Raw genomic sequence first — 54513 nt, 5'->3', positions numbered from 1 at the left:
CGGTCCACTCCAAACACGGTGGATGCAACTTGTTATGAGGATGTTCTAGTAAATCAGATAAACTACATTTGATAGGGGTTAATATATATATATATATATATATATATATATATATATATATATATATATATATATATATATATATATATACTTCTCAGTCTGGCTTAGGGTTTTCACTTTTGATTGAACCACTATGTAAACTGTAGTTTGGTACGGAGTTGTGAAGTGAGAAAATCCAGTTGACATTCAGCATCTTTTACTGTAGACCACCAAGTGAAATCCATAACACCAAAAATCCAGTCCATCTTTTACTGTAGACCACCAAGTGAAATCCATAGCACCAAAAAACCAGTCCATATTTTACTGTAGACCACCAAGTGAAATCCATAACACCAAAAATCCAGTCCATCTTTTACTGTAGACCACCAAGTGAAATCCATAGCACCAAAAAACCAGTCCATATTTTACTGTAGACCACCAAGTGAAATCCATAACACCAAAAATCCAGTCCATCTTTTACTGTAGACCACCAAGTGAAATCCATAACACCAAAAATCCAGTCCATATTTTACTGTAGACCACCAAGTGAAATCCATAACACCAAAATCCAGTCCATCTTTTACTGTAGACCACCAAGTGAAATCCATAACACCAAAAATCCAGTCCATATTTTACTGTAGACCACCAAGTGAAATCCATAACACCAAAATCCAGTCCATCTTTTACTGTAGACCACCAAGTGAAATCCATAACAAGTCCATATTTTCCAACCAGGTTACTGTAGTATGACATCATTCAAAAACAAATGAACCGAACCACTTATTGATGCAATTTTATTGAGCCACTGGTCGAATAAGCATTCACGTTGTCATTATATTGTAAAAGATGACCATGTTCTTTAACAAACACAATATACAGATTAACCTGTATTTGTCATGTAAAATATGATACTTTACTCAGGGATAATTCTAATGAAAACTTCACCATGTGAATGAATAAACTATCATGATGACTAACACGTGTGTGTGTGTGTGTGTGTGTGTGTGTGTGTGTGTGTGTGTGTGTGTGCGCGTTTGCCTGGCAAATAACAACTCTAGCTATGCCTCTGCCTCCCCCCCCCCCCATCTTTAGTGTGAAATGAAATAACCTGTAATGAAATAACCTGTAATGAAATAACCTGTAGCCAAAGACAGTGGTGGAACGTTGAACATTTAACATGGATAAGCATCAGAGAAACAGCATTTAACAATACAAATACAGAAAATAATTTAGTTGAACTTAACAGTGCTCTTCTATTCAGTTGACCTCGTATGATTAAAAACGGAAACTAAAGTTCTTCTCAGACATGGAGTAGTCTTAGCCTGATTCCCAGATCGGTTTGTGTCGTCTTGATAATTTACAACACAAAATGACAGAAATGGGAGTTGGTAATAACAGCACAAACCGATCTGGGACTCGGGCTAGAGTTGTCCTGTCGTAAGTACCACAACTCTTGAGAGCGTAAAATTCTTCTGAACACCTTAATAAACATAACATGCTTCTATTAAACTAAAACATTATTTTCCAGAGTCCCAAATGGCACCCTATTCTTTACAGAGTGCACTACTTTTGACTAGAGCCTATAAGGCCCTGGTCAAAAGTAGTGCACTAAATAAGGATAGGGGATAGTTTGCTATTTGGGATGCAGCCTTAAAAATCAGTTTCAGGTCCTTTGGATAACAGTAAAACCTGCTTTCAAATTCCCTCAAGAGTAACCAACAGTTCACCAAAAACACAAGTTTCCTTTCTTCTGCAATTGCACGATAGTCTCTTTCTTACCCAACGTGCCTTGGTGTATAGCTACATCACGTTGCTCTTCCATCCGATGGACCCGACCAAAACACATTGTCATTGATCATTGCGAGGAGTCTCCCATCAGGTGGATAATGAGTTCGTAGGTGGAGAGGACGATGGCTGTGTTGGGGATCTGTCTGATAAGCTGAGGAATGAGTCCTCTGTAAAAAGCAGCGTAGCCCTCCTCCACTGCAACCAACCGTGCTGTCTGGAAGAAGTACTGATATTTGCTGCCCTCTTCTCGCAGCCTTGTCCGAATCACCTCTGACGAAGGGAGACAAGAGTTAGAAGGTGATTTTGAATGCAGTTTACAGAGTATTTGACCAAAGATGGAAGGTACGTGGGGAGTTTTTCTAAAAAGCTGTTTACTCAAAAAGGTCAAGTCTGTAGCTTTCTGGGTGACCCAACCAAATTCACAAAGAAATGCGAATTATAGATCTGTCATTCTCATTGAAAACAAGTCTAATAAGCTGTAGATCCATTCTAGATCCATTCTACTTTTTTTTAAAGTCTAGCTTTGGTTTTGTACACCGGCTTCAAAACAGCTTTAAAATGGATGTTTTGGGTTATTGAAAAGAAATTTCACAGGGGTTTAGATTTTTTACAATGATTCTCTACACTCCTTGTTTTGTCACAAACTGAAATTAGGTGAACATGATAGAATTCTGAGTCATGGTGTGTGTTTGCTTATTCCACAGTAGACTAGATGGCCGTTGATTGGACCGTTGTCATTTAACAGCTACGGTTCGGCCTCCAACGTCAATGTGCATTTTATTTACTACCCATTAACCCCACGCTTACCGTGTGGGTAGGCTATGCAGGAAGCACAACCCTTAGCGAAGGCTGCCGCCATCATCAAGCCTAGGAAGTCCGACGCCCCTTTATCCGTCTCGCTGTTTGGCGACGTGAAGCGCGCTTCGTTCAGGCGTTTCTTCAGCGTCTCGTAGATGAGGAAACAGATCATGGTTTCGGAGATGCCAGCGTAGGACGCCGTCAGGCCCCGGTAGAAACCTCTCATGCCCTCTGTCTTGTAAACGTAACGGGCACACTGCAGCGCGTTTGTCTTCTTCTCCCCTCGAGCCCTGGAGGAAATTATGGGAGGTTAGATTAGACTGAAAGAACATTTTTCCAGTAGGAACTTAAAATTCGTGGAAAACAGAAGAAAAACACAAAATAGAGTGGTACTATTTGAACCAATAGGAAATACTTGTTTTGCTCCAGGTTGCTATGGAGCGTCTCAATGCGGGGCTCCCGAGTGGCACAGCGATCTAAGGCACTGCATCTCAGTGCTAGAGGCATCACTACAGATCCCGGTTCGAATCCAGGCTGTATCATAACCGGCTGTGATTGGGACCCCCATAGGGCGGCACACATTGGGGCCAGTGTCGTACGGGTTTGGACAGGGTAGGCCGTCATTGTAAATAATAATTTGTTCTTAACTGACTTGCCTAGTTAAATAAAGAAATGCACCAGGTTTTTGTTTAGCTCCAGTTTGCTATGGTGTCCCCTAAAGCACCAGCTGTAGAGGTGTCCCCTAAAGCACCAGGTGTAGAGGTGTCCCCTAAAGCACCAGGTGTAGAGGTGTCCCCTAAAGCACCAGGTGTAGAGGTGCCCCCTAAAGCACCAGGTGTAGAGGTGTCCCCTAAAGCACCAGGTGTAGAGGTGTCCCCTAAAGCACCAGGTGTAGAGGTGTATGGTGTCCCCTAAAGCACCAGGTGTAGAGGTGTATGGTGCCCCCTAAAGCACCAGGTGTAGAGGTGCCCCCTAAAGCACCAGGTGTAGAGGTGTCCCCTAAAGCACCAGGTGTAGAGGTGTAGAGGTGCCCGCTAAAGCACCAGGTGTAGAGGTGTATGGTGCCCCCTAATGCACCAGGTGTAGAGGTGCCCCCTAAAGCACCAGGTGTAGAGGTGCCCCCTAAAGCACCAGGTGTAGAGGTGTATGGTGCCCCCTAAAGCACCAGGTGTAGAGGTGCCCCCTAAAGCACCAGGTGTAGAGGTGTATGGTGCCCCCTAAAGCACCAGGTGTAGAGGTGCCCCCTAAAGCACCAGGTGTAGAGGTGTATGGTGCCCCCTAAAGCACCAGGTGTAGAGGTGACCCCTAATGCACCAGGTGTAGAGGTGCCCCCTAAAGCACCAGGTGTAGAGGTGTCCCCTAAAGCACCAGGTGTAGAGGTGTCCCCTAAAGCACCAGGTGGGGAGGTGTATGGTGCCCCCTAAAGCACCAGGTGTAGAGGTGCCCCCTAATGCACCAGGTGTGGAGGTGTATGGTGCCCCCTAAAGCACCAGGTGTAGAGGTGCCCCCTAAAGCACCAGGTGTAGAGGTGCCCCCTAAAGCACCAGGTGTAGAGGTGTATGGTGCCCCCTAAAGCACCAGGTGTAGAGGTGTATGGTGTCCCCTAAAGCACCAGGTGTAGAGGTGTCCCCTAATGCACCAGGTGTAGAGGTGTCCCCTAAAGCACCAGGTATAGAGGTCTCCCCTAATGCACCAGGTGTAGAGGTGTATGGTGCCCCCTAAAGCACCAGGTGTAGAGGTGTATGGTGTCCCCTAAAGCACCAGGTGTAGAGGTGTCCCCTAATGCACCAGGTGTAGAGGTGTCCCCTAAAGCACCAGGTGTAGAGGTGTATGGTGCCCCCTAAAGCACCAGGTGTAGAGGTGTATGGTGTCCCCTAAAGCACCAGGTGTAGAGGTGTCCCCTAATGCACCAGGTGTAGAGGTGTCCCCTAATGCACCAGGTGTAGAGGTGTCCCCTAAAGCACCAGGTGTAGAGGTGCCCCCTAATGCACCAGGTGTAGAGGTGTCCCCTAAAGCACCAGGTGTAAAGGTGCCCCCTAAAGCACCAGGTGTAGAGGTGTCCCCTAAAGCACCAGGTGTAGAGGTGTATGGTGCCCCCTAATGCACCAGGTGTAGAGGTGTATGGTGCCCCCTAAAGCACCAGGTGTAGAGGTGTCCCCTAAAGCACCAGGTGTAAAGGTGTCCCCTAATGCACCTGGTGTAGAGGTGTCCCCTAAAGCACCAGGTGTATGGTGTCCCCTAAAGCACCAGGTGTAGAGGTGTATGGTGCCCCCTAATGCACCAGGTGTAGAGGTGTATGGTGCCCCCTAAAGCACCAGGTGTAGAGGTGTATGGTGTCCCCTAAAGCACCAGGTGTAGAGGTGTCCCCTAAAGCACCAGGTATAGAGGTGTCCCCTAAAGCACCAGGTGTAGAGGTGTCCCCTAATGCACCAGGTGTAGAGGTGTCCCCTAATGCACCAGGTGTAGAGGTGTCCCCTAATGCACCAGGTGTAGAGGTGTCCCCTAAAGCACCAGGTGTAGAGGTGTCCCCTAAAGCACCAGGTGTAGAGGTGTCCCCTAAAGCACCAGGTGTAGAGGTGTCCCCTAAAGCACCAGGTATAGAGGTGTCCCCTAAAGCACCAGGTGTAGAGGTGCCCCCTAATGCACCAGGTGTAGAGGTGTCCCCTAATGCACCAGGTGTAGAGGTGTCCCCTAATGCACCAGGTGTAGAGGTGTCCCCTAAAGCACCAGGTGTAGAGGTGTCCCCTAATGCACCAGGTGTAGAGATGTATGGTGCCCCCTAATGCACCAGGTGTAGAGGTGCCCCCTAATGCACCAGGTGTAGAGGTGTATGGTGCCCCCTAAAGCACCAGGTGTAGAGGTGTAGAGGTGCCCCCTAATGCACCAGGTGTAGAGGTGTATGGTGTCCCCTAAAGCACCAGGTGTAGAGGTGTCCCCTAATGCACCAGGTGTAGAGGTGTCCCCTAAAGCACCAGGTGTAGAGGTGTATGGTGCCCCCTAAAGCACCAGGTGTAGAGGTGTATGGTGTCCCCTAAAGCACCAGGTGTAGAGGTGTCCCCTAATGCACCAGGTGTAGAGGTGTCCCCTAATGCACCAGGTGTAGAGGTGTCCCCTAAAGCACCAGGTGTAGAGGTGCCCCCTAATGCACCAGGTGTAGAGGTGTCCCCTAAAGCACCAGGTGTAAAGGTGCCCCCTAAAGCACCAGGTGTAGAGGTGTCCCCTAAAGCACCAGGTGTAGAGGTGTATGGTGCCCCCTAATGCACCAGGTGTAGAGGTGTATGGTGCCCCCTAAAGCACCAGGTGTAGAGGTGTCCCCTAAAGCACCAGGTGTAAAGGTGTCCCCTAATGCACCTGGTGTAGAGGTGTCCCCTAAAGCACCAGGTGTATGGTGCCCCCCTAATGCACCAGGTGTAGAGGTGTATGGTGCCCCCTAAAGCACCAGGTGTAGAGGTGTATGGTGTCCCCTAAAGCACCAGGTGTAGAGGTGTCCCCTAAAGCACCAGGTATAGAGGTGTCCCCTAAAGCACCAGGTGTAGAGGTGTCCCCTAATGCACCAGGTGTAGAGGTGTCCCCTAATGCACCAGGTGTAGAGGTGTCCCCTAATGCACCAGGTGTAGAGGTGTCCCCTAAAGCACCAGGTGTAGAGGTGTCCCCTAAAGCACCAGGTGTAGAGGTGTCCCCTAAAGCACCAGGTGTAGAGGTGTCCCCTAAAGCACCAGGTATAGAGGTGTCCCCTAAAGCACCAGGTGTAGAGGTGCCCCCTAATGCACCAGGTGTAGAGGTGTCCCCTAATGCACCAGGTGTAGAGGTGTCCCCTAATGCACCAGGTGTAGAGGTGTCCCCTAAAGCACCAGGTGTAGAGGTGTCCCCTAATGCACCAGGTGTAGAGATGTATGGTGCCCCCTAATGCACCAGGTGTAGAGGTGCCCCCTAATGCACCAGGTGTAGAGGTGTATGGTGCCCCCTAAAGCACCAGGTGTAGAGGTGTAGAGGTGCCCGCTAATGCACCAGGTGTAGAGGTGTAGAGGTGCCCCCTAATGCACCAGGTGTAGAGGTGTATGGTGTCCCCTAAAGCACCAGGTGTAGAGGTGTCCCCTAATGCACCAGGTGTAGAGGTGTCCCCTAAAGCACCAGGTGTAGAGGTGTATGGTGCCCCCTAAAGCACCAGGTGTAGAGGTGTATGGTGTCCCCTAAAGCACCAGGTGTAGAGGTGTCCCCTAATGCACCAGGTGTAGAGGTGTCCCCTAATGCACCAGGTGTAGAGGTGTCCCCTAAAGCACCAGGTGTAGAGGTGCCCCCTAATGCACCAGGTGTAGAGGTGTCCCCTAAAGCACCAGGTGTAAAGGTGCCCCCTAAAGCACCAGGTGTAGAGGTGTCCCCTAAAGCACCAGGTGTAGAGGTGTATGGTGCCCCCTAATGCACCAGGTGTAGAGGTGTATGGTGCCCCCTAAAGCACCAGGTGTAGAGGTGTCCCCTAAAGCACCAGGTGTAAAGGTGTCCCCTAATGCACCTGGTGTAGAGGTGTCCCCTAAAGCACCAGGTGTATGGTGCCCCCTAATGCACCAGGTGTAGAGGTGTATGGTGCCCCCTAAAGCACCAGGTGTAGAGGTGTATGGTGTCCCCTAAAGCACCAGGTGTAGAGGTGTCCCCTAAAGCACCAGGTATAGAGGTGTCCCCTAAAGCACCAGGTGTAGAGGTGTCCCCTAATGCACCAGGTGTAGAGGTGTCCCCTAATGCACCAGGTGTAGAGGTGTCCCCTAATGCACCAGGTGTAGAGGTGTCCCCTAAAGCACCAGGTGTAGAGGTGTCCCCTAAAGCACCAGGTGTAGAGGTGTCCCCCTAAAGCACCAGGTGTAGAGGTGTCCCCTAAAGCACCAGGTATAGAGGTGTCCCCTAAAGCACCAGGTGTAGAGGTGCCCCCTAATGCACCAGGTGTAGAGGTGTCCCCTAATGCACCAGGTGTAGAGGTGTCCCCTAATGCACCAGGTGTAGAGGTGTCCCCTAAAGCACCAGGTGTAGAGGTGTCCCCTAATGCACCAGGTGTAGAGATGTATGGTGCCCCCTAATGCACCAGGTGTAGAGGTGCCCCCTAATGCACCAGGTGTAGAGGTGTATGGTGCCCCCTAAAGCACCAGGTGTAGAGGTGTAGAGGTGCCCCCTAATGCACCAGGTGTAGAGGTGTAGAGGTGCCCCCTAATGCACCAGGTGTAGAGGTGCCCCCTAAAGCACCAGGTGTAGAGGTGCCCCCTAAAGCACCAGGTGTAGAGGTGTCCCCTAAAGCACCAGGTGTAGAGGTGTCCCCTAAAGCACCAGGTATAGAGGTGTATGGTGCCCCCTAAAGCACCAGGTATAGAGGTGTATGGTGTCCCCTAAAGCACCAGGTATAGAGGTGTATGGTGCCCCCTAAAGCACCAGGTGTATGGTGTCCCCTAAAGCACCAGGTGTAGAGTTGTATGGTGCCCCCTAATGCACCAGGTGTAGAGGTGTCCCCTAAAGCACCAGGTGTAGAGGTGTAGAGGTGCCCCCTAATGCACCAGGTGTAGAGGTGTATGGTGTCCCCTAAAGCACCAGGTGTAGAGGTGTCCCCTAAAGCACCAGGTTTAGAGGTGTCCCCTAATGCACCAGGTGTAGAGGTGCCCCCTAATGCACCAGGTGTAGAGGTGCCCCCTAATGCACCAGGTGTAGAGGTGTATGGTGCCCCCTAATGCACCAGGTTTAGAGGTGTCCCCTAAAGCACCAGGTGTAGAGGTGTCCCCTAAAGCACCAGGTGTAGAGGTGTATGGTGCCCCCTAATGCACCAGGTGTAGAGGTGCCCCCTAAAGCACCAGGTGTAGAGGTGTCCCCTAAAGCACCAGGTGTAGAGGTGCCCCCTAATGCACCAGGTGTAGAGGTGCCCCCTAAAGCACCAGGTGTAGAGGTGCCCCCTAAAGCACCAGGCGTAGAGGTGCCCCCTAATGCACCAGGTGTATGGTGCCCCCTAATGCACCAGGTGTAGAGGTGCCCCCTAATGCACCAGGTGTATGGTGCCCCCTAATGCACCAGGTGTAGAGGTGCCCCCTAATGCACCAGGTGTAGAGGTGCCCCCTAATGCACCAGGTGTAGAGGTGCCCCCTAATGCACCAGGTGTAGAGGTGTAGAGGTGCCCCCTAATGCACCAGGTGTATGGTGCCCCCTAATGCACCAGGTGTAGAGGTGCCCCCTAATGCACCAGGTGTAGAGGTGTCCCCTAAAGCACCAGGTGTAGAGGTGCCCCCTAATGCACCAGGTGTAGAGGTGCCCCCTAAAGCACCAGGTGTAGAGGTGCCCCCTAATGCACCAGGTGTAGAGGTGTCCCCTAAAGCACCAGGTGTAGAGGTGTAGAGGTGCCCCCTAAAGCACCAGGTGTAGAGGTGTCCCCTAATGCACCAGGTGTAGAGGTGTCCCCTAATGCACCAGGTGTAGAGGTGCCCCCTAAAGCACCAGGCGTAGAGGTGTCCCCTAAAGCACCAGGTGTAGAGGTGTATGGTGTCCCCTAATGCACCAGGTGTAGAGGTGTCCCCTAAAGCACCAGGTGTAGAGGTGCCCCCTAATGCACCAGGTGTAGAGGTGTCCCCTAAAGCACCAGGTGTAGAGGTGCCCCCTAATGCACCAGGTGTAGAGGTGTCAGGAGCACAACAGCTAGTCAACACCTCACCAAACACATCAGTTGTTGTGTGGAAAAGTCAGCATACCTCAGACTCCAGTCAAATATGGAGTCTGTGGTACAAGCATTTCGCTACACCTGCAATAACATCTGATATACACGTGTATGTGACCAATAACATCTGTTAAACACGTGTATGTGACCAATAACATCTGCTATACACGTGTATGTGACCAATAACATCTGTTAAACACGTGTATGTGACCAATAACATCTGTTAAACACGTGTATGTGACCAATAACATCTGATATACACGTGTATGTGACCAATAACATCTGATATACACGTGTATGTGACCAATAACATCTGATATACACGTGTATGTGACCAATAACATCTGCTAAACACGTGTATGTGACCAATAACATCTGATATACACGTGTATGTGACCAATAACATGTGTTAAACACCTGTATGTGACCAATAACATCTGTTAAACACGTGTATGTGACCAATAACATCTGATATACACGTGTATGTGACCAATAACATCTGATATACACGTGTATGTGACCAATAACATCTGTTAAACACGTGTATGTGACCAATAACATCTGCTAAACACGTGTATGTGACCAATAACATCTGATATACACGTGTATGTGACCAATAACATCTGCTATACACCTGTATGTGACCAATAACATCTGCTATACACCTGTATGTGACCAATAACATCTGCTAAACACGTGTATGTGACCAATAACATGTGTTAAACACGTGTATGTGACCAATAACATGTGTTAAACACGTGTATGTGACCAATAACATCTGTTAAACACGTGTATGTGACCAATAACATCTGATATACACGTGTATGTGACCAATAACATCTGTTAAACACGTGTATGTGACCAATAACATCTGCTATACACCTGTATGTGACCAATAACATCTGCTATACACCTGTATGTGACCAATAACATCTGTTAAACACGTGTATGTGACCAATAACATGTGTTAAACACGTGTATGTGACCAATAACATCTGCTAAACACCTGTATGTGACCAATAACATCTGTTAAACACGTGTATGTGACCAATAACATCTGATATACACGTGTATGTGACCAATAACATGTGTTAAACACGTGTATGTGACCAATAACATGTGTTAAACACCTGTATGTGACCAATAACATCTGTTAAACACGTGTATGTGACCAATAACATCTGTTAAACACGTGTATGTGACCAATAACATCTGCTAAACACGTGTATGTGACCAATAACATCTGTTAAACACGTGTATGTGACCAATAACATCTGATATACACGTGTATGTGACCAATAACATCTGTTAAACACGTGTATGTGACCAATAACATCTGATTTGAATGCGTTTTCTCTCAGACAATACATCCTATATTCCATTTCCTTTCTCAAATACACATTTCAGTACATATTTTTTTTTAGCTTCTTAATACATTTCAAAATATATCTTAGAATAATATTTGATGAATTTTTCCTCCAGCAGTTAACACTAGTTTGAGGGACTAGCTATACGGACAAGTCCAGAGGGTAAACAGGACTCTAGGTCACCAGTTAACCTGCTTATCCTTGTAACTGACCTCAACACGGTCTCCTCTCTGCTCCAAAATGGCACCCCCTTATTCCCTACATAGTGCACTACTTTTGAATAGGGCTCTGGTCAAAAATAGTGCCCTATATTAGGGAATAGGGGGTGCAATTTGGTACGCAAGCAGCCGCTTAATATAGCCTCCTCCTCCCACACAGCCTAATGCGTCAGCAGCTTGGGTATTTATGGACCTGCCTGGTCACATGTTAAACCATGCTGCACTGCGTAACACAAGGACAGCACTGCAGCTAAGATGAGGGGCTCGTCAAAGGGCACATTACACGTGGTGGTGACTGGTGATTAGAACTGTAATTCCACTAGTTACAGTAACCCTGAAAAAACAAAAGTACGTACTTTTTCTCCAGCTGCATCCTGGTCTTAACCATCCATACGGGGTTCATGAGGGAGTTTGTAACAAAGGCTGAAACAGGAAGTAGAAACATATAGTTTCATGTCATATCACTGGATGGAACAGGAAAGAGGGACAGAGAGAGAGAGAGAGAGAGAGAGAGAGAGAGAGACAGATTTAATTTTATATCTCTGGATGGGAGTTCAGGGAAAGAACAAAAGGTCAGGGAGGTCAAATCCTCCAGGATTCCTGACAGAGCAGAAATGAAATCATTATACAACACCTTGTATATCGTGTGCAATGCTGTCATCAAGGCAAAGGGTGGCTACGCTTTGAAGAATCTCAAATATATTTAGATTTGTTTAACACTTTTTTTGGTTACTACATGATTCCATGTGTTATTTCATAGTTTTGATGTCTTCACTATTATTCTGTCCACACGTTTTAGTGAACAAAATTCCACTGTATTTTTTTTCTTCATGCTTAGATGCAAATGTTGCTCCTGTTTACACAACAGATATAAAAAACTTTTTTTTTTTGCATAAGGTGGAAGCATTTACATGCCTCCATCGCTTTGCGTTTCATACAGAATGAGGGTGTAGTGCTTCCACAGACACAGGGCTCTACGTCCCAACGTGCTCTGCTTCAGACTGGGTCTCACCTGCAAAGCCAGCTGAGGACATGTGCACCGCTCCACTGTTAGGGACGAAGACACCATTGAACGTCTCTTTCGACTTTTTGTAGGCAGCAAAATAAATAGCTCTGCAAAGACAAAAGACGGACGGAGGTGAGAAAATGTAAATGACAATTGGTGATAACCCCCTGAACGAATGAATACTGTTCCCATCTTCAGGAGTGTGTGTGTGTGTGTGTGTGTGTGTGTGTGTGTGTGTGTGTGTGTGTGTGTGTGTGTGTGTGTGTGTGCGTGCGTGCGTGTGTGCGCGTGCGTGCGCGTGGGGTTCACAGGCATCAGCAGAACGGGCTGAATAAGAACGGAGAGGGAGGACTAGATGGCTGAACCTTAGCGAGGACTGTATACTATGTAGTTTATATAGTGGAAAAGGGCTCAGGCATCAAGTCTACATTGGGATCATCCTGTTACCTTCATTAAAGTAAAGAAAACCTGTCACTATACAGTATAACCACCCATGTCTGGCTTTTACAATAATATCTCCCTCCATGAATGAAAACAAAGGATTCCATGAAATATTGACTACTTTTTGTTCATGTTTACATTACCAAGGGTCAATGTCTTAACGGTGTCCCCCTTTATCTCTAGAAAATCAACACTATACTGCAACTCTGTTGCTTATAAAGCGGCGTTGTGTTCATCAGGGCACAGTGTAGCAAAACATTTTTGCGACGGAAAACGAAAGCGCGCATTTCTTATTGGACGAGTTCAGATAGAAGCTCTCCATTTTGTGTCTACTGAACAGGCCCCTGCTTTGTTCTCTTCCACCTCACTATTCTGCTCTGCCATCCTATCGCCACAGGAGGTTACTGGAGCTGCCATCCTATCGCCACAGGAGGTTACTGGAGCTGCCATCCTATCGCCACAGGAGGTTACTGGAGCTGCCATCCTATCGCCACAGGAGGTTACTGGAGCTGCCATCCTATCGCCACAGGAGGTTACTGGAGCTGCCATCCTATCGCCACAGGAGGTTACTGGAGCTGCCATCCTATCGCCACAGGAGGTTACTGGAGCTGCCACCCACATTAGTGATTGGAGGATTGGTAACCAGATGCTCAAGTTAACGGAAAGAAGACTTTCTAGGTGTCACACGGGTCCAGTAGATTATTGGCCTTTCATTTTAAGAAAAGGCAAACTATTCCCCATATCCTTAGGAGATAGTTAGATTAGAAAACATAAATAATAATAACTGGAACCAGGTTGGGGTAATCTGGGCCTTTTGCACCAACACAGTGAAACAAAGGACAACCATGTTATTAGGAAATGGTGTTGCCTTAAGATATTGTTACCGCCCAGTTGTTTAAGTCTAACCATCTGTCAATTGAGATGGCATGGTGTGTGTGTGTGTGTGTGTGTGTGTGTGTGTGTGTGTGTGTGTGTGTGTGTGTGTGTGTCATGTTAGTGCACACAGAAAGTTAGAAACACATCCACACCCGAAACATTACTTCCACCAAATCCACCCTGTTAAATGCAGTGTTGAATGTAGACTGCAAAGTGGGCTTACCTTGAAGGGGCGACACCGACAAGATTGGGACCCAGTCCCCGGAAAAGAGACCTTGGACCCTCTTTTTCTAGAATTGACCTAGAATGTTAAGAAGAAAAAGAATAAATAACCAAATCAATTTACCATTGAACTTTGATTTCTTAAAAGTGTATTCTCACTGTGATGAATCTTTTTCTATATGATGACTTGTTGACGTGTATTCAGTAGTGAGGGACAACAGTGGTAGGTTTAACAGCAGTCAAGGCAATGTCAGGTTAACTGAAGCTCAGTGTACGAAATGTTCTCTGCTATCTTCTTCACTTATCCCCAGCATTGACCCCTGCCCTCTGACAGATGTCACAAACACACACACACACACACACACACACACACACACACACACACACACACACACACACACACACACACACACACACACACACAACCCTAGGAAAGGATGACCTTTATGCCAGTAGCTGACAAACCGGTATGAGCCAGGTGGGTGGACCCACCGACCGGTATGAGCCAGGTGGGTGGACCCACCAACCGGTATGAGCCAGGTGGGTGGACCCACCCGACCGGTATGAGCGAGGTGGGTGGACCCACCGACCGGTATGTGCCAGGTGGGTGGACCCACCGACCGGTACAACAGGTCAGCTAATGCATAAGTCCCGCTCTCTGCTATAAGGCACAGCTGTTTTCTAGGACAATGTTGCTCGCACCTTTTGCCCCTCCCCCCCACCCCCCACTGTAAGTATGTCATTTTATTCAACTAGGACTAAAAGAAAAACACCGTTCAGGCCAAGTAAATAAAGCAAATGTTACTACGCGGCACAATACAGACTTACAGAACTAGTTATATCGTCAAAGTAAAGACAACAACTACATTCGGAAAAAAAAACAAGGATTTTGAATACAACAATGATTGGCTAAATGAACCAAAACAGATACTTGAAGGCTGTTGTATAACTTAGAATGTCAATGGCTCATGTCCAAACTGCACTGGGTGAACCGGTTGACAATATTATTTGAGCCAATCATCCATCCAGCGGGAGTCCTGCCCACACTGGTTCAGTCAGTCAGCCAAAGGCCTCAAGCTCTAAACCCTTGGAAGTGAGAAACATGAGAAACCCCAGAGCACAGCAGAAGTGGTCAATTCAGCACAGCTTCCTTTTCGTGTTCAATTTGGCAGAGGCACAGTGATACCGTCATTCTCACACCGTCTGTGGACTGAGGCAACCCTGCTTGCTTCCTGCCCCAAAAAACAGGCCCTGGGCCTCAGGCGAGGGACATTTCCACAGGTGGCATCAGCACTTACATAAGTGTCCTCACTGTACGTGTGTGTCCTTGCCTGCCTGCCTAGTAGTAAAACACATTCCCAACATGCTCTGTGGTGGAGGCGCCAATGTGTCTGTGCTCCCCACAGCTGGCAAAGAGAGCTTAGATCAGAGCAGGAATCTCAGTCTTTAATCTCAAGTACTTCTTTATATAAGATTCATTTATACTGAACAAAAATCTAAAAACACAAATGTTGGTCCCATGTTTCATGACCTGAAATAAAAGATCCCAGAAAAATGTCCATATGCAAAAAAAGATTATTTCTCTCAAATGTGCACAAATTTGTTTACATCTGTTAGTGAGCATTTCTCATTTGCTGAGATAATCCATCCACCTGACAGGTGTGACATATCAAGAAGCTGATTTTAAAAAAGCATGATCATTATACAGGTGCACCTTGTGCTGGGGACAATAAAAACAACTAAAATGTGCAGTTTTGTCACACAACACAACGCTACAAATGTCTCAAGTTGAGAGAGCGCGCAATTGGCATGCTGACTGCAGGAATGTCTACCAGAGCTGTTGCCAGAGAATTTATAATGTTTCTTCTCTACCATAAGCCGCTTTCAACGTCGTTTTAGAGAATTTGGCAATACATCCATCCGGATTCTTCACCTGCGGGACTGTCAGAGACCATGAAAACTGTGGGTTTGCACAACCTGAAGAATATCTGCAACAAAAAAAACTGTCAGAAACCACATCCACTGACAGCTGGAACAGCGGGCATCTGGCAATCAGGAGAGTACTATACCAAGTGGATCGGTAATTACATTGTTATGGGTAGGGAACGCAGGTAGTGAAAGTTGATAATATCCTGGTCCTACAAGAGGCTGTGGTATTAGTTCTTCCTGCTGTGGCGTTGTTTACCCGTCTCCTTCGATAGACGGGTGGGTTGTTTATCCCAAAAATAAAAACGATGCGTGCGTAACCGTGGTGTAAAACAGGCAGCGTTGGCTTAGAATCAAAGGATCGTTGACGTCATGGAAACTATATTTTCTCTCCATGGTAACAACTATATCAAGCACGTGGTTTCCATGTAGTTAATGCCATTTAATTTGCTCCATTCCAACCATTATTACGAGCTGTCCTCCCCTCAGCAGCTTCCTGTGCCCCCTCACTTATACGAGCCCCTTACCGTAAGACCCATAGTAGAGACTGTCCCCACGTTAATTGAGCTCGCCAGCTTGTAGCCCTAAAAACCAGAAATGAGTTACCTCATGTTTGGTTCAGCCATTCCTATGGGGAAAGAATAGGGTTGTGGGATAGACGACGATAATAAGGTTTGAGGTAAACACAGGCTTAGGAGATCTGATACGTTTTGTTCTTTGTCATAATAAGGGTTAGTTAACATGACCTTTATAAGTTATGAAGCCTTCATGTTTTGTTCTATGAGATAATATCAGTTAGTTAACATGACCTCTATGAATGATGAAGCCTTCATGTTTTGTTCTATGAGATAATATCAGTTAGTTAACATGACCTCTATGAATGATGAAGCCTTCATGTTTTGTTCTATGAGATAATATCAGTTAGTTAACATGACCTCTATGAATGATGAAGCCTTCATGTTTTGTTCTATGAGATAATATCAGTTAGTTAACATGACCTCTATGAATGATGAAGCCTTCATGTTTTGTTCTATGAGATAATATCAGTTAGTTAACATGACCTCTATGAATGATGAAGCCTTCATGTTTTGTTCTATGAGATAATATCAGTTAGTTAACATGACCTCTATGAATGATGAAGCCTTCATGTTTTGTTCTATGAGATAATATCAGTTAGTTAACATGACCTCTATGAATGATGAAGCCTTCATGTTTTGTTCTATGAGATAATATCAGTTAGTTAACATGACCTCTATGAATGATGAAGCCTTTATGTGAGCTTCAAAATTCACAAAAAGTGACGTTAGCTGATGTAGCTTAATCTCATAGAACAAAACGTATACGATCTCCTAAACCTGTGTTTACCTCAAACCTTATTTTCAGCAATTATCCAAAAACGCCATTCATTTTCCCCGTAGGCTTTGTCCAACGAACAATGGAGGAGTGCCTACAAAAAGACGCCATTACCATTTCCCTCTATTATAAGAAGAAGAACAACCCCTTACCGTAAGACCCATTATAGACTAGCCCCTTGGTAATAAGGAAGGACAACCCCTTACCGTAAGACCCATAGTAGACTAGCCCCTTGCTAATAAGGAAGGACAACCCCTTACCGTAAAAGCCATTGTAGACTAGCCCAATGCTAATAATAAAGACAACCCCTTACCGTAAGACCCATTATAGACAAGCCCTTTGCTAATAAGGAAGAACAACCCCTTACCGTAAGACCCATTGTAGACAAGCCCCTTGGTAATAAGGAAGGACAACCCCTTACCGTAAGACCCATTCTAGACTAGCCCCTTGCTAATAAGGAAGGACAACCCCTTACCGTAAAAGCCATTATAGACAAGCCCCTTGCTAATAAGGAAGGACAACCCCTTACCGTAAAAGCCATTGTAGACTAGCCCCATGCTAATAATAAAGACAACCCCTTACCGTAAGACCCATAGTAGACTAGCCCCACACTAATAAGAAGAAAAGGGACAACCCCTTACCATAATACCCATTATAGACAAGCCCCTTGGTAATAAGGAAGGACAACCCCTTACCGTAAGACCCATAGTAGAGTAGCCCCACACTAATAAGAAGAAAAGGGACAACCCCTTACCGTAAGACCTGCAGCAGGCCAGGTGGTGTAATGGTGCCCGAGCCTGGTCTGATGACCCCAGTACCATTGAGCGTGCCCAGTTGGACCTGGAACATGGGCCGGAGCGTGATGCCTGAAGACTGCAACCTGGTCTTCAGCACCTCCAGAGGACAAGTCACAATGGCTCCCACCGTGCCACTACATCTGCAGAGAGGAAGATGAAAATATGTTGACAACATTTCTATAACACAGTAACAACAATATATAGGTCAGGCCTTTTAAGTCATCTGTACTACATCTTTACTGAGAAGAGGAAAACGCATCAATATGACATTATTAATAAAATGATTAACATGGCAGAGGACAATAGAGACGGAGCTCCAGTAACCTGTGTAAAAGATGACCATAGACCGCCAGAAGTGGAGAATGTTTGCTTACAAATGAGTGACCAGGTATTTTATGTGTCAGTCGTAGAATACAAAATAAGGCATTCCTATAGCCCAGAGGTGGACAACTCTAGTCCTCGAGGGCCCGATGGACGTAACACTTTTTCTACATATCTAACAAAACAAACCTGATTAATTTAAACTTTCTAAAATGAAGTTCAAGATTAGGTGATTATTGGAGTCAGGTGTGTTTAGCTGGGCCTGGGGTAAAAAAAAAACGGGTCACCCAATTAGACCATCGAGGACTGGAATTGCCCACCCCTGCTATATCCTAGCCTAATAGACGTTTAAATATCCAAACCATGTCGTTTTTTTATTTATGACCGTAACAAGTGAGAGATAGTCTCGAGTGACATCATAAAAATACCCGTCTACAACCCCTGTCCATCCAAGACAAGTTTAGTCGTGATAGACAGAATCAGATTAGTTTAGCATAAGCTTCATCTAGTGTGTCAACCTGTACTGTCTGCCCTGTACTCTTTGTCTAAAGGGCAGGTCAACTGCCAAATGCAAGGGATTCCAATTCCTAACACCCAGCTAGACATCCATTTACTGTTCTCATGTCATTTCTCCTAGCGGCCTGGGACACCATAAGATAAGATACTGTGTATGATACAGAGTCACATAACCCTACGCACCCTTGGGAACTAACCCTAATATGGCAACAGGCCAGATACCCTGATTGACACTCAAAGTTAAATGTTTACATTTGAAACTACCACTCACTGGGCATTCATTTACAAATGAAGGGACTGTGAGAGTCCTATGTAAATATAGACTAGTTCTCAATGTCATGCCTGGAAAGTGCACTGCACCATGGCAGCCTATGCAACGTACCAGGGCCTGCAGGATAAGTGAAACTAGATTTAGGATCTAAAGCAAAAATAAAGTAGTACTGTCTGAAATGATAGAGGAAACTAATCTGTTTTGCTCCAGTCTACTGTAGATACACAATGGGGTGTGTAGCTACTAATCTTTATTTTTTGATTTTATCTGTAGTATCATATCATGATATGACAAATAATGTTATTATCACCATTCTGGTACTTCTTGTCATTGGCTTTGATATTCTGACACACACACAATATACTGCATATGACAGGGATTTCTATTCCTCTGTGGGATTAATATAGTATCAGTGTGTAGTAAATGCAATATCAGCGCTAGGTATTGAATGGTGCTTTCCCAAATGTCAACAGCTGTCAATGGTTAAAGATGGTTGGACTCGCTCTCTCATGACTTGCTAGCTAGTGTAGCTAGCTATATATTAGCAAACATACATTTTAGGATGGGTACCTTAAGATCATCTTTCATGTCTCCCCTCTATGGCAGAATAGAATGTTTTCTATATGTATATAGTTTAGAGTCCGCCATTCTAAGCTGCAGTATTTTACATGAGACCGTTTGCTAGTTTAGCACTTTGCATGGTCAATAATCAGGGTTTCCCCCAAACTCTGACCTGTGGCCCCCTTCCCCACTTGGTGCACGTTGGAGGGGTTTTGCTTTGTCCTAGCGCTACACAGCAGATTCAAATAACCAACTCATCATCAAGCATTGGTTATTTGAATCAGCTGTGTAGTGTTAGGACAAAAACCAAAACATGCATGGCGCCCAGGACCGACTTTGGGAAACCCTCATGAAAATAAAAAACGATAATTAATTAATTATATATATTTTTTTTAAAAGTTAAGGTTAGTAGTATGGTTAGGTTTAAAATCTGATTTTACTAAGATAGATTTTTTAGAAATAGGCAGTTTTTGTGGCAACCGTGTAACTTTAATGCGAGTCAGAAAGACTGCGCCACTTGCCATCTAATGCCACATCAAATGAAAACATTCATCTTGATTTAACGATGCAGTGTTTATTATATCGCAAGTGTTATCAACTTTATAGAAATAGACAGCATCACAAAATGGCTAAGATGCCCACATTTCCTGCATAAAGGTTAGCTAGCTAGCTATTTAATAAACTGTACATTATCTTCTCAAAGGCATAACATACTTAGCCTTTATTTTAAAAAATACAATTAAAAAAAACATACTAACAATAAATACATAGCTAGCTAACGTAAATGCTAACGCTTCAGAAATCAATATCCGGTTGATTAGCCCACGCTAGCTAGCATTATTTGGCCACCTGACATTACATAAACTAGCTTGAACCTGTACATTTACTTGATGTCCTCTCGTCAAACCCATACCTCGTCTCCTCAAACCCAGCCGATACCGGTTCAAACTAAACGGATGATACAGGGTGCGTTCGTTAAAGCATCAGTTATTCTGCGCTCTGAAAACGGAAGTAGATAGCCGGAGCGAGTTTTTACGAACGCGCCCCAGTAAACATATAGTAGTTAGCCAGTTTAAAAACAAAAATAAAAAATACTAGTCTGAAACACATTGACATTGTACACCATTTACAGTTAGCTAACTAACCGCATGTTGTTAGCTAGCTAGCTAGCCCTTCTCACGCCCTCGGGAACGAGAGGCAAATAGCTAGCTACTGTAACTTGCTTTTAAATATTCAGCTATCTAGCTGTCACATTTGAGGAAAAAGGTCGGATAGGATGACTTACCCCCCTGCGAAGAGATGTAATAACGTATTATTATTCTGTGCCATTTTTCTTTTCTTTTTTTAAAACACTATAACCATAATCTTATTTTTCTTCCCGTAAATATAATTTGTATAAATCAGAGGCGAGAATGTGGCTTTTCTTGCTCATCAACTGTTCTCCTCCACCCGGCTTTCTCTGAATAGGACCAACTCTGCTGCAACAGCATCTGAAGAGATTAATTAATTTGCGTCATGGGGGCTGGTAGGGGGAGTTGTCCGTGACGTGGGGAGGTCTGACAACAGCACAGTCTCTTTTATTTATGGAAAGAAGATTGACAGAACAGTTGACAACAAAGAGAGATTAATAGTATCCCATAAACAATGTACTCATCAGTGCTTCTGATGTCCTATTCTACCCTTAGTCAATGTTACTGATAAGAAGAACCTACAGGTGGAAGCAATTACCATATAACGTTACTTTCACTTAGCCATTGTACTAAGAGAGTACATAAAGGACAGGAGACAGAAAGATATCTTAATGCGTACAGAGTGATTCAACTAGTGAACACACACAAGGCTAGCTATAAAGCCATAGCTGAAGCGTACACACCATAGAGAATGATAGAGGCCTCTAGATGTGGATAACCCAACTTTTTACATGGAAATTGCCATTGAGTGCTTCCACCATTTTAAAGTAGTCAACTGGGTGGGGATTCCTATGAGTTAAGGAAGGATCACTTATTTCCTTCCAGGTCATCAGGAGGGATCAGCCAATTAATTATACTCGGGAGGAAACATTCCATAACTACAGGTGGCTGTACATTGCCAATCTTGGCTTTATACCTGTTCAAACAACACTCTCCACGTGGCAGTAGGCACCTTTTCAGTTTGTTTACCAACTCATAGAAGTAGTAGAAGAAAATTGACTACTTCAAAATGGAGATGACCCATGCTCTCTCAGACGCCATAATGAGACAGATACAATGATGTGATGTCTAAGTCTATGGTCTATACATGTGACCACTTCAGCACAACCCCCACCCACCCACCCATTGAAAGGGTAAAGGCTTGATTTGTATTGAGCCACAGACCACCTTTTTCCAGTTTTTCAACAGACCAATTGTCTGCTGCTAGGTTTATTACTAATTTACAAAAGTGAACCGATATGTGAATTCATGCACCTCCTAGGCTGCTGTTCTGCATACCGATCAATAAGTTACAAACATCCCAGTTTTTACCACACACACACAACAACAACAAAAAACATTTGTTTTCATAACATCTGGATGTCATTTTTAGCAGGGACAAATATGTTATACACCAGTGATTTTTGTTTTGTTTTAATGCTGTTTTAATGTGTTTCAGACTAGTATTTACCTGTTTGAGCACAATGTAAACCCCCTAGTTTCTTACAGTAGAGCCTGTATGCCAATCATCTACCTACTTCTACTTTGCACTAAAACAAGCAGCAGGCATAAAAAAAATATATAGTTCTTCCATTTTAGTTTAGGGGGTGACCATGACATCTGACACCATAACCATTCACTGTGGCGTCTGAAAGAGGTCTGTAGACACGTGACATGGCGTGTTGTGTGTCTACTGAGCAGCCAGCCAGCCCACCCAGCCAGCCAATGACAGGTGAGGGTGTGCAAACCTGGGTTCAAGCACTATTGAATATGCTTGATTGAGCGTGCCTGTTGAAATGGAACCAATCAGAAAGACCCAAAAAAACACAAACATCGACCATCTGGCACTAAAACAAATGCTCAAAGAATTTTGAAAGATTTGGAATAGTGGCTGAACCCAGGTATGGAGGTGTGTAAAAGGTGGAATGTCACTGGATGGCTCATATTCTTAAAGGGGAAACAGCTTCAGTATCAGGTTGATCCTGCCCAGAAACTCCAGAGAGGTTATGTTTAAGATGGTCATTCTTACCCACATCCATGAGGCATTTTAATGAGAGTAATGATTCATTCTGATGTCTTCTTATGAATGTTTTGTTGCTTGTTTCCCCCAGAGTAGGATCCACAACAGCATTTCTTAACTCCTTTGAATCTGACTATAATTTTATGGCTGTTAAGATGCATGTGCCTTCATGTCTGTTTTTTATTTTTTTATTTTATGTGTTTGTCATTATTACAGGTCTTGTCTTCATGATTTGTTGATGATGTGCAGTGATAAAACAATTTCCCAAGTTGGGATCAATAAAAGTACTACTCGACATGATATCAAGGTTCCTAACCTATGGAATAGACAGATAAGTAGGTGGTTATTCAACCACCTGGAAATAGTGCTGTTTGTCAGTGGAAAGTTGCTGACTTCTCAGTGAACCGGTTTTATTGGTCAGGGTAAAAAAACAATTCCAGGAGATAGTCACCATCGTTCGTCATTTTAGAGCATTTAAAACCTCAACAATTCACTTAATATTATACAAATATGTCTTTTTTACCCTGGGAGACAATAAAAACACATTTGTTGATAGAAAGGTAGTCGATGGTCAGTTTGTTTTTTGACGCAAGAGCCAACACTGCAGCACTATCTTGAGCAAAAATCGGTTTTGATATGGTCTTTGTGATCACACAGTGCTAAGTCACTACAGCAAATGATTGACTTGGGGTGAAATGTTTTAAAAGAGATTCAGCTGAACGTTCTTACAGGTGCTAGAAGGCCAGTATCTGCTCTTTGGCATCCCCTGACGGCTAGATAAGGAAGATCCTGGCGAAGCTCCCATTTCCTACTAATCAGACTTCTTTATCCAAAGTGAGTGCATATTTTTCGTATGGGTGGCCCCAGCGGGAATCAAACGCATGATTATTGGAAGCGACAGATGAGATTCAAATTTTTACCATATTTCAAACTTTACACAATTCACACACACGGTTCTATTACCTTATCGATACTTTGAGGGCCCCATGAAATTATACACAAGTCACTTGACAGCACAACACAAAATATAATTTGAAAAACTTTTATTAGGTAGTTACTACATAAAGAAAAACAAAATGAGCAAACTAGAAGAAAAAAAAACGAAAAATAAAATTTCAAAACGGGAAAAATAAAACGATTGGCGCAGTCAATGATCAGCACAACGCCGACTACATCTGCCCATAAAAAAAAGAAAAAAAAGTAGTCCACTATACAGGAAACAGTGCCATTTGAACAAATGCTTTCCAACTAAAACAAACAATAGTTAACTAATTAAAAAAAATTTAAAAAAAAGACCCCACACCTTCCAATGACATCCCCACACATTTCAGAATGACCTAACCATCCCTTATACCCAAACAAGTCCTTGATATACATGAAACAGTCTATGGGTCCAAAGCAGAGAGAAAGTCCATGGTCACGGACATTGTACAGTGACTGTTTTGTCATTGGTCACCAAAGCCAAGCCTGTATGCTAGAACATGTTAGAAAATCTCACAGCGATGTCATCATTCAGTTATATATATATATATATATATAAAATCTGTTGGGGACATCGGTACATAAAACAGGTGCTTCAGATATTGCAGGGAGAAAACCTGATAGTGCAGCAGTGCAGCAGAACAGCAGAGCAGAGTTAAAAAGGCACACTCCACCCAAATAAAATTATACTTTTTTTTTTACCCTGAAAGCAGAGTAATGCTTCCAGGAGTAATGGAGTTGTATCACCACCTTACTAACAGAGGTCAGTGCTGGACCGTCACCAGGCACACACAGTCTTGGCTAGATCAACCATCATCTACTGGGAAGTGTGAGGAAGGTGAGCACTAACTAACTTTATTAAAACCTGACCAAGGAAATCTCATAAAATCTCTCAAGTATATAAAAAGGAGTACCATTTCCTGATGGACCATTAAAGAGGAGGAACAGGTGGGGAGTGGGAGGAAGGTGAGAAATGGCACCACCTTGTGCTTGGAAAATGTTAAATATTTTTCAACATGCAACAAACCTATCTGTTATACCACACAACAGCCCTCCACCAACCTGAAGGGGGGGGGGGTGATTCCAACACAATAAACCAACTATTTACCAACAGGACATGTCATACAGCAATCACTGGATTGAATTTTCATTTAAGAAGACAAAAACGGAAAAGGAGAGAAAGTCTAAATCACTATTAAAAAGCTGTTGGTCACAACAGACTGACGTACCATTCAACTCATTACACTTCTACACAGGTAGACATATTGTAGTACCACTATGGCAGTCATCTCAAAGCCCTCAGGACCAGCAAAGATACGCATAAAGTCCCGCTGCATGTCATCGACGTGGATATCCCAGTATGATTGAAGTAAACCATAAAAACCAGGATTATTTAAAAACTAAAACTAAAAAATAACTTCACCCATTACCAACCAGGGTCTCTAGAGCTTCCTGAACACTCCAAGCATCACACAATGATGTTGTTCTCAATCTGTAGTGTGATTGGTACAAACCAACCCTGAGGGCTGGGAAGGATGAGTCAGAGCCCTAACCCAGAGGCTGGAGTGATGAGTTGTTGAACTGGTTGGGTTACCGTTCTGAGGGGGAAAATCCCAGAGACAGAGAGAGCGAGGGAGAGACATGTTTGTGTATGTATTGAGACAACAGACGGGGCAGTCGAGAGAGAGAGAGAGAGAGAGAGAGAGAGACATGTTCTGTGTATGTATTGAGGCAACAGACGGGGCAGTCAGGAGAGAGAGAGAGACATGTTCTGTGTATGTATTGAGGCAACAGACGGGGCAGTCAGGAGAGAGAGAGAGAGAGAGAGAGAGAGAGAGAGACATGTTCTGTGTATGTACAGACGGGGCAGTCAGGAGAGAGAGAGAGAGAGAGACACATGTTCTGTGTATGTATTGAGGCAACAGACGGGGCAGTCAGGAGAGAGAGAGAGAGAGACACATGTTCTGTGTATGTATTGAGGCAACAGACGGGGCAGTCAGGAGAGAGAGAGACATGTTCTGTGTATGTATTGAGGCAACAGACGGGGCAGTCAGGAGAGAGAGAGAGAGACACGTTCTGTGTATGTATTGAGGCAACAGACGGGGCAGTCCATAGATCTAAGAGATGTTCTGTGTGGTGCTGAGGGGTCATTGGTAAAGCAGGTAATTCTTGAGAGAGGCTGGTAGAGGCAGACCATGGATCTCACTCAGTCGTTCTCTACCCAGAGCTACCCTCACAGAGCGCCGACACAGGTCCATCAGAGGGAGAGGCTCAGCTGGGGAGGGAAGAGAGACATTTAGAGTACAGCACAGTAAAATAGATATCTACATTTTAGTTTAACTTAAAGAGTGAGAGACAGAGTAGTCACACCCCTCAACTATTTCCACATTTTGTTGTGTTACAGCCTGCATTTAAAATGGATTTAATTTAGATTATTTTGTCACTGGCCTGCCTACAGACAAAACCCCATAATGTCAAAGTGGAATTATTTTTCCTGAAATGTTTACAAATTAATTAAAAATGAAAAGCTGAAATGTCTTGAGTCAATAAGTATTCAACCCCTTTGTTATGGCCTACATAAGTTCAGGAGTAAATATTTGCTTGACAAGTCACAAGTTGCATGGACTTGGACTCACTGTGTGCAATAATGAAATATCCCTTTGAGCAGGGTGAAGTTATTCATTACACTTTGGATAGTGTATCAATTCACCCAGTCACTACAAAGATAGATTTCCTTCCGAACTCAGTTGCCGGAGTGGAAGGAAACCACTCAGGGACTTCACCATGAGGCCAATGGTGATTTTAAAACAGAGTTTAATGGCTGTGATAGGAGAAAACTGAGGATGGAGCAACACTGTAGTTACTCCACAATACTAACCTAAATGACAGAGTGAATAGAAGGAAGCCTGTACAGAATAAAAATATTCCAAAACATGCATCCTGTTTGCAAAAAGGGACTAAAATAAAACTGCACAAAATGTGGCAAAGCAAGCAAACTTTTTGTCCTGAATACAAAGTGTTGTTTACTACTTATTTTCAAGCATAGTTTCAAGTTTAATGTCACATGCACAAGTACAGTGGTGGTTGCATCATGTTATGGGGATGCTTGTAATCGTTAAGGAATGGGGAGTTTTTTTGTTTGTTGATAAAAATAAATAAATAAAATGGAACTAAGCACAGTTAAAATCCTAGAGGAAAACCTGGTTCAGTCTGCTTTCCACCAGACACTGGGAGATGAATTCACCTTTCAGCAGGACAATAACCTAAAACACAAGGCCAAATCTACACTGGAGTTGATTACCAAGAAGACAGTGAATGCTCCCGAGTGGCCGAGTTATAGTTTTGACTTAAATCTACTTGAAAACCTATGGCAAGATCTTAAAATGGTTGTCTATAAATGATCAACAACCAATTTGACAGAGCTTGATGAATTTAGAAAGGAATAATAAAGAAAATATATATTTATTTTTTAAAAATGGGAAAATGTTGCACGATCTAGGGGCCAGTTGCACCAGTAGGTCGTAACTCTACGCCCGACCTAGAAATTCTACCTGTTGCACCACCTGGTCGTAAGCCCTTCTATGAGCTGGCGTTGTGCCTAGATTTCACACCTAGTAGGGAGCATGCACATCGGCATCATGATACGCATAGAAAAATAATAGCAATCGTCAAAAGGTTGCCAGTCTCGTGTTCATATCGCACAACCTCAGTGGGATTTTCGAGTTGCCTATGTGCGAGTAAATACCAAAATAACACACTTGATTTGTGCTACATTATAAACTGGGTGGTTCGAGCCCTGAATGCTGATTGGCTGAGAGCCTTGGTATAGCAGACCGTCACACCACGTGTATGACAAAACCATTTTTTTTTTACTGCGCTAATTTCGTTGGTAACCAGTTTTTAATAGCAATAAAAGGTACCTCTGGGGTTTGTGATGTATGGGAAATATACCACGGCTAAGGACTGCAAAGCGTCGTGCCTAAGAACAGTCCTTAGCCGTGGTATAGTGGCCATATACCACTAACCCCCAAGGTGCCTTATTGGTTAATTATAGCATGCTAGATGTGTCAGATCAGATATTAGCAAAGTAATAAATGAGCTGCCAAGCCAGATATCAAATAACCAAATATGCAGAGAAACAAAATCACATTGATTGATTATCAGTCTAGGGCTTTTAGCCAGGCTATAGCCTAGGCTACTTCACAAGAGGAGCAAAATAACCCACCTGTTATACTAGGCTACAAAACATCCTAGCTAAAATGATCTGATAACACTGTTAGATTAACAAGACTAAAGATTATCGTCATGACCAAACCACAATTTGGCTAACATTTTCCCAGCCTAATTATAACTAAAACTAAACTTTAAAAAAAGAAAGAAAAGAAAAATCAGATTGATTGATTTATCGAGTCCACAAGCTTGTCACAAAGCAGCGCGGTAACGCTGTCCCACTCATAACGGAAAGTATAGTTGACCACACAGCGCTATTACTTTAAAAGTATTTAAAATGGTTAGATGACTTTGGGAGTTTCAGTAAGTAACAATATGATAAATGCCTTCAAAATGGCATTGGCCTACTTTTATTCCAATATTTTCATAATTCAGTGCTATTTATTGGATGTTCCATCCAGTAGTGGTTAAGAAAAAGTGCATGGTTAGTGGTGGGTTATGGGAAGTGATGGGACATGAACTGCCACAAGGTCGGTAACAGCCTAATAACGTGTAATGTGATATTGACACACACACACACACACACACACACACACACACACACACACTTATGTTCCCACATGTACTTCCTGTAGTGGTTTGTTGTTAAAAAAAATAAACTGCCTAATAAACAGACGCTGCCTAGCAACCATCATGACAAAGAATAAAAAAAATTCACAAACGCCCATTACTTAAGCCGGACATTACGACCAGTCTTATTTTTGGTTGCTGCAACAGGCATCAATTTTGATCCTAAAGTTGGACGTAGCTAAGCCCGACCTAGTGTTTAAGACCAACGTTTTTAATTTACGCCCAACTGGTGCAGCCTGCCCCTGGTGTGGAAATCTCTTAAGCCTTATTCACACTGCAGACCTTAACAGTCAAAATCAGTTTTGTTTTTCCAATCCGTAATGGATTACTGACTGTCCAAACAGCAAGTTATAAGTGACCAAATCGGATGCGCGTGTGTGTGTGTGTGTGTGTTCAGAAAGCAGTCATTTGTAACGACGGGTGTGCGCACAGTGGCGTACGCTGATTGGTGGTGATGTTCACGCTTCCTTTCGCACCACAGGACTGCCGCTGACTGGATGTTTTGTCGTTAGTCGCACCTCGATCTTCTGCACAGATTCCATCAGAGACTCGGGGCCCTGACGGTAAATCTCAGTAAGACAAAAATGATAGTGTTCGAAAACAGGTCTTGTTGCCAGGATCACAAATACAAATTCCATCTCAACACCTTTGCCCTAGAGCACACAAAATGACACCTACAATACTTGGCCCTAAACATCAGCACCACAGATTAACTTCCACAAAGCTGTGAACCTTCTGAGACAAGGCAAAAAATTTTTTTAAATGTAAACTTCAAAATCAGTTATAGAACCCAATGTTTTGTTTTTACCCTTATTTACCAGGTAAGTTGAATCACCAACCAAGAATTCACCAAATTTGACAAAACACCAAATTGAAACCGCATGCAGAATTCTGCAAAAACATCCTCTGCGGAAAACGTAAAAACACCAAATAATGCATGCAGAGCAGAATTAGGCCGATACTCACTAATTATCAAAATCCAGAAAAGATGTTAAAAGTTCTGCAACCACCTAAAAGGAAGAAATTCCCAAACCTTCTATAACAGAGCCATCACCTACAGAGAGATGAACCTGGAGAAGAGTCCCCTAAGCAAGCTGGTCCTGGGGCTCTGTTCACAAACACAAACAGACCCCACAGAGCCCCAGAACAGCAACACAATTAGACCCAACCAAATCATGAGAAAACAAAAAGATAATTACTTGACACATCAGAAAGAATTAACAAAAAAAAACAGAGGAAACTTGAATGCTATTTGGCCCTAAACTGAGTACACAGTGGCAGAATACCTGACCGCTGTGACTGACCCAAAAATAAAGGAAAGCTTTGACTATGTAGACTCAGTAAGCGTAGCCTTGCTATTGAGAAAGGCCACCATAGGCAGACCTCGCTCTTCAGAGTAGACAAGCTAAGAGCACACACTGACCATAAAATGAGGTGGAAATTAAGCTGAATTTCCCAACCTCCTGCCAAATGTATGACCAGAGACATTTCCCTCAGATTACACACTCACAAATAAATTTAAAAAAAGACAATTTTGATAAACTCCCATATCTATTGGGTGAAATACCAATGTGCCATCACAGCAGCAATATTTGTGACCTGTTGCCACAAGAAAAAGGTCAACCAGTGAAGAACAAACACCATTGTAAATACAACCCATATTTATTTATTTCCCCTTTTGTACTTCAACTATTGGCTGGGCGGTATACCGTATTTTATGATATACCAGTATCGATGCACGGACCAGCTGGGGTTTTTAACTTTACCTTCTTTAACGGTATTTGAACGTTTGGTTTGTTAAAATGTGATATGTCGTGTGTAACGTGCCTTTAAGTTTACCCCACCACTACTTGAGTCATCTCTCTCTCTGATCTCTACACCGCTTTCCACAGCCCTAGCCCCGCCCCGTCACTCAAGCAGTGCATTTGATGTTGCTTGACCATGAAACCCTTGCGTTCAGTCTGCATGGTTAATGCAGCACAAGCAACAATGTTGAAGACAACAATGCGGTTTTCTTTGTTTAATATAAATCCACTAGTGTTCTATAATTACACTAGTTTGCCTTTTCTTAGCAAGTTAGGCCTACATCGTGTCAGCTGCTAATGATAATTGTTAGTTAGCTAATAAAATGATAATGCCAGTGACTGTGTAGACCTAAATTAGCATGTTTGTGCAACAGTATCTTCTAAATCAAAAGAGGAATATGTGAAGCATGAATATGTTAGCTACATGAAGTAGCTAAGAGAAAACATTAAATGTAGCCAAATATTATAGGGTCCACTAGGAAACACTTATCAACACTTTGGTTCCTACCCTGTCACAATAACTCCTCCCTGGCATTTTCATTTGTTGTCTTGTCAAAACACTGTATTCAAAGTGCCCATTATTATATTCTAACTATACAATTAGAATAATCATTCTATTTCCATGATTCCAACAGTTCAAAGTGTTTTGTTCAAAATCACAAGTCAAATCGCAATTGCAACATTTGGTTAAAAATAAAGCTTAGATTGTTTGCCCATATCGTACAGCCCAAGTGGAAATGATCTCAAATGAAATTGAGAAATGGATGAAAAAAAATGCTGAAAATTGTTTTTGGTTGAAGTTGAACAGTATAAACCAATCAGAATGGAAGAAGACCCATTGACTCAGTATGTATGTGTTGCCTCCCTAGGGGTCAAGCACTACTCATGAAGCTAATTTACAACTTACATTATTCAAAAACATAAAATACTGTAAAAAAAAGGATGTCAAAAGTGAAAAATACTGTAATATGATACTTATTTTGGCAATATCACCCAGCCTTAACATCAACTATATACATATTGTTACAACACAGTACATGGCAATAATATAAACATTTGAAATGTATATTATTTAAAAACTTTTCAGTATAATTAACCGAGAGAGAGAGAGAGAGAGAGAGAGAGAGAGAGAGGAGGAGATAGTTAGCGATAGATATAGAGAGATATAGATAGAGAGATATAGATAGAGAAGAAGAGAGAGAGAGAGAGAGAATCCCTACTGTTTCCAACACCATCATTAAGTTTGTTGACGACACAACGGTGGTAGGCCTGATCACTGACAACGACGAGACAGCCTATAGGGAGGAGGTCAGAGACCTGGCAGTGTTGTGCCAGGATAACAACCTCTCCCTCAACGTGATCAAGACAAAAGGAGCTGATCGTGGACTACAGGAAAAAGAGGGCTGAACATGCCCCTATTCACATCGATGGGACTGTAGTGGAGCGGGTCGAGAGTTTCAAGTTCCTTGGTGTCCACATCACCAACAAACTATCATGGTCCAAACACACCAAGAAAGTCGTGAAAAGGATAACGCCTTTTCCTCCTCAGGAGACCAGTTGCATCACCGCCTGTTATGGCGTCCCTAAGGTGCTACAGAGGGTAGTGCGTACGGCCCAGTACATCACTGGAGCCAAGCTTCCTGCCATCCAGGACCTGTATACTAGGCGGTGTCAGAGGAAGACCCCAGAAAATTGTCAAAGACATTCTGCTACCACACGGCAAGCGGTACCGGAGTGCCAAGTCTAGGTCCAAAAGGCTCCTTAACAGTTTCTACCCCCCACAGCCATAAGACTGCTGAACAATTAATGAAATGGTCACCCGGACTGTTTACATTGACTGACCCCCTCGTTTTTATACTACTGCTACTCTCTGTTTACTATCTATGCATAGCCAATTTACCCCCATCTACATATACAAAATGACCTGGACTAACCTGTACCCCCGCACATTGACTCGGTACTGGTACCCCATGTACATAGCCATATTGTTACTTTACTTACTAAATATTTTCTTGAAAACTACATTGTTGGTTGACACACGTGACAAATAACATTTGATTAGATTCTTAGTGCAGAATGAGACATTCTAGACTAGAGAAAGAATCCTCTAGAGGTCAGAGTTTTTCATGGCCAGATCGCATGCGGAGGAAATATAACTCCTGGGTCATGTTGGAATCCTCTTGAAATGAATCCTTTCTTAATGGTTTTTGACATGACATAACTGGTGAAAGCAATGCAATGGAAAGCTGGTTTAAGGCCCCTGCATAGTAGGTTCGGTTTACTCACACAACTCAGCTAGGTGAACGTTGGTGCCTCGCATACGCCCTTAAAAAAAGACCTTCGCTTGGAAAATGAGGAGCGAAAAAAAAAGCGGCAATATTACTGTTTGTCTCTCCCTCACTGCAGCAACATAGCCAGTATAAACTTCCTCAAAATAGTCAGTTCAATTAAATACAGATTTCTTGATTACGTTTTTTTTGCAGAGGAGATCTTAGGTTGCATTATTTTACATCTAACTAAGATGTTTGATGTAATATTTGTCAAGTGAAAAATGTGCATTACAACTAGTCGTCGCTCATTGACAAACACTTGGTTGAAGAATCGCATCCATAGTTGACTCCTACTAGTACTACTATTGACCAATCACCGATGAAGGGGCGTCGACACAAATAGTCATAATATAAAATGCATCATGTAAAGTGTTGGTCCCATGTTTCATGAGCTGAAATAAAAGATCCCTGAAATGTTCTATATGCACAAAAAGCTTATTTCTCTAAAATTTGTTTACATCCCTGTTAGTGAGCATTTCTCCTTTGCCAAGATAATCCATCCACCTGACAGGTGTGGCATATCAAGAAACTGATTAAACAGCATGATCATTACACAGGTGCACCTTGTGCCGGGGACAATAAAAGGCCACTCTAAAATGTGCAGTTTTGTCACACAACACCACAGATGTCTCAAGCTGAGGGAGTGTGCAATTGGCATGATGACTACAGGAATGTCCACCAGAGCTGTTGCCAAATAAATTAATGTTCATTTCTCTACCGTAAGCTGACTCCAACGTCATTTTAGAGAATTTGGCAGTACGTTCCACCGGCCTCACAACCTTCAGGCCACGTGTAACTACACCAGCCCAGGACCTCCACATTCTGCTTCTTCACCTGCGGGATCATCTGAGACCAGCCACCCGGACAGCTGATGAAACTAAGGAGTATTTCTGTCTGTATTAAAGCCCTTTTGTGAGGAAAAAAACCCATTCTGACTGGATGGGCCTGGCTCCCCAGCGGATGGGCCTGGCTCCCCAGCGGATGGGCCTGGCTCCCCAGCGGATGGGCCTGGCTCCCCAGCGGATGGGCCTGGCTCCCCAGCGGATGGGCCTGGCTCCCCAGGCCCACACATGGATGCGCCTCTGCCCAGATTAGGGCCTAATATATTTATTTCAATTGACTGATTTCCTTATATGATGTGTAACTCAGTAAAATGGTTGAAATGGTTGCATGTTACATTGCTGTTCAGTGTGAGTGGGAACTGTGAAACATACAGGTTTTACAGTACACTATTCTAGTTGTCAGATCAATAACTTGAAGGGACTATTCTCTTGCTACTCCTTACTACAGAAAATGCTACCCAAACCTAGATCAAAGTGATCAACAGGTTTGTTAAATGATTACATTTGTTCTATCTGGGGCATAGGAGAGAGAGAGAGAGAGAGAGAGAAAAAAATGTAATCACGATGCCAGTGGCACATTATCAGGTAGTGCCCAACTGGCTTACATAGTAGTTGTAATCAATGGCTCGAGCCTGGTCCCAGATCTGTTTGTGTTGTCTTGCTGAATTGGCAGGCTAAAGTTTGGGAAAACAACACAAACAGATAGAAGTAGGCAAGACCACACTAACAGATCTGGGACCAGGCTAGCCTAACTGTAGTCTGTTCTAGCCTGGTCCCAGATCTGTTTGTGTTGTCTTGCCACTCCTTTACATTAATAGTGACCATAGGAACTGGCAAGAGCGCACAAAGGTCTGGGTCCAGGCTACAAATCCTCAGTTCTCTGGTGTAACCTTGATGTGCAGTAATGCGTTTAAAAAAAAAAAAATGGGGTCAACCTTTGAATGTACTGTTACACCCAAGTTCATTACATCAATAACAACCACCAAGTTGTACTCAAAACTGTGGTCAAAAGTAGTGCACTACTACAGAGTCCTATTGGCCCTGGTCTAAAGTAGTGCACTTATGTAGGGAATAGGGTGCCATTTGGGATGCCCTCACAATTTCAGTGTTTATTGATGTAATTAACTTGGGTGTAACAGAACGTTCAAAGGTTGGCCCCATTAAAAATAAGAAATAAAAACGCACACCAAGGCAACACCAGAGAAGCCTGATCTCAGATCTGTTTGTGCTCTCGTCAATTCCTATGGCCCAAACTGTACGACTAAGATCTTCTCAGCAAAAACGTCAAAAATCAATTACAGATTTCTTGACACATACAATATATGTATCAGATACATTGAGTATTTTGAGAACATGTAAATGCAGCCCTGAAATTGTGTCTATGACTTAGTTCTGAATCACATCAGTCTGTACAACCCAATGTCTAGACAGACTGACAGCGCTGCTAAAGTTCCTTAGGAGGAAGTATTATAACAAGTGTGGGAAATTAACATCAGTCACCTGCCAAATGCGGGTAGATTTTGGCATTAGCGGGTAAGATGTATTTCACCAGCAACGCTGGCGGGTGATCACACAGCATTTGGGAACAGTTTTGGGTTTTTTCTCCCCCAATCCAAAGCCCAAATGTAGCAGTTGGTTGAATTGACCTGAAAAGGCTAGTGAAGTGTGACTTCGTCCTGGTGATTATTGGCTAGTTCCATCGTTTTGTTCACATGCTAGGTTGTTTTTCAATATTAGTGTTTGAGTTTGCTGCAACTGTCTGCTGCTAGCGTACAGAGATTCTCATCTCTGAGACAGACAAACACAAGTGTCGTTAACGTAAAGGGGCAGCTGAACACTTTGGTCTCACCTAATGACTCATATTTGGGGGTACATTGTGCTTGATTGAGGATGGAACACGGCAAAAAAACCTTTTAGTCATTTAATCATTAAAAACACTCAATTTTATGGTGATCCTATATTTATTTGTGTGTTCCTAAATATGAACTTATGTGCTCCTTGTAAAAAAAAAAATCAGTGTTCGAGCCCTGAACTAATAATAAATAAACCATATCACTCAGCATTTTGTGGCAGAACAAGGAACTTTGTTGATTGTTGATGTTCATTTGTACAACCGTTTATCAGTTTGACTATTGTAATCAAAATTATTTATTTTAACTAATTGTTTAAAACTAAGGTCACAAAAGGTAATTGAGCAATACATTACTTTTTACTAGTAATATAGTTCTTGTCTTTAAAAACATTACAAAGAATGCTCATGCAGTTATTTTTGGTTTAATTATGTCCCCAAAAATATTTGCTGGTTAAAAAAAATTATTTAAAAAAATTATTTTATTTAAGTGTCTGGTAGATTCTCTCATTTTCCAGATTTCAACCACATACCAATGTCCAGACAAACACTGTTACTATAGCTCCTTAGGAGGAAGTATGGAGTGATAGCTAGAAACACGTGCATTAGCCCTCATCTTTTCAACTGGAACAGATAGAAGTGTCATAACTAGAGCCAACATAACTAGAGCCAACATGATTCCTTATCCTAATGCATGTCAGAGAGCCATGTTTGTTCTACATAGAATATTTCTGAACGTTCCAAAGCACCCAAAACAACAGCTGGCTGTGAGACATGGCTATAGTAGATTCCTATGGCGTTTAGAAAAAGTCTAAAATCATGTCTCAGAGCAAAGACCAAAGCCGACCCTGAACAATTACAGTTTAGAAAATATTATAGGTCAGGGCACACCAACCCTGTTCATGGAAAGATAGTCCTGGAGGTTCACTCCAACCCTAATCTAGCTCACCTGATTTTAATCATTAACTGGTTGATAAACTGAATCAGGTTAGTTACAACTGGGGTTGGAACGACAACCTACAGGAGGGTAGCTCTCCAGGAACAGGGTTGGAGAGCTCTGTTATAGGCACTACTTACGATCAAGTCCATTGATGTACCGGATTCGTATTTCACAGTGCCCCCACACAGCACTGACGACAGGGTACAGCTTCCTCCCTTTGAGTCCTCTGAAAGCCACCCCCAAGTACTGTCCGTCCACAATATAGCTCAGAGTCCCCTCGTCCATGTCCAACACTACCAGGAATGAGTCAGGGACTAGAAACGTCTCATCCGGCTCCAGGAACGCAGGGTATGTCTTACTAGGCTGGTTCTTTCCGTCGTGGTGAAGTTTATTCCGTCCCAGGTCCCAGCCCCAGGACTCATGGTTATTACCCACCAGGGTCGTGTAGCCTACGGAATGAAGAGGCGCATCTCCTGTCGCCACGCCGACGATGGCGTGCGTGCCCCGCTGTCTCATGGCCCAGCTGATCTCCCAGATGTGGAGTCCCCGGGTGTAGCCGATACAGGCCCGGATGGCATCCGTGCTCTGAGCCACGGGGTGCCGATGGAAGACCAGTTTGTTGTCGTCCTTGACGAAGATGTTGAGCGATCGGTCGTTGTTGTTCCAGGAGTGCTGCATCTGGACCTCCTGTCCAGCAGGGGGCATGTCCAGCAGCAGGTCCAGCCTGGAGGGCTTGTTATGGTCCAGAGCTGCCAGCTCCAGAGGCCTGAATGCCGGATCCCTCATGTCAATAGTCTTTATGCCTCCAGGAACGCTCTGCCCCATGCTCCTCTGTGAAGTTAGAGCGCCCACAGAGCACTCCTCCACCTGCCCGAGTTCTCCTCTTCCCCCCCTCAAAACAAAGAAGAGGGAAAAAAAGGGGGGGGGGAAGCAAAGCAGTTTGTTTTCAGTTGCCCCCTCCTCTCCACCTCTACAGCCTGCTTCTGTCACAGCCAATCAGGAGGCTAGGATTGGTGCCCCGTCACTGGTTGCCAGGTAACAGATCAGGCCAGGTCCTGGTTCAAGCCCACCTGGGAAGAGATAGGAGAAAGGAGAGATGGATGAGGAGGAGAAAGGAGAGATGGATGAGGAGGAGAAAGGAGAGATGGATGAGGAGGAGAAAGGAGAGATGGATGAGGAGGAGAAAGGAGAGATGGATGAGGAGGAGAAAGGAGAGATGGATGAGGAGGAGAAAGGAGAGATGGATGAGGAGGAGAAGAGCCAGTAGGAAGGGAAGATGGATGAGGAGGAGAAAGGAGAGATGGATGAGGAGGAGAAGAGCCAGTAGGAAGGGAAGATGGATGAGGAGGAGAAAGGAGAGATGGATGAGGAGGAGAAGAGCCAGTAGGAAGGGAAGATGGATGAGAAGAGAGGTCGAACACAAATCATTACACCAACAACTTACATTGGCTTCCTATTCCCCTATTACTATAATGTGTGGCTCAGTTAGTAAGGGCCTGGTGCTAGTAGCAAGGTTATGGGTTCAATTCCCACTTGCAGGAATCACATACAAAAAAATGTATGCACTCTATGTACTGTAAATCACCTGTTAATTATATGAGATGAGTATTTTAAACCTGCCTCAGTTCAGCTCTTTAAGCCACAGCTGCTGGCTAATTAATTGACTATGGCTGGTTATATGTGCAACAGACCCTTAAACACTAAGAGGTCAGAGGCTTTGATGTTAATATTATACTGTGTCCAATCACTGGAACAGACTACAACATTATGAAATCCTTTTGTCTTCACAATATTTGAAATGACTCCAAGAACATTGAGGGCGACATCACTCATTGCTGAAAGACCCCCCTGAAAGTCTTAGTATGCCTAAATAACAGGGAATAAAAATACTACTTTGAGCTCACTGGCCAGTCATTTGGGATGATGAGAGAATTGATTAGCTGAACTCAATTTCATGTTTTTCCAGCTAAAATTACTATCAGAATGACACTCAGAAAATTAACTGACACACAGTCTTCTAGGACTAACTGTTACTAGGTCACTGGAGTATTCTGGTCTGGCTGGGTAAACCAAATCATATTTGTGGTTTCACATAAAGAAATCATTTTGGGGAAAAAACATAAGAGCATCATTTGCAACTGGGAGGCCCTGCTACTGCCAGTGGAAAGGAAGACTGTGACAATACTAGGGAATATACAGCGTACTTCCTTCCATCTCTGCTGTAAACTTCACTCTGTTCAGACAAACTAAAATAAAATGCCCACAATTTCCAAAAATAGGAAATAAGGAGGGCAGAAAGACTAAGACATTTCTTATGATACAGTTGTCTGGTCAGGGGATAGTAGAGAAAATAATCATACTACTTTTGGCTTCAACATATAACACATGCTGTTACTGTCTGTGGTTTTCCAGGGCAAGAAAACACAAGGCTACTGGTCTGGTTACACTGTGACTGCAGTGACCCGCTACTGGTCTGGTTACACTGTGACTGCAGTGACCCGCTACTGGTCTGGTTACACTGTGACTGCAGTGACCCGCTACTGGTCTGGTTACACTGTGACTGCAGTGACCCGCTACTGGTCTGGTTACACTGTGACTGCAGTGACCCGCTACTGGTCTGGTTACACTGTGACTGCAGTGACCCACTACTAGACCAGAGTGGCCAGCTACTAGACAAGAGTGGCCAGCAACTAGACCAGAGTGGCCAGCTACTAGACCAGAGTGGCCAGCTACTAGACCAGAGTGACCAGCTACTAGACAAGAGTGACCAGCTACTAGACCAGAGTGGCCAGCTACTAGACCAGAGTGGCCAGCTACTAGACCAGAGTGACCAGCTACTAGACCAGAGTGGCCAGCTACTAGACCAGAGTGGCCAGCTACTAGACCAGAGTGACCAGCTACTAGACCAGAGTGGCCAGCTACTAGACCAGAGTGGCCAGCTACTAGACCAGAGTGGCCAGCTACTAGACCAGAGTGGCCAGCTACTAGACCAGAGTGGCCAGCTACTAGACCAGAGTGGCCAGCTACTAGACCAGAGTGGCCAGCTACTAGACCAGAGTGGCCAGCTACTAGACCAGAGTGGCCAGCTACTAGACCAGAGTGGCCAGCTACTAGACCAGAGTGGCCAGCTACTAGACCAGAGTGGCCAGCTACTAGACCAGAGTGGCCAGCTACTAGACCAGAGTGGCCAGCTACTAGACCAGAGTGGCCAGCTACTAGACCAGAGTGACCAGCTACTAGACCAGAGTGACCAGCTACTAGACCAGAGTGACCAGCTACTAGACCAGAGTGACCAGCTACTAGACCAGAGTGACCAGCTACTAGACCAGAGTGACCAGCTACTAGACCAGAGTGGCCAGCTACTAGACCAGAGTGGCCAGCTACTAGACCAGAGTGGCCAGCTACTAGACCAGAGTGGCCAGCTACTAGACCAGAGTGGCCAGCTACTAGACCAGAGTGACCAGCTACTAGACCAGAGTGACCAGCTACTAGACCAGAGTGGCCAGCTACTAGACAAGAGTGACCAGCTACTAGACAAGAGTGACCAGCTACTAGACCAGAGTGACCAGCTACTAGACCAGAGTGACCAGCTACTAGACAGAGTTACAGAACACGGAGTCTCAGTCCCAAATGGCACCCCATTCCCTTCATAGTGCACCAAATGGCACCCCATTCCCTTCATAGTGCACCAAATGGCACCCCATTCCCTTCATAGTGCACCAAATGGCACCATATTCCCTTCATAGGACCCATCCGTGTTGTTTTAGCCTGGTCCCAGACCCATCCGTGTTGTTTTGAATTCATTTAAAATTAAATACTTTGTCCCTTTCAGGGGAAATTTGCCTGGCAACATACAGCAGCCCCTACGTGCGTTTGTGCTGTCCGGCCCAGATCTGGTTTTGCCGATTTCTTGCCCCACTCAAATGTTGCAATCTTATGCAACAGCTGGTGTAGCTTGGCACATTGCTTGGAACGTTGTATTGCATCACTCTTCACCTATATTGCACCAAATGACAACTTAAATCAATGGTTCAATTCAAAAATCTAAATGTGTTTATTGTCATATGTTCCACATTGTCCAATAGGATGTCACGTGAACAAAATGATGCACATTACTGGCTCGGCTCGGGTGTCATTACCGATCATCAGCATGTCTGATCAATTATCTGGATTCTGTCCATGTTGTTAGGGGACAAGCACACAACCAGGGAACTAACAGACAGCCAGGGAACTAACAGACAGCCAGGGAACTAACAGACAGCCAGGGAACTAACAGACAGCCAGGGAACTAACAGACAGCCAGGGAACTAACAGACAGCCAGGGAACTAACAGACAGCCAGGGAACTAACAGACAGCCAGGGAACTAACAGACAGCCAGGGAACTAACAGACAGCCAGGGAACTAACAGACAGCCAGGGAACTAACAGACAGCCAGGGAACTAACAGACAGCCAGGGAACTGTGGTAACAGGAACTAAAGTGTGCTAGCTGCTGCTGAGAAGGGAAAGGTTAGGCCACACTAATTGAATTGTAGACAAGAGTTCATTGAGAAGCGTTTTGGCTCTTTTTCTAATACAAGTAAACAAGCCTTTAAAATGGGGCATGTCTCCTCAGTGATGGCCAAACAGAGGGGAAGAATACCCCAGCAGCCGGTGGCCACTCTCTGGGTCTACTTCCCAAATGGCACCCTGTGCACTACTTTTGACCAGAGCCCTATAGACCTTGGTCAAAAGTAGTGCACTAAATAGGGAACATGGTACCATTTGGGATCACAGCCTGATGTAAACAATCGTCCTCAATGCCTGTCCAGCCTTCAGGGCCTCAGGCCACGGGAGAATGAAACATGTTCATTTGCACATCCTTTGTGCTGGAGACTTTGGCGAATGACTCAAATATCACCCTATTCCCTATCTAGTGCACTACTTTTGATAGGGTTCTGGTCAAAAGTAGTGCACTGTGTTGGGAATAGGGTGCCATTTGGGGTTCATATTTAACCATTCATTCCCCCTTTCTCAGAAGAACTACCACTGTCGTGCTGACAAGTTCTGAATTTTATACCACACGCTTCACAGGCTATAGGTAATAGCAGAAATATATTACATTTAAAATGATTAGCGAAAAGTGACGGTAACTAATACCCCCTTTCCTACCTGCATTTTATTTTATTTTTTACTTTCAGTTGAATCTAAGGACGCTTGCTGAACAGATACACACTATGATGCAACACATTGGGTGCTTGTATCCGTCCCCATTCATACATACTGTAAATGAATGTGAGGGAAGGTGGAGGAACGAGAGAGGCTGGCGAGTTAGGTCCTGTCGCTGGTTGTCTTGGGGGTTTCCAGGCCCCTGGGTTAGTAAGGAGCTGATTGAGATGCAGAGGGGACTCTGAAGGATTTAGCTGAGCCAAGGGAACACTGGTCTCTTGTGTTGACCAAGTCTACATTTAGGCTGAATACTACCTGAACTTATTTTGTGTCAAAATAAGATTTTGTTTAGGTGTGTAGGTCGCCAGCGATCATAATGTCCCAATTCTAACAGGCTTGCAGTTGAAGTATGGACGGTACAGTACTAAAACAGAGAACTGTGACCAACAACAGTGATGCTGCTGGCTAGATGCTCTGATATATCTCCAATAACAGGATCTATCTAGCCTGGTAACAGACCTGATATATCTCCAATAACAGGATCTATCTAGCCTGGTAACAGACCTGATGTAGCTCCAATAACAGGATCTAGCTAGCCTGGTAACAGACCTGATGTAGCTCCAATAACAGGATCTAGCTAGCCTGGTAACAGACCTGATGTAGCTCCTATAACAGGATCTAGCTAGCCTGGTAACAGACCTGATGTAGCTCCTATAACAGGATCTAGCTAGCCTGGTAACAGACCTGATGTAGCTCCAATAACAGGATCTAGCTAGCCTGGTAAGAGACCTGATGTAGCTCCAATAACAGGATCTAGCTAGCCTGGTAAGAGACCTGATGTAGCTCCAATAACAGGATCTATCTAGCCTGGTAACAGACCTGATGTAGCTCCTATAACAGGATCTATCTAGCCTGGTAACAGACCTGATGTAGCTCCTATAACAGGATCTAGCTAGCCTGGTAACAGACCTGATGTAGCTCCAATAACAGGATCTATCTAGCCTGGTAACAGACCTGATGTAGCTCCAATAACAGGATCTAGCTAGCCTGGTAAGAGACCTGATGTAGCTCCAATAACAGGATCTAGCTAGCCTGGTAAGAGACCTGATGTAGCTCCAATAACAGGATCTAGCTAGCCTGGTAAGAGACCTGATGTAGCTCCAATAACAGGATCTAGCTAGCCTGGTAACAGACCTGATGTAGCTCCTATAACAGGATCTATCTAGCCTGGTAACAGACCTGATGTAGCTCCAATAACAGGATCTATCTAGCCTGGTAACAGACCTGATGTAGCTCCAATAACAGGATCTAGCTAGCCTGGTAACAGACCTGATGTAGCTCCTATAACAGGATCTATCTAGCCTGGTAACAGACCTGATGTAGCTCCTATAACAGGATCTATCTAGCCTGGTAACAGACCTGATGTAGCTCCTATAACAGGATCTATCTAGCCTGGTAACAGACCTGATGTAGCTCCTATAACAGGATCTATCTAGCCTGGTAACAGACCTGATGTAGCTCCTATACCAGGATCTATCTAGCCTGGTAACAGACCTGATGTAGCTCCTATACCAGGATCTATCTAGCCTGGTAACAGACCTGATGTAGCTCCAATAACAGGATCTATCTAGCCTGGTAACAGACCTGATGTAGCTCCTATAACAGGATCTATCTAGCCTGGTAACAGACCTGATGTAGCTCCTATACCAGGATCTATCTAGCCTGGTAACAGACCTGATGTAGCTCCTATAACAGGATCTATCTAGCCTGGTAACAGACCTGATGTAGCTCCTATAACAGGATCTATCTAGCCTGGTAACAGACCTGATGTAGCTCCTATACCAGGATCTATCTAGCCTGGTAACAGACCTGATGTAGCTCCTATACCAGGATCTATCTAGCCTGGTAACAGACCTGATGTAGCTCCTATACCAGGATCTATCTAGCCTGGTAACAGACCTGATGTAGCTCCTATAACAGGATCTATCTAGCCTGGTAACAGACCTGATGTAGCTCCTATAACAGGATCTATCTAACCTGGTAACAGACCTGATGTAGCTCCTATAACAGGATCTATCTAGCCTGGTAACAGACCTGATGTAGCTCCTATACCAGGATCTATCTAGCCTGGTAACAGACCTGATGTAGCTCCTATAACAGGATCTATCTAACCTGGTAACAGACCTGATGTAGCTCCTATAACAGGATCTATCTAGCCTGGTAACAGACCTGATGTAGCTCCTATAACAGGATCTATCTAACCTGGTAACAGACCTGATGTAGCTCCTATAACAGGATCTATCTAGCCTGGTAACAGACCTGATGTAGCTCCTATAACAGGATCTATCTAACCTGGTAACAGACCTGATGTAGCTCCTATAACAGGATCTATCTAACCTGGTACTATAAATCTGTTTTGGGACCTAAATGCGACAAACACAGTTGGTTATGATATGCGGTTAGCCTAATTAAAATTAAAATCAGCATAGCACACAAAGACATTTGTTTTATGGCATTTAACAAAATGTCTATCGTATTGCTTGCTAGATTGTCAAGGATTCCCGAGGCTACTGCTTTTCTAAAAACGTAGCACACTCAGGGCAGCTGATGACGCGAGTAAATCATTACCTGACCTATATAGCAAGGTAGCTAGTGTAATCCCTAGTACACAGAACATACACCCCAGCTGGAGGTCAGCTATGCCCACTGGACTGACCCACTGGACTGGCCCACTGGCCCGGCCCACACTGGACTGGCCCACACTGGACTGGCCCACTGGCCCGGCCCACACTGGACTGGCCCACTAGCCAGGTGAAGGTACGGTTACTTTGTAGTCTTAACACAGGAAGCGTGTTACTAGGCATAATCATTTAGATAAGTGCGGGTGTGGCGGCAAAGACTGATGAGATTCCTTGTTGAAAATACATTTATACTATTCTGACTTCGTGGCATTTGATTTGATAAATCAACCAAGCTATATTCCTATTCATGACATATATTGATTTACGTTTAAAACCCTTGAATAGTCAATTATTCAGACAGGAAAGCCAAAGTAAAGCCGAAACAAAAGATCTACAATACAACAAAAAAACACACACGAACGAAATAAAACTCACCTTGGCTTGGCAACTTCTTGTTTTCAACCAATAAAACCTACCGAGAGGATTGGAAAAGCGAGTTTTTGCAGTTTAAACACAATAGCCAAGCACTTCCATTGCTGTTCGTCCTATCCTCTCCAATCCTTCCAGCTCTTTCCCATTTTGGTGTGGACGTGAATTAGGTAAAACGATGGCTGCCCTAACGTGTACTACCCAGTCACGTGTCCAACAGCTCCCAGCAGGGCGCATTCATTACGACGGCTCTGTTGCGAAACGGAACGAACCTACCTGAATTCCTTCAATAAAAACTCTCGTTCTCTTTGAAAAACGAGTAGTACTGTGTGCACTAATGAATACACTCATATATACATATATAAGCGCTTCCTGACAAATGAGTGCTTTTTGTTTATGGGACTATTTATTACAGCAAGGCCCTGAGATGGCTTGTGCTGTGGGAAACATTTGGTCAGTGACTGTTCAGTTATGCACCAGACTGAGTCAACATTGAAGTTTTTTCTTTCATTTGACAACCCTGAGGAGTCACTGGACTGTGACAAGAATATACAAAGGTAAAACTATGGGCTCAATAGGGCCTTCATAACTAACCCTGTTCAATCAACAGTTTATGTGAGGATTACACTTTTCAACAGGGATGCCACTTACTCTATATCCCACAGACTGTTAAAAGTTCCCGCACAGTCATCCTATTTCCCAAGTAAAAATAACATTTGAATGACCAAAACATCACTCATAACATTTTTACACTATTAAAATGCTCAGAATTGAAGAAATCATACCTTTTCTCTCATCATTAACAATCAGGAAGCATGAAAGAACAGGCTGAGTGGGCGGGGAATTCTATATTCATGAGTTCACCTTGACTGACAGCTCTTTGAAACGCCCTTGTGGCCGTTGCCATGTAACAAGGTAAACAATGGGTTCACGTGTCCTTGATGGCCAGGTGGACAATGGGCCACATGTCATTCTGAGTTGAAATAGTCTGCCTCAAACCCATTTTCTCTGCAAAATGGTCTCATGGTCAACAGAGCTGATCATGAACTGTTAGATATCAGACAAACAGCAGCAATACACAATTGTTATTATTTTGTAACTAATTACAGAATACACTTACATTTACATTTAAGTCATTTAGCAGACGCTCTTATCCAGAGCGACTTACAAATTGGTGCATTCACCTTATGATATCCAGTGGAACAACCACTTTACAATAGTGCATCTAAATCTTTTAAGGGGGGGGGGTTAGAAGGATTACTTTATCCTATCCTAGGTATTCCTTAAAGAGGTGGGGTTTCAGGTGTCTCCGGAAGGTGGTGATTGACTCCGCTGTCCTGGCGTCGTGAGGGAGCTTGTTCCACCATTGGGGTGCCAGAGCAGCGAACAGTTTTGACTGGGCTGAGCGGGAACTGTGCTTCCTCAGAAGTAGGGGGGCCAGCAGGCCAGAGGTGGATGAACGCAGTGCCCTTGTTTGGGTGTAGGGCCTGATCAGAGCCTGAAGGTATGGAGGTGCCGTTCCCTTCACAGCTCCGTAGGCAATCACCATGGTCTTGTAGCGGATGCGAGCTTCAACTGGAAGCCAGTGGAGAGAGCGGAGGAGCGGGGTGACGTGAGAGAACTTGGGAAGGTTGAACACCAGACGGGCTGCGGCGTTCTGGATGAGTTGTAGGGGTTTAATGGCACAGGCAGGGAGCCCAGCCAACAGCGAGTTGCAGTAATCCAGACGGGAGATGACAAGTGCCTGGATTAGGACCTGCGCCGCTTCCTGTGTGAGGCAGGGTCGTACTCTGCGAATGTTGTAGAGCATGAACCTACAGGATCGGGTCACCGCCTTGATGTCAGTGGAGAATGACAGGGTGTTGTCCAGGATCACGCCATGGTTCTTAGCACTCTGGGAGGAGGACACAAGGGAGTTGTCAACCGTGATGGCGAGATCATGGAACGGGCAGTCCTTCCCCGGGAGGAAGAGCAGCTCCGTCTTGCCGAGGTTCAGCTTGAGGTGGTGATCCGTCATCCACACTGATATGTCTGACAGACATGCAGAGATGCGATTCGCCGCCTGGTTATCAGAAGGGGGAAAGGAGAAGATTAATTGTGTGTCGTCTGCATAGCAATGATAGGAGAGACCATGTGAGGATATGACAGAGCCAAGTGACTTGGTGTATAGCGAGAATAGGAGAGGGCCTAGAACAGAGCCCTGTAACCCCACTTCACTGATAAAGTTCTTCACAACAATTAGTAAACCCTGAATCACCTTAGAAAGAAGGGAATGTACTTGAAAACAGCATACAATAAGTGTATTGGACAATTTATTGGTGCCTCTGCATTATCATTATAAATGACAATATGTTCAGATTTGTATGTGTTGATCAGACATTTATTTGATCATTTATAATAGGCCAGCATAGCCAAAATATTGATCAACATGAACACTAAAGAGAAATAAAGGTGACAAATCATGGTGAAACATAATTTGACATAAACCTTTTTTTTTTTTTTTTTATCAAAGCCATAAGTATGCAGGATCCCATTGATTCGTAACAATTTGTAACACTTATCTCCCGTCTGATGCTTAAAAAAAAAAAACAATACAAAAGTAACAAAATATAATGTCATATCACGTAAAAGTGAATTAGTTAGACTTTAGGAAATGCAACCAACTACAGAGATTGATGGGGAGGGGGAGCGGCGGAGGAGGGGGAGAGGCGGAGGAGGGGGAGCGGCAGAGGAGGGGGAGAGGGGAGGAGGGGGAGCGGCAGAGGAGGGGAGAGGCGGAGAGGGCAGCGGCAAGGGGAGAAGCGCGAGGAGGGGAGAGGAGGAGGGGAGCGGCAGAGGAGGGGAGAGGGGAGGAGGAGCGGCAGAGAGGGGAGGCGGAGGAGGGCAGCGGCAGAAGGAGAGGGGAGGAGGGGGAGCGGCGAGGGGAGAGGGGAGGAGGGGGAGCGGCAGAGGAGGGGGAGCGGCGGAGGAGGGGGAGTGGCGGAGGAGGGGCAGCGGCGGAGGAGGGGCAGCGGCGGAGGAGGGGACCCTAAGCAGGCTTCAGTCACCCACTTGGCTGCAGTCACCCCCAAGATTGACTCGGGAGACAAATCCAGCTATGGCCTCTCTCACTGGGCAGACAGGGGTCCTGGGATGGACAGATCAGGCCTCTCTCACTGGGCAGACAGTGATCCTGGGATGGACAGCTCAGGCCTCTCTCACTGGGCAGACAGGGGTCCTGGGATGGACAGCTCAGGCCTCTCTCACTGGGCAGACAGTGATCCTGGGATGGACAGCTCAGGCCTCTCTCACTGGGCAGACAGTGGTCCTGGGATGGACAGCTCAGGCCTCTCTCACTGGGCAGACAGTGATCCTGGGATGGACAGCTCAGGCCTCTCTCACTGGGCAGACAGTGATCCTGGGATGGACAGCTCAGGCCTCTCTCACTGGGCAGACAGTGGTCCTGGGATGGACAGCTCAGGCCTCTCTCACTGGGCAGACAGGGTCCTGGGATGGACAGCTCAGGCCTCTCTCACTGGGCAGACAGGGATCCTGGGATGGACAGCTCAGGCCTCTCTCACTGGGCAGACAGTGATCCTGGGATGGACAGATCAGGCCTCTCTCACTGGGCAGACAGGGGTCCTGGGATGGACAGCTCAGGCCTCTCTCACTGGGCAGACAGTGATCCTGGGATGGACAGCTCAGGCCTCTCTCACTGGGCAGACAGTGATCCTGGGATGGACAGCAAGCACAGCTTCCCCATGTACAGTGCTGGATCAAGGGTGACCTCATTTCAGTTTTTATGAAAAGGGACGTGTTTGTTTAAATGGGTAGTGAATTTAATATCCTTTTATGTACTGTTCCGAGTTATGATGCTATCACTTCGTTGATGTCGCAATCTACTTATTAAATGTGTTTTCTGCTATCTTTGTACTCAATTTTAAATATGCCATATTTAGTTGTGCACTTTTTAGTGAAACTTTTCAATGTTTGTATTTGGAATTTATGTTCCTGAAATGCTCAATTGATTTGCAATGAATAACTGTGACTTACAGGATGTTGGGTCTATCTCCATAGACTTCACAGCATATCACCCATTCTTTGACATGGGAAATCTGATTTTGTATTTCAACATTCCTGCCGCGGTTGTTGCCTGGAAAGCTGTACAGACAGTAGATGTTGAATTTGCTCTAAAATGTCTATTATTACAGCTTTAATGACAGTGGAAGGACATGGGAAGTGAAATAGTACCCCCCCCCTTAACCGCCACCAGCCCACACAATGTAATGGCAAAATGTGGTTTTTCATGGGGTAAATTAGAAATGCTGTACATGTAACGGATGTGAAATGGCTAGTTAGTTAGCGGTGGTGCGCGCTAATAGCGTTTCAATCGGTGACGTCACTCGCTCTGAGACTTGAAGTAGGGTTGCCCCTTGCGTCGCAAGGGCCGCGGCTTTTGTGGCGTGATGGGTAACGATGCTTCGTGGGGTGTCAGTTGTTGATGTGTGCAAGGGTCCCTGGTTCGAGCCCAGGTTGGGGCGAAGAGAGGGACGGAACCTACACTGTTACATACACATCCCAACTCCTTTATGTTTACGATATTCCTTCGTGTCAGTTGTGTGCTGGCAGTTCTCAGACAACTCAAGGGGGCTTAGAGATTGTAAGAACAACAACCACATAGTGACTATCAGGCGTGTTACAGATAAACTATCCCGTTCATAACACAGGAGGCTCCTGAGGGGAGGACAGCTCATAATAATGGTTGGAACGGAGCGAATGGAACGGCATCAACCTCGTGTTTGATGTATTTGATACCACCATTCCACTGATTCCACTCCAGTCATTACCCACGAGCCCGTCCTCCCTAATTAAGGTGCCACCAACCTCCTGTGGTTCGCAAGTCATAACAGCCACAGCCACTGTTGCATTATCTAACGCAGGAATGGGCAACTTTGATAGCGGTGAGGGACACCGAAAATCTGAACTCCTCATGAGAGGGCCACAGTTGTTTGCAACCCCATTTTGCCACAGGGTGGAGGGATATGTTTGCCGTTATTACGATGATATCTGAGTGAGGCTGACTAACAAAATCAATATTAGGGTTTTATGCTTGCCACAAGGTTCATTTGATTCCTTTCTATTTCAGGGTTCAAAGCACTCCAAATGATCTGTACCTCACTGTGTTTCACCGGTGACAAACTCTAAACATATGTATCTATACTCTAAATACATGTATCTATACTCTAAATACATGTATCTATACTCTAAATATATGCATCTATATTCTAAATACATGTATCTATACTCTAAATACATGTATCTATACTCTAAATACATGTATCTATACTCTAAATATACGTATCTATACTCTAAATACATGTATCTATACTCTAAATACATGTATCTATACTCTAAATACATGTATCTATACTCTAAATATATGTATCTACACTCTAAATATATGTATCTACACTCTAAATACATGTATATATACTCTAAATACATGTATCTATACTCTAAATACATGTATCTATACTCTAAATATATGTATCTATACTCTAAATATGTATGTCTGATGATAAGATACCGCTATAGCACTATATTGCCATCTAGTGGCTTCAACATTCCTGATACTGCCAGTATACCTTCGGACTAGATTTCAGACACACTTATCGCAAGTGACAGTCTGACTTTGACTATCCTGTGCAATAGATTAAAAATAAAAAAACACAGCTTGACCATCCTTTCAAAACTATCAAAACCCCTAAAACACCAGTTGTTCCACTTGTAAGAACCGGTTTAATTATTCTGCAGTAGCTCACTCCGTCACCCCCTTTCTGACATCCAGGTGATGTTGATTTGAAGGTCTTATCACCTGATATCTGGATAATAGTAACCATTTCATTTGCCTATGACAAGACCAATAAATGACCTTATTTGTCCATGAATGTGTGGTGAAGTGTTGTCTATAGGTAATACAGTAACACACTCATCTCTGTCTCCGTAGAACCAGTAATACAGCTCATGTTCTATCTCTGTCTCCGTAGAACTAGTAACACAGCTCATGTTCCATCTCTGTCTCCATAGAACTAGTAACACAGCTCATGTTCCATCTCTGTCTCCATAGAACTAGTAACACAGCTCTTGTTTCATCTCTGTCTCTGTAGAACTAGTAACACAGCTCATGTTTCATCTCTGTCTCCGTAGAAGAGTAACACAGCTCATGTTTCATCTCTGTCTCCGTAGAAGAGTAATACAGCTCATGTTCCATCTCTGTCTCCGTAGAAGAGTAATACAGCTCATGTTTCATCTCTGTCTCCGTAGAAGAGTAATACAGCTCATGTTTCATCTCTGTCTCCGTAGAAGAGTAATACAGCTCATGTTTCATCTCTGTCTCCGTAGAACTAGTAACACAGCTCATGTTCCATCTCTGTCTCTGTAGAACTAGTAACACAGCTCATGTTTCATCTCTGTCTCCGTAGAAGAGTAATACAGCTCATGTTCCATCTCTGTCTCCGTGAACAGTAATACAGCTCATGTTCCATCTCTGTCTCCGTAGAACAGTAACACAGCTCATGTTCCATCTCTGTCTCCGTAGAACAGTAACACAGCTCATGTTCCATCTCTGTCTCTGTAGAACCAGTAATACAGCTCATGTTCCATCTCTGTTTCTGTAGAACCAGTAATACAGCTCATGTTCCATCTCTGTCTCCGTAGAACTAGTAACACAGCTCATGTTCCATCTCTGTCTCCGTAGAACTAGTAACACAGCTCATGTTCCACCTCTGTCTCCGTAGAACAGTAATACAGCTATGCACTAGAATTACTCTCCACTCAGCTATCTGGGACCACAAATCCTACTTACCCCTCTGTGTGTGTGTGTGTGTGTGTGTGTGTGTGTGTGTGTGTGTGTGTGTGTGTGTGTGTGTGTGTGTGTGTGTGTGTGTGTGTGTGTGTGTGTGTGTGTGTGTGTGTGTGTGTGTGTGTGGCTGGCTGTAGGGCAATGTGGTGGTGATGCTGATATCTCTCTGGCTATAGACACGCCGGGCCGAGTCTGGCCTCACAGTTTGTGTGTGTGTGTCAAATCAAATCCAATTTTATTTGTCACATGCGCCAAATAGGTCTCCTGATGGGGAATAGGCATTTTCGTGCCAGCTTCAAGACTGTCTTGGTGTGTTTGGACCATGATAGTTTGTTGGTGATGTGGACACCTAGGAACTTAAAACTCTCGACCCACTTCACTACAGCCCAGTTGATGAGAATGGGGCCGTGCTCGGCCCTCCTTTTCCTGTAGTCCACAATCATCTCCTTTGTCTTGATCACGTTGAGGGAGAGGTTGTTGTCCTGGCACCACACTGCTAGGTCTCTGACCTCCTCCCTATAGGCTGTCTCATCATTGTCGTGTGTGTGCGTGTGTGCGCATGTGCGTGTCCTTGAGTGTGTGTGTGTGTGTGTGTGTGTGTGTGTGTGTGTGTGTGTGTGTGTGTGTGTGTGTGTGTGTGTGTGTGTGTGTGTGTGTGTGTGTGTGTGTGTGTGTGCGGGCGTGTGTGTGTGAGCTGAGACAGCGCTCCTCTTCTCTTTTCTGCCTGTCTTTTCAAAAGCAGCAGATCGATAGAACGTCCCAATCTACAGCTTTACAGAGTCACACCACGATTCTATTAGAGAGTGAGAGAGAGAGAGACTGATTCTGTAGCAGAGAGAGAGAGAGAGAGAGAGAGACTGATTCTGTAGCAGAGAGAGAGAGAGAGAGAGACTGATTCTATTAGAGAGTGAGAGAGAGAGAGACTGATTCTGTAGCAAGAGAGAGAGAGAGAGAGAGACTGTGATTCTGTTGCAGAGAGAGAGAGTGAGAGAGAGAGAGACTGTGATTCTGTTGCAGAGAGAGAGAGAGAAAGAGAGAGAGAGGACAAGAGAGACTGTGATTCTGTTGCAGAGAGAGAGAGTGAGAGAGAGAGAGACTGTGATTCTGTTGCAGAGAGAGAGAGAGAGAAAGAGAGAAAGAGAGAGGAAGAGAGAGACTGTGATTCTGTTGCAGAGAGAGAGAGAGAGAGAGACAGAGAGAGAGAGAGAGAGAGAGAGAGAGAGAGAGAGAGAGAGAGAGAGAGAGAGAGAGAGAGAGAGAGAGAGAGAGAGAGAGAGATTCTATTGGCCTGAGAGCAGAGCATGTGTATCTGGGTAATGATGATGGCATCATGTAGAGGAGAGAAGAGGAGAGGAGCGAGTCGTAGAGCCAAGAAGAGCTGTGTCCCACATGCATCCTAGTCTTTATCTAGTGCATTGCATTTACCCAGGTCCCATAGGTCTCTGATCTGCACCGTATAGGGGAATAGGTTGCCATTTGGAACGCAAACACACAGGAGGATGGTGGCATCTTAATTAGGGAGGACAGGCTCGTGGTCATGGCTAGAGCGGAATAGGTGGAATGTTTGATGCCGTTCCATTCGCTCCGTTCCAGACATTATTATGAGCCGGGCTCCCCTCGGCAGTCTCCACTGAACACAGCCAATCTGAATAAAAGCCATGCTGCATCAGACAGTGTGCCAGCCCAGTGCTTGTACAGGACAGAACAGGACTCTTTACAAGGTGCAGTTTCAGGTTAAAGCCAGTGGGGGGGATACTAGGTCCAAGGCAGTCTGTGGTTATATTTGCTGCAGGACAGCACCAAACACCATCCAAAGTAACAGTATATCTCTGGTAGCTCAGGGCATTCGTGCGCATTGCTTCACCTGGAGGAATGTGCAGTAACACAATGCACCAGAGCTAAGGGCATTAGTGCGCATTGCTTCACTGGGAGGAATGCGCAGTAACACCCTGGACCAGAGCTAAGGGCATTCGTGCGCATTGCTTCACTGGGAGGAATGTGCAGTAACACCCTGGACCAGAGCTAAGGGCATTAGTGTGCATTGCTTCACCTGGAGGAATGCACAGTAACACCCTGGACCAGAGCTAAGGGCATTCGTGCGCATTGCTTCACTGGGAGGAATGCGCAGTAACACCCTGGACCAGAGCTAAGGGCATTCGTGCGCATTGCTTCACTGGGAGGAATGCGCAGTAACACCCTGGACCAGAGCTAAGGGCATTCGTGTGCATTGCTTCACTGGGAGGAATGCGCAGTAACACCCTGGACCAGAGCTAAGGGTATTAGTGTGCATTGCTTCACCGGGAGGAATGCGCAGTAACACCCTGGACCAGAGCTAAGGGCATTAGTGCGCATTGCTTCACTGGGAGGAATGCGCAGTAACACCCTGGACCAGAGCTAAGGGCATTAGTGCACATTGCTTCACCAGGAGGAATGCGCAGTAACACCCTGGACCAGAGCTAAGGGCCTTAGTACTTTTGTAAGAGGCTAGTTATTGTAAAATGAATTTGCCCAAACTCACAGCAGCTGTGGAAAGAAAGAGGTTAGACTGGAGCAACATCAACTAATGTACTGTATTTCTATAGAGGGCTACTACTGTATTTCTACAGCTGGCTACTACTGTATTTCTACAGCTGGCTACTACTGTATTTCTATAGAGGGCTACTACTGTATTTCTATAGAGGGCTACTACTGTATTTCTATAGATGGCTACTACTGTATTTCTATAGAGGGCTACTACTGTATTTCTATAGAGGGCTACTACTGTATTTCTATAGAGGGCTACTACTGTATTTATACAGCGGGCTACTACTGTATTTCTATAGAGGGCTACTACTGTATTTCTATAGAGGGCTACTACTGTATTTCTATAGAGGGCTACTACTGTATTTCTACAGCGGGCTACTACTGTATTTCTACAGCGGGCTACTACTGTATTTCTACAGCGGGCTACTACTGTATTTCTATAGAGGGCTACAACTGTATTTCTACAGCAGGCTACTACTGGCTACAACGGGCTACAACTATAAAACACACTATGTTCTCCAAACTATATTGCTGAATTTCCTCCTCACTTCATGCACCTTGGTCGGACAGCGAGGTACAGTAGCGCAATGTTCCTTCCCCTTTTGCTCATTACTGTATTTCTCTGTTTTAGAAACTCCCACTGATGTTCAATGTACAATAGTGACTGAGGTGATGTACCTAAAACACCCTGTCTCCACTCTCCACCCATTTTTTGACGTTCGTGGTGTTTTTTGAAGGACGTGGAAGAAAGGATTTGAAAAGATTTGATGGCACGACGGGGCTGTACATAACAGCTGTCGATAGTAGTTCCTGTGGTACCTGTATTCAGGTACATTCTCCTTCTAGGAATGAGTATACTGACTCATCAACGGCGATTGTTCGCTTGCCCAGCTAACAAGACACGTTCCTGTTAGTGTCACAAGTCAGACAATTGTTTCTCAAAATATGACATATACCTACAACGTAAAAGACTGGAAATG

The 54513-nt window shown here is 44.6% G+C and overlaps 2 protein-coding genes across 3 annotated transcripts; both read right to left on the bottom strand.

Moving 5' to 3' along the window:
* Positions 1-816: 816 nt before the first annotated feature.
* LOC106566379 (solute carrier family 25 member 33) lies at positions 817-20730 on the bottom strand. 2 transcript variants are annotated; one of them, XM_014134342.2, is made up of 7 exons: positions 20462-20730; positions 17465-17647; positions 13433-13510; positions 11899-11999; positions 11243-11309; positions 2635-2915; positions 817-2097 (listed from the first exon to the last, which is right to left on the bottom strand). In XM_014134342.2, the coding sequence occupies exons 1-7, from the start codon at positions 20503-20505 to the stop codon at positions 1895-1897; spliced, it is 957 nt and encodes a 318-aa protein (XP_013989817.1). In that variant the 5' UTR covers positions 20506-20730; the 3' UTR covers positions 817-1894. The 2 variants fall into 2 exon arrangements, with proteins under 2 accessions (XP_013989817.1, XP_013989818.1); XM_014134343.2 differs by lacking the exon at positions 20462-20730 and adding an exon at positions 20090-20221.
* Positions 20731-23391: 2661 nt separating this feature from the next.
* LOC106566381 (SPRY domain-containing SOCS box protein 1) lies at positions 23392-44380 on the bottom strand. The gene is made up of 3 exons (XM_014134348.2): positions 44176-44380; positions 36050-36982; positions 23392-25621 (listed from the first exon to the last, which is right to left on the bottom strand). Exons 2-3 carry the CDS (start codon positions 36735-36737, stop codon positions 25494-25496), a joined length of 816 nt encoding a protein of 271 aa, XP_013989823.1. The 5' UTR covers positions 36738-36982; positions 44176-44380; the 3' UTR covers positions 23392-25493.
* Positions 44381-54513: the final 10133 nt, after the last annotated feature.

The sequence above is a fragment of the Salmo salar genome, chromosome ssa13 (assembly GCF_905237065.1).
Source record: "Salmo salar chromosome ssa13, Ssal_v3.1, whole genome shotgun sequence".
Taxonomy (NCBI): Eukaryota; Metazoa; Chordata; class Actinopteri; order Salmoniformes; family Salmonidae; genus Salmo; species Salmo salar.
The sequence above is the reverse complement of the archived record's forward strand: the minus strand, read 5'-3'. Positions and strand labels throughout refer to the sequence as shown.

Coding starts and splice junctions, on each gene's coding strand:
- LOC106566381 (XM_014134348.2), bottom strand. CDS start 36,737: ATGGGGCAGAGCGTTCCTGGAGGCATAAAGACTATTGACATGAGGGAT. Junction 25,622..36,049: donor GTACATCAATGGACTTGATC/GTAAGTAGTGCC, acceptor TTCCCTCCCCAG/CTGAGCCTCTCCCTCTGATG.
- LOC106566379 (XM_014134342.2), bottom strand. CDS start 20,505: ATGGCACAGAATAATAATACGTTATTACATCTCTTCGCAGGGGG. Junction 2,916..11,242: donor AGGATGCAGCTGGAGAAAAA/GTACGTACTTTT, acceptor AATTTCCTCCAG/GGCTCGAGGGGAGAAGAAGA. Junction 2,098..2,634: donor CTGCATAGCCTACCCACACG/GTAAGCGTGGGG, acceptor TCCCTTCGTCAG/AGGTGATTCGGACAAGGCTG.